This window comes from Empidonax traillii, unplaced genomic scaffold, assembly GCF_003031625.1.
Source record: "Empidonax traillii isolate 1590-97213 ecotype Southwest subspecies unplaced genomic scaffold, ASM303162v1 scaffold333:size665630, whole genome shotgun sequence".
Lineage (NCBI taxonomy): Eukaryota > Metazoa > Chordata > Aves > Passeriformes > Tyrannidae > Empidonax > Empidonax traillii.
The window spans coordinates 205,875-277,963 of record NW_020955526.1 but is presented as its reverse complement, the minus strand read 5'-3'; the positions used below and the strand labels follow the sequence as shown (position 1 = coordinate 277,963).

The 72,089-nt window shown below is 36.9% G+C and overlaps 1 protein-coding gene across 1 annotated transcript; it reads left to right on the top strand.

The window, feature by feature from the left end:
• Nucleotides 1-22,813: 22,813 nt before the first annotated feature.
• Nucleotides 22,814-59,348, top strand: APOB (apolipoprotein B). The gene is made up of 29 exons (XM_027891852.1): nt 22,814-22,965; nt 24,513-24,551; nt 27,085-27,200; nt 28,032-28,177; nt 29,200-29,353; nt 29,530-29,685; nt 30,640-30,764; nt 30,946-31,031; nt 31,293-31,512; nt 32,450-32,677; nt 33,178-33,295; nt 33,418-33,564; nt 34,985-35,196; nt 35,527-35,764; nt 36,315-36,491; nt 36,788-36,979; nt 37,696-37,863; nt 39,056-39,267; nt 39,791-39,973; nt 40,197-40,318; nt 40,885-41,095; nt 42,351-42,526; nt 42,662-42,849; nt 43,107-43,252; nt 44,712-45,088; nt 46,012-53,586; nt 54,320-54,434; nt 55,245-55,428; nt 56,455-59,348. Exons 1-29 carry the CDS (start codon nt 22,908-22,910, stop codon nt 58,066-58,068), a joined length of 13,683 nt encoding a protein of 4,560 aa, XP_027747653.1. The 5' UTR covers nt 22,814-22,907; the 3' UTR covers nt 58,069-59,348.
• Nucleotides 59,349-72,089: the final 12,741 nt, after the last annotated feature.

Below are 72,089 nucleotides of genomic sequence, written 5' to 3'. Positions count from 1 at the left end.
GCTAGAGAAAGCATTTAATATGTGCCAACTGTAATGCCAGATGCACGCTGATACACTTTTTGGAAAACTAAAAACCAGATAAGTAACTCAAATAGTATTGTATTTGTTTTCACCTAAACTTTTTTTTTCTCCCCCTGGGAAAAGAAAATAGAATATATGTGAGATTTTAATAAATTTCATCTTCACATTTTTCAGTTAGTGAAAAGACCTGTAGTTATACTGTTAAGAGTTGAAATTTTAAAGAGAACTCATCCTGGAAGAGAATTCCATAAGACATCCAGTCAGCAAAGTACAAGTGACATAAATGCTTCAAGTAGTGGCATAAATGGAAAACTTAAACTGCTGTTCCTGTTAGGTGCCCCGATGTATCAGAAGATCCTGAATGCTTTTGTAAACTGGCTGTAGCCATTTTTCTCTTTTCTTTGGGTTTAATTGTTTTAGATTAGAACAACAATGCAAGGTCTTAGCAAGTCATTATACTTTTTCCTTTAAAAAGGTAGTGCCGGTGTAAATTTAAAGACTATTTTTTAATTCCCAATGTTCAAACTTACATTGTTATTTTCAAGATACATGTTTTGCAGGGAGTGCAGAATTCTGTCCATGGAAGGGATTTGGACTAACCCAAAGCTTGAATTTTATCAATTTGCTTTCAAAGGGCAAGTTAAAAAAAAGACCATTGAGCACATGGAATTGAATGCAGTTAGGATTTTAGGCAACTGATATCATTAGAGTTGTTTATATAAATGTTATTAGGGCACCTGAGGTCTTGTGAGTGCTTATTATTATAGCAAAAACTTAATTTAGTGCCAAAACGTTTTATGTTCCCTGAAACATCACTGTCTTGGCTTCTCAGTGCTGCTCTCTCCTTCAGGGCTGTTTATGATTTACAAACAAGGCATTTCAGAGTCAGCTCCTTTGGGAAGGCAGTTCAACCAGTGATCTCTCGGCACCTCTAACACACATGGACAGCATTTATTTCAACACAAACTACAGCAGTCACAGACAGTTTCATCCAAGAGTACAGCTGGAGGAAGCATCAGGCTTGTGTAGAACAGTCTAGAGATGAAACCAACTGTCCAGGAAATGGAAGTCAAGGTTTCCAGACTCTCCTCAGTCCATATATGTTCTGAATTTGCTCAGCTTTCTGGTGGCTGCTCAGCTCCTTAGCTGATAGACAAAAATGCAACACAAACCAGGCACCACTTCTCTTACTTAATAATTTAGTAAATAAATTTTAATAACATTTTGGTTTTACTTTTACTCAGATATTAGGTCTGTGTAGCATAGCCTAGAACTGCATGCTGTGTTAAAATTCCTACCCAGATAAGGAGTCCCAAGCAGGCAAAGGCTAAGCTCTGATTCTTACAAAGGTAACACTGACAGGCTAACATCATCTTTTTAATTTCTAGGGAGATGTTAATAATAGTGATAACATACTGATTCCTTGAATAACCTCAGTTTAAAATACCACTTTCTGAGAAGTGATGCTTCATCTTACTTGTTCTTTAGTGGAAGAGACACTGTAGCTCTTTTACTTTCCAAAGTACACAAAATAAAAGTAAAGAAATTAAAAGGAAGCAATCAAAAGAAATGAGAGGAGAAAAAAAAGGAAAAAACCAGTTAAATCACTGAATGGTCAAGGAAGCTGAGAAACAGCTAAACTTCCTGGTGACAGCTGGCAGTTGCAGGGGTAAAAGGAGACAAAAGACACTCCTTTAGGCTAGTATTCTGGCTATCTCTATTATGAGGAAGAGATAGGGAAATGGAAGGGGGTTGTGATGACAGTAGGTACTCTACAAAGGAGAAAATCGCTTCAGACAACCTGAAGATGCAACTATGAAGATTCACTTCTTAATCTGGATCCAGCACATGCTCCTAAAGCAAACCTCCCACTTATTCTGGTTTGATTTGCATCACAGAGCTGTCTTGGAGTGCGCAGGCTGTATTCCTTTGAAATTAGGTTAAACCAGGAGTGCCCCTTAAGATCTCCAGTCCTAACTTGTGTTGTCTGTGGGACTGGATCAAAACTAGTCTGAAGTCTGCAAAACATGCATGCCATGGCTACTTGGTCCTCAGCCTGAGCAGTTCAGCTCCGCTTGTCCACTCCTTTGGATATGTAGTACTTGGTGGTGAATGTGTAGCATGATAAATGCTCAGGACTTTCTGCTGTCTATGGGTGAATTTGGAAAGAATTGTCAGGTGGGTGCCTAAGAACAGGAAGCTGAATAAGGTCAGTGAATCTAAGGTTTTCTTTTACTTTTGCACTAGCCACCACACAAACCTCCAGCTCCTTATTGTCAATGTGTGGCAAAGCCAAGGTTCAGTTCCAAAAAAATTACTGTAGTTGGAGTAATTTGAAGATTAATATGAAGTTCTTTCTTTCCTCAGCATTTGTTGTGCATTCACCTAATTTTTTTTCCTAGTAGGAATGTGTTGACCCTTTGTTGCTTGATGTAAAGTGCAGACAGATTGTAAGGATTGTAACCAAATTCTGGACCATTTCAGAAATCCATGACCAAAATACCATATTTATTAAAATAAAAATAAATAAAATCTAAATATTAGTGTTCAACTTTTAACTCAGATATGAGCTTAATTTATTCTGGCTTGAGAAGTTAGTTCATGTCAGCTAAGCTGATCTAGCTGTTGACATACATATGCCTAACCCTATGGAGAGGTGAACTTAACCTGACATTGAGTTGCATTTGCTGCAAGCTGGGAGTGAGCAGATGGAGAATTACTCTGGTAACTTGGCTTTTCAACTAAACCTTCGTTCTGTTCCTAGTGGATAAGCATTTAGCCATATGAAAAAAAAAAATGCAGCCATGTACCTTGAGTATTATTTCTTTTCTTTGAGGTAATAGGGATTTATATGCTTTATGATTCACTGTAGAGCACTAGGAATGGTTCATGACCTAAATTATATTGAGCTGCAAAACCTAAGATTTCATATGATGAAAACTAGTTCTGCCATTTATGTTTAACAGACAATACTTCCCTACACCCCTTTGAAGATGAATTGTGTGGCACTCACTGGCATTCAGGGAAACAAATGGTTAATGGTGAGGATAGCAAAATAAGCTTTGTAGAAACAGTGGTCACCAAATAAATGTTTAACTAAAATAAATTTACCCTGGATTTCTTTGGCAAAATAACCAGGACACTGAAAAACACACAGTTTTCCCAGCACTTTTCATTCCCCTTTCATGGAAAACAATAGTTTAAAGTTCAAGAAAAAGAGCTCCAGTCTCAAAATACTTTGCTTTCTATTAGAATTTGTTAATGAGAAATTCTTCTTGAATTTGTGGAGGGTTTTCTAGGGAAAGTTTTCTATCTTTAAAAGGCTTTTAAAAACTCACAAGATACATGATGAATCTCAGTTTAAAAGATTTGAGTTCTGTGTGTTGGTTTTTTGTTTGTTTGGTTTGGTTTTTGCTGTTGGTTTGGGGGTTTTTATGATGCATCTTTAACTATAAATATTTGTGTATTCTGCATAATTGTTTGAAGGGAGCAGAAGTGCAAATCCACCACTGGGAGCGTCCATGGCAACATGGCATATGACTGCTTTTAGCCAGAGCATTCTAGGAGAGCTGTAATCCCAAAAGACCTTGACTGTTACTTTGGGCCAAAATCTTTACATTTCAGTAGCCTTTATCTGCTGTCACCTATTCCCTGACTTGTTTGAGAGTCTCAATATGAGCGTGATCTGTGCCAACCCTCATCCAAATCAAGAGATCTAGGAGTGTGCTGATAACAGAAAAACAGAACAACCAGGATTTTTGGGCTTAACCTCTTCCCTTGGCAGATTTTTTAAATGGATAAGTAATGAAATCTTACAGGACTGAAAGATTCTTGAAGGCCCTTCCTACGGGCTTTCTAATTCTCTCTGTGAACGAAAACTCCAAGGATGAAATCCTGGCTCTCATAGTCGATGGCAAAACTCCCATTGAACTTCAATGGGGATAGGATTTCTTCCAAAGTGCACAGAGTATTCCCAAGTCAAAATGTAAGCACACTGGCTTATTAATAAATGCACAATAACACAGCAAGCCAAAGGCAGTATAAATACTTAGATGGAGTGTGATTCAGTTTAAATGCCAATAACAGACTTACTTTTGGAATCTGTGAAGCATCCAGATGCCACAGCTAAGATCTCTCACGTTAAGACATCTGGATTCGCTGATTGCTATTCAAAAGGAAATAATTAATAAGGAAAAAGTGGCAGAGTGGTGCTATATATCTAATGACACAGGACTTTATAGTGATTATGAGGTATTTGCTAATGCTTAAGTAAGTGAGAGCTGGATTTGTTTTTTACAGTCCTTATTCTACCTTTTTCCAAGAGAAAGTGATAAGTAACAACTGGAGTTAACAGAGTGCATATGAAAATGTCACGAAGTATTAAAATTACAGTTTAAAAACATGTGAGAAGATGAGGATTTAGATTAATTTGCTTTCCATAATATAGCTACATCTATAAATTAGTTGGCATTTATGTGTATGCTTGAGTTAGAGATGAGTATCCCACTACTGACTGCTTTCTACAAAAAAAGCCCAAGTCATACACGTTCTATAGATTTGATTTAGTATGGGGACACCTTTCCTGTAAGGAGTGTAACTGAGGCTAAGTGCAGTGGTCTGTTCATTTTCTTTGAGCTTCCAAGGAACTGCTAATTAACTTGATACAAATGAGAGTTTGTAATAAAATAGCTGAATTTGCACTTTTTACTGTTTCTTATCAAAGAAGAGCCTTGAAAATATTCTTCCTGCCTGTAAAGGCCACAGAAAAGATGATTCATACCTTTGAGAGAGAGGGAGAGAAGTCTTTTGTATATGCTTTTTTTCCTGTTTTTTTTTTTTTTTTAATCCTGTCTTTGGAGGATTGATGATTCTAACCAGGGGTTTTAGCAACAACCTTTTAACAGTGGTCTGAAGGTGAAGTAATCACCTTTTGTCTCATCATTTCCACTGCCATCCTACAATGAAAGCATCTGCAAGTTACGGAGGTACTTGGTAAAAAAATTTTCTTTGCACTTATTGCTTAAAGTAGTTTAAGAAAACTATTTTTCCTGGTTTGTACAATCGTAGCAAGACATAAAACTGCCACTTGAAATTCCCACATCTGCTGGTGACATGGAACTTGGAGCCATGCTCATTTCTGTACTGTAGGTATCAAACATGAGCAAAAGCTGACATCCTCTGTGTTTTAATTTATGTTGAGTGGGGAAGATCACACATGAACTGCATAGTTGTCTGCAATGAATTCACTGCCCTTGATACAAGCAGTACTTATTTTAAGTGATTAAGGTGTCTATTTTAAATGATTAAACAAAGGTACACTGGGTTAGATGCACAAAGTTAGATTAAATAATTCCTAGATATTTAAGGTGTTTATAATCTTATTCAATTTCAGCAATACTAAAAGCTCCTAAGGGAGCTTTTTTTTCAAAAAGCTCAAGAATTTTTTTCAAATTCTTGAACACCAAAATGAGAAAATAAGCACATTCTGAGATTTTATAAAATATTGTTATACTTCGGAATCTAGGAGAGTGCATCTTTTAAATATTTAATGTGGAGCATTAAAATCTGAACCAGCTGTCCAAGAGATCTTAATGTTCAGTGGAAATAACGGGCATATTTAGCACAAGTCACCTGCTCTCTTTTTGAATTAACTATAGGAGGAGATGAGTTTTTCCCATTAGCTATGGGAGGAACCTAGGTTCCAGATAAAATACATGTATTTCTATTATAAACGTTTAGTCAGATTCATTTAGGTGGCCAATATAAATTATAGATATCCCATATTAGGTGAAAATAATCTCACTTTAATTCCATACCTATCGATAGCTAAATGCCATTAAAATATTGCCTGAGGTGGCAGATGAAGAGAAAACAAAACCATAGCAAAATGGAGGTGTTTTAGTGTAAAATGTCTTTCTATAATGTGGAATCTTCTAGTGCAGGAAGTCCCTCTACAAGCCTAGGAAGTTTCAAGTAGTTGAAAATAAAATGTGCTTCAGGAAAAATACCCTCCAAAGTTAAATCTTACCAGAGGACCACAAGGACTCAAGGCACTGAGGAAACTAATGAAATATATACTTTAAAAATAATATTAAAAAAATAAAAACCCCAAAAAGAATAGAGCATTTGATATAATGTGGCTTACAAATGTTATCCTAATGGAAGAAGTGTGGAACAGAAATATTGTGTAGGCTTTACTGAATTGAACAATTAAGAAGACTTTGGTTCTGTGTCATGTTATTTTACTATGGGCTCAGTGCATGCCCCTTATTCACAAAGAACTTCTTTAATATTGTCATTTTTTTGTGTACCTAGCCTTGTATTTCAAGATGCTGAACATCATTTCCTCGAATGGCTGTTTACTTGTTCCTCAGCTCTAGAAACATTCTCTGCTGTCTTCAGCTGCACTACCAGACAAAGAATCTGGTCACATTTGTTGGCTTTGATTTGTCTCTGTCCTCGGATTGTGCTTTTGTCAAATGACACCCCATAATTCAGAAACTCAGCAGTATGCAGAGACCTTAGTAAGGCTTGCCGTGCATTTAACAAAAATTAGTAGATGAAGAACCATAATAAGGCACATAGTTATCCTTTTGGGGTTTTTTTAGGACACAGAACATCCTTGTCTGCTTTCATAGAACAGGGTGGTGGTGTTATATAAGGGTGATGGAGCCTTCCTTGATATCCGTTCAAGTGTTTTTTTCTATCAGGTTTACTTCTTATTTGACTAGTAAAACAGATTCTGTCAGTCAACCATATCATGGCAAGCTCCCTCATATCAAAATACTGTTTGTTTAGTTTCTTCTTTTTTTAATGCCTTTGTTATCTGTTAGGTTAACAAGTTTATGCTGAGTTTCTTTCCTTTGATCTTTCTTCTTTTTATCCCATGCACTTTGCTCCTTGACCCCTTCCTCAGTCAGACTGAGCTTGGCTTGGCAATTGTCTGTGCAGCAAGGACTGCAGTGCATGGAGGTGATCTTGAACTCTAATAGTGGTTCTGCTCTCAAGCAGAGTCAGAGCAGGGCAGAGCTCAGAGCACCTTTGCTGCCAAAGTGGATTTTGCTGCTTTGTTATGGTGACTGAGAAAAATCTCAAATTGCCCTTCCTTTTATTTTGCTGTTAAAAATCAAAATTGGTACTTGGATTGTAGCAAGGTGCTAGGAAATTATTATCTTAGCAGCTTTACTGATGCAGAAATAATTAATGCTGTGCATTTCTATAATGTCTATAATTGCAGAAACACATTGTGCTAAAATGAATGCAAATTCTAAGACAAAGCATTCTTGATGGCACCCTTGCTTTCTAGGAGATATTCCATGAAACCAGGTACTGCTCTGTCCAAGAAGCAATTGTTCTAAGCCTGTGCTTCTCTCCAGGGTTTCGCATGAATTCTCAGTCAACACACGGCACACACTGCACATGCAGTGAAATGGTGCATCAAGAATTAGTACTTTTGAGCAACTTCAGATATTTCAGAAATTTCACCGTTGTGGCTTAAAACTCTGAGAACTGATTTATTCCACAGTTCTCCAAATACATTAGTGAACACAAAGCAAATCACCAGTTTCTTTTAAAATGTACCCCCAAAAAAGAATGAATGGTACTATGAAAAGTCAATAAGTTATTCAACATTTGCTCTAACAACACCAAATGTTTTTTAAAGTTAGGCTCCTAAGTCTGTATAAAGTACTGAAAACTAGTAGCCTAATTTTCATTCAATTAACTTTTAAATCAACTTTTTAAAATTTAATGGGGGCTACCAGATTCTGAAAAAAAATCTTTGTGGTGCTTATTTTAATTTTTTCAGTTGGCAATCATATTTAGCAATTAGCAGCCTCATCTTAATTATTGTCCTCTTTCAACATCTTCGCTCAGCTCTTTTCCATCATTAACTTTTATGAGTGTCTATATCAAAACCAATAAATATGTAACTTAAGAATGTCCCTCTTTTAACTGTGTTCATGACATAATGGCTTTCTCACTCTTGAATTTATGCCTGTGCTAGTGAAACACAATGTACATGTTTTCCCCCCACATCACTTGGAATTTATTCCTTGGTTGATATAAATAGCTAACTGTAAGCCAGTAAAAAGAAATCTTTAAAATATTTTAAAAAATTATCATGAGTAATGACAGCATAATAGATTAATAGACATAACACACAAACATATACACAAATATGAGAATAGTCACTACTTTCTACCAGTAAAGTATCAACATTCAACATTTAATGTTTTATTTGCCTGGCCATCACATTTCACAAATTATAAGAGAAAGATAAATTAAAGTTCAAAGAGAGTTTAGTGAATTTTGCTGTCATTCAACAGTTCATTGAAATGCTTCTATTCCTTCTTTTCTTTCCACAAAATGGTACCAATTATCAAGTATATTCTAATAAGCAGTGATTTAAAAAGTTGGCTTTCTTGATGAAAAGCCCCAGTGAAGGGAAAAAATTTTATGAGCATTTTGGGATAAAAACCAGTGAAGAGTAAAATGGGACCTGGCAAGGTGTGACTGTCCAGAGAGGCGGCCAGCACTCCTGCTGAAGGGAGCTGGGATGATCCATGGATGGCTTCTTACAGTGTTGAAATTTACATCTGTGGGAATAAATCTCCTTAAATCCTATCCACACTTACTCCAGATCTTACTAAATAGTTTAGAGGATATTGTGTTAAACATCATTACTCTACATTAATTAATAAAATGAAATGTTTAATAAAAACTGGGTTTTATACAGGCAGAGTTTTTGGGAGCAGGCTGATTTGCGTTTATCAGATAGTTTAGAAGAATAACATTGTCACACTAAACTAGATACCTCATTGAAAACTGCTGTTTTCTACCATTTCCAGTCATTATGGAACAGGTCTGTTTTAATATTCATTTGCATTTATTTTTGTTGCAGGTGTGATGAGGCAAATTTCTGTAGTCAAGGCAAAATTTGAAGATTTTAAGGGAAAGAATTTCTCAGAGAGAGAAATGTATCTGATTGTAGAGCAGTTGCTCTGGCAGAAGTCCCAGATTTATTATTATGATTGCATACACTTTTTGCATATACTGGTAATCATTATATACATCCTTAATTGCAGAAATTATGTAATCTGTGATTATTATTATAATTAATGTGATTAATTAATTATGTAGTTATGTGATATCACTTAGGCACCTAATTTCCATTCATAAATAAATGGTTCTTGGTGCCTTTGAAAATCTTAGTTTTTGTTTTCCTCTATGTTTATGCATTCCCAGGCATAATCATGCATCTAATAAGAAAACATAGGAAGTGCAATACTGGACCTGAGTATTTTTATGTCAGAAGACATTAATAATATGTGGTTTTCTGCATAATTGTCAGTCATTGACACGGTTCTTATTTTAGAAGCATTTCTGAAATCTTTAGTGTAGGTTTTTAGTTGGATTTTTTGTCTTTTTATTATTTTCTTTTTTAAAACCCATTAGTGTTTGAGGAAAAATACCATCTGATGTTGCAATGAGGGGCCTTACCTTTCAGGGTAATGTTTAACCTTAGGTGTAAATGTACGCAAACAGAAAAGTTTCTGTAAGAACTCTTTAGTTTTAGTCTAAGATGTAACAACTGTGTGTTTTCGTTGTTCTCTTAATTCATTTCTGCTTAGCAAAGTTCTGCAGCATTTCTGAAGCAGAAAACTGGAAAGGACTATTGAAATCCTTAAGATCATAGTCCTGCCTCCTATCACAAGCAATTGTGGGTTTTTTATGCTGGTCATAAATGTATTAAACTAGGCTCTCAAAATGTTTAGTTTTGGTTCCTTAAATACCACCATTCTTCTGCAAAGGCTCGTAGACTTATGTATATTTTCCAGTCTTCAGCCTTGATGTACCATCGACTGCTTTATTTTGGGTCTGTAACAGCATCACCCTTAAGCTTGTGTGGGTTTTCTCTCTTCCTATGGATTTACAGGGACCTGTCATAACCCTCTCAGACTTTTCTAGGACAGAATTGTCAGGTTGCTTTGTCTCATCTTGAAAAAAGACTTTTTGTTTCCTTATTGATTTGGATAGCCCTTCCATTCCCATCTGGTTTGAGTTCATGTTTGCTGATTATAAATATCAAGAAGTGCTTAGAATGTTCTATTTGAAATTCCAGCAGTACCAGGTAAAAAAATCAGTAATTGCTGTTATATTCTAATGAGTAATACATCCCTACCACTAGTACAATACTTTCAGTCCCTCTATCTGTTCCTAAATGAATTGCCTTTCCCTTTGTACTACAGAAATTGATGCTATTCCTAAAGTTCTAATTCTTAAGATTCTTTAGTTCCTTCCTAGGTGACCTTCTGATCTCTTCTGTGTTGACTATACCCTAGATCCACAGAAAGATATGACAGGATTCACCCAAAGTTTTAGATTCATTGTATGTGCTGAGTTGCTCCCCATCTCTGATGGCAGTGTCATTGCAAAGCACCTTTCTGTATCTCTAGAAAGTGCCACAGCAATTCTGTTCCTGCATGTGCCCCAACCTTTGATAGTGAGAACTGAGTTTGTTATCAATTTAATTTTCAGACCAAGCTTAACAGTATCTCTCTATCAGCTCCTTACTTCCTGTCCTTGCTTTGCTGTACGTTTTTTCTTGCAGGATTCATACATTCCCTCTGGAGTTTTGGCAGGTCTCCCTTAACCCTTCCAAGATCTAACTCTTTTGCTGATAGGCTCATTTTTCATAGTCATTGCTAATGTTTTGTTTATTTAATTAGTATTTTTGATATAGCGATTCATTCATTTAGACTTGAAGTTTTCATTTCAAGTTTTGTCCTCATGTTTAATATGGAAATTCCAAAGTAACATTGCACTTAAGAAGTTACATTCTTCTTCCACATGCCTAAGATCATGCTCTGAATTTGATTTTTTTTCCCTGAGAACTGTTTTCTTTTCAGAAATGCTAGTTGTTGGCTGATCTCAGTTGTTGTTCTCAGTTTCCTAGGAATAATAATCATTAATCTGCCTATTTCCCTTCCCCTATCAAATGTTTGTCCTCCTCCTTTGAAGTTAAAAATCCTTGAAACTCCACTAGAAGAATCTGGAAATAACACCACTTTCTTGACTACTTTCATTGAACTGTCATAATCTAGACCTTCTTCAGTAGAAGCAGAAGGATCAGCTAGACCAGCAAGAATGATCCTGCTTAAAAATAATAAAAAGTTTTTCAGGCTTCCTCACATTCATATCTCATAATCTTACTTATAGGTAGCATTGCATACTTCTTTTCACTGCATATACTTTGATAACAAAACATAATACCTTTGAAGGTTTATTAACTAATTCTTGGGAAGGTGCTTCGCAGACTTTTAGATCTGACCTGTCCTGGAGTTGAGAGGAATCCCAGCATTTTTCCTCCCTGCTTTTCTTCGATCCTTAGGTCATGGTATTCCATTGCAGTTCTTTCAGTATTATCTTCATGTCTCCTTGGACTCTACTCTCCCAGGCTACACCTACGCTAGCAAACTAAACAGAACTATGGCAAGTGGGCCTTACTTTTTCTCACAGCTAAATAGCAGAGTCAACAGCATGGTCTTAGGCCAACCTGGCAAGCACTTTCCCAAATAATGCCCAGGCACTCCTTCAGGTTTCTCTCCAGTCAGGAACCATTCCCAGTACACATACTGAATGTGAGCATTTTGGTGACATGAGAGAATTTAACTTGACGGACATGGACTGTGCTGCGACCCTTGGACTCTGACCCAGAAAATTATCCTTGGCCCATTTGATTTTTCAAGTACAAACAAAACCGACTGTGCTCATCATCCTTTTTCCCTGGAATTCATTAAGTTTCTTTTCTTGTTTGCCGGAAATTTTCTGTTTGTGCCTTTTTTATTCTCCAGTACAGCAAATTTGTTTGTCAAATAAGACTTTCTGTCACAGGGTGTGTCTTAATTTCTTTTCGTGAAAGGTACCGTCTGCATTTCTGGACATCTTTAGGTGTGTGAATATTTAAGCATCACATTCCTAAATACTCTCTTCCATCCTTATTTAAACATCACCTTTCCACTCCTCAGATATTATTCACCTTTTAAAATATGTAGTGTCATCCAGGTCCTCATACAAAGATAATACACGTTCTAACTTTCTGGAGCTACTGTCTCCTAACCATCATAATCTTCTCTCTCTGAACTCTAAAGAAACAGGGGGAAAATCCCATCCAAAGTAGCCTGCTTGTGGTCTATTTGACTGCTGACCATTTGTTGTTTCAATCTAATCCTAATTCTGTGCTTTGGCTGAATTAGATGTCCATAACAGTGATTAAAGGCTCAAAGTTTCTGACTCAGCTAAGAGCTGGTAAGCCCATGTACAATTTCATTTCAGAATAATTTTTTACCAAAGCACAAAGTGATGGGAAAATTTCAAACATTTTCCCAACATAAATCTCAGATAACTGAAATTCAACCTTAGGCTTGATATTAATCACATAAAACTGAATAATAAAAATTTTAACCTGAATTTCGGAGCACAGTTGCCATTTCAAAGACTTGGAGTTTTACATTCTAAGCTTTACCTGTTTTAAACTTTACCATCCATCACCAAGTAACCACATTCTACACTCCACATTTTTCCTTAATCTACATTCTACACTCTTACTTGGTTGCATCAATAATTATTTTACTTAAGATACAGAAAAACAAATGTCTATCTATGTAAGCCTGTTGAGAGAAAATTCTATGTCTGAACATAATTGAATCTTTGAAACTTATTTTCTAGGCCCACTAGAATCATGCCTCATGAATTACTACTCAGACTGAAAGATAGATTTTTATAGAATATAAAGTAGACTTAGAACACTGCTACACTCTTTCCCCAGCAATGTCAGGTGATTCAGAGAGATATGCTAGAATCTATTAGAAGAAGCTATAGAATTACTTTCCTATGAAGGAAAATTCTTAGCTCACATGCTTCAGCATGAAAATTTGTATCATTTCAAAACTCTGTTGTCTGTGGTGTGGGTATCTGCAGGTCATCTAAATGTCTAAGTTTCCCTTACAGTCTGTGGAGATCCAAATGTTTAATTAGAAGAGTGCCTGATGCTGAGTTTCCCTGTGTTCCTGAAGTAACGACACTTATATTACCAAAAAGTGATTCTTAACCTTTTGATGTGGCAGCTGGAAACAGTATATGAAATTACTTAAGATGACCAAGTTTAGACAAATGTATAAATTACATCCTTTCTGTATTTTTGTATTGTATCTGCCTGTTTCAGTGTCTTTTGGTTATATTCAGATCACTAGCTCACTCAAGGAAAGAAGTCTTCTTTTATGTCTTTGTAAAAAGCAACTGTGATACTGTCACAGTCCAACCAGCATCCAGGAGATAAGCAAAAACAGAAGGTACATAAATAAGCAGACTTAGAGGTGTCCAAACCTACCTGTGAATCATGTTTATTGCTTGTTTTTATTTAGTTAGATTAGGTTTTACGCTCATATATTTTGCCAACTTTCAAGTTCATTGAAAGCAAGATTAAACAGACCTAGACACCTTGTATAATTTTTTCTGGGTGGGTTATCTTCTTTGAGCTTCAATTGCTAGCTGAAAAGGGTGCAAATCTCCTGTAAGATCCATGTATTATCTCCAGTCACCATAATAATGTCCTTGATATCCAATGATTTGAAAATACATTTGGATGGCACTGTTAGGAATGGATTTCAAACATAGGCACTGTCCAAATGTCTTCTAGTACTTCAAGAAAAGTAGACTCTCAGTGCTTTTCATCTTTCTCTCTAATTGGTTTGTGTGCCTTTATCTTCACTCTTCCTATCTCCTCTTCAAAGCACACAATTACAGTCTTCAGTCTCTCAGATGGGAGATGGCATGGCTCTGACCTGTGTTTCTCTGATCCTTCTTAGCTTCTGCTACATGTTCACTGAATGGGAACCACAGGAACTGAATAATTGCTCTGTTTGCTTCTATTATTATTGTTGTTACTGTTGAGAACACACCATTGTTTGCATTACTATAGTACTGTTGGGATATTTTGACACTGTTCTCCGTTCTCTTCCTTCATTATGTTACTTTTTGCTTTTTTGCTCATATTGACCATAATCCTGAGTTACTCACAACTACATGAACATTCCCTGCACACCAAATCTTTACCGTTATAGGGGAATACATCTTATCTGAATTTAACATCTGAGCATTGTAGGTCTGAAGTCTACACTAGACTAGGAAACAAGGCACAAATGTTGCACCATGAGCTTGGGAAACGGGCAGAGGATTATTTCAGGAAGCCCTACAGTAAAGCCCTTTGTGTGTGGTGTATGGGTGATGTGCTGAAACAGAAAACAGGAAGCAGAAATGAAAGAACAACACTAGAAAATAAAATTCTTTAAGTGCAATTGTAACAATGTAAAATAAAAGATACTGGATACAAGGGGAAAGATGGTGAAAGGTCAAGGAATAGAAAGGCAAAATGTGGAGCAGTCAGCAGTAGCCTCTGAGAGCATCAAATGACAACAAAGAAGTGGCTTTAGAATTGAGCCAAGTCCAAATATCAGATGGATTAACATAACTCCATTGTGGTCAACCAATTCATTCTTGCAGATAAAGAGACTCTTAGAGTTATATGGAAACCCTTCCTTTTTCATTAAAGTATGTCATAATTGCCATGTTGTTGTGGGGGGGGGTTATGCTAAAAAGTATAATTGAAAAATCTTCATTCTTGCTAACTAAATAAATAGTTACATGTTTTATTTATCTTGATTAGGCATGTTTGCAAAGAACTTTAAAAAAAATTAACTTCTGAAAGTTTTCTTTCTGTTACTAAATAACATCTGAACTTAGTATTATCTGAACAACAGGATGTTCTTTTTTTTTTTTTCTGAGACCCAGGTGCTGTTGAAAGATTAACCTTAACCTTTTTTCACAGTTTATACCTTATCTTAGCGTTAAAGCAGTTTGGTTTCATTTGACTGATTGGCATAATAAATCAATACATTGTTGATAGCAGAGAAAATTGGACAGTCAGGCACAAAAATAAACAAAATGCTCCATCTTCACTGAACCCTTTACATAAGGAGTCTTAGTTTAAGTGGCAGCTGTCTGCAAACCATCAGTGTCCAGAGAGGCACAATTTCAACAGATGTCATGGACTGATTTTAAAACCCTCAGACCCCAAAATCAAAGCTTTGCACAGAAGGAATTCAGTGCCCAATGTGAGACTATGGCCACATGATTTGATACTTAAAACTGGAATCATGTTATGATGTCAGTCTAGCCTCTGGGACATCATCAAATGTGTAGGCAGGGCCAAAAAAGGGGAGCATCCTTGTGTCCAACACTATTCTTTCTGACTGTGTCATAAAAAAAAAAAAACATGATTTTACTAAGAGAAATGCACTTATATTGGAAATATGTTTTAATAAAAACTTCAGATTTGGAACCCTCTTGATTTTGGCAGGAATCCATATCAATCAATGCTTGGAAGTGTATATCTATAGACAAGTGAGGAAATAATCATTCCACATGTAAGATGTTTACAGCAGGACTCCTATTTGCTTTGTGAAATAATAGGGACAAATTAGTATTCTAAATAAACAAACTTCTCTCGTGCTGATTTATATTCCATCACAGTCACATTTCTTCAAAACTAAATTTCAGTTGCAAACTCGTAACTCTTACTAATGTGAATTTTTAGAAAGCCATTTCCTTCTTCAGAAATACAATAACGACAACAACAACAACGTCTCATCCTAGTTATAAGACTGATACTTTTTTCCTTTTTTCTTCTTTAATCCAAGTTGATAATATCATAGAATCATAGAATCACAGAATCATTAGTTAGAAAAGACTTGCAATATCATTAAGCCCAACACCACCATGTCTATTTGACTGAACACCATCATCTCCATCTGAGAATAAGAGAAAATATTAAGCTGAAGCAGGGACAATTCAGATTAGATATTAGGATTTTTCACTCTTAGGTTGGTCAGGCATTAGAGTAGGTTGCCCAGGGAGGCATCTTGATCTGGCGCTGAATGATATGGTTTAATGGTTTAGGAGTTACAGTGATAGTGCGAGGTTGATGGTGGCACTTGATGATTTTAAAGGTCTCTTCCAGTCTTGGTGATTCTATAATTCTATGATTCTATGTCAACTAAACCATAGCACTAAGTGCCACATCCAGTTGTTTCTTGAACACTTCCAGGATGGTGATTCCACCACTTTCCTGGACAGGCCATTCCAATGCTTAACCATCCTTTCAGTGAAGAAATTCTTGGTGATGTCCAGCCTGAACCTCCCCTGGGGTAGCTTGAGGCCGTTTCCTCTCATCCTGTCACTAGTTATCTGAGAGAGGCGTATGTTCATGCACGGTGTTGAACTCATTCTGCTGAGAACAATGAATTGATTTTTGATTATGGCCACATGCAGGTGTGGGTTTAGGTGTACATCACTGATCCACCACAGAGAGCACAGATGACAAAAGTAGCCTTCCCCCCTCCCTCCCTCTCTCTTCCTTCCTTCCTTCATTCCTTCCTTCCTTCCTCTTTTCATCTAGTGCTCCATCCTTACCTCCTTTTTCCCCTCATTTCCTCCCTTTTGCTTATTAATACTGTATTTTTATCATCATCTATTAGTGGCTTATCAACTACAGAGGTATCTAGTATTAAAAAGCCAATGAAAGGAATGAAGAAGTACTCAGGAAAGAGTTCATTGAATGGGGATATGAAGTCCTTAAAAAGATAATAGTGTAGAACAGACAATAAGATTGACTTAAAATAAAAGATTCTGGAATAAAAACAATACATGAAAAGGATAATATTTGTTACTGCAATTTTGCTGGACAGTAAAGGAGTAACAAGTTCACAAAGAACAGGAAAGGTGACATGAATAAAATAAAAAATTCAAAAAGTACAGCAAATTTTTAAAATATATTAAAATACACTGAAAATATTTTAGATTTGGCAGCACATTTTACATGACTTGTACCTGTGAAGAGGAAGTATGTAGTATTTCTCTGCACCACAATATTGTCCCATACAAATATTTATTGTAATAATTAAAATATCTTAGTAATACATATCTTAGTAATACATATCTTAAAATATCTTTAAAATGTTAATTTATTCTCATTAGTTGTATGTTAATCTAGGTTGGTATATTGAGTTTAGAAGAGACAGAGTAAAAAGACTTTCCTTCTCAGATACCTTCTAAAATTGAAGAATTTTGGATATCATCAGAAGAATTGTGCTGTTTAATCAGCAAAATACTCAGGTAAATGCGTAAACTGAAGATATCTCAATGATACAATTCATCTTTAGAGATAAAAGGCAGGATTTTTTCTGAAATTTGTGTGACTCTTGGCCTGTCCTAGAATTTAAAATCACAGCTGCTACAATAACGTTTCTAATTTTGAAAACATTTTTAACCTGGGAAGGAAACAACCCATTGCTCATTAAGAGGATATTTACAAAGGTGACCAGAAAGTGAAAAGCCTTTGATGTCAGTACTAATAAGATGAAGGACATGTCCCCTTTCTTTCTAACTTTTCAAAGCCTCAAGCTTAACAGGTGCAGTTCATCATCCAGGAATGAGATTTATAACCTGGTCAGTATGTAGATTAAAGTTCAGTCTCCACCTGACAGCCATATCTGCTATCACTCCTGAGGCTTCGTAGGTTTTGTTTTCGTTTCTAGTAACATCACACAAAAGTACTGACTCATTTTTCTTTTCTTCCTTGTGTAGCATCAGCACTTTAGTAAAACAACAAAAAAATTATATATAGATATCTCTTTCTCCTCCTCGGATGAGACGTTGGGCAAACCTATTTCCTTAACTATCATGTGTGAGCTTAGTCAACAGAGACTTCCTTGTGGCCTTCGAGCATCTGGAATGTCTCAGGAGGCATCTTCTGCAGTATTAATTATCTAACATTAGGAAAAAGTTAGAAGTGATGGCTTCCTATGCTCTGGAAGGCAAGTTATTCTGTTTGTGGTTTTATCCCTATTGCTAATATGAAGATCGATTTTTTTTTTTTTTTTTTTTTTACCTCTCTAAGGAGAAAAGTGCCCTAAAAAGACTCAGGAATTATCTAGTAGTATTCCATATATTATTGTGTAGAAATTTGTGTTGCACAATATCAGTCAGTTAAAACTGATGGATCAAATTGATGAATCAGCTCAAAGAGTGTGAGGGGACCTGTCAGACTCTTTGACTTTGAGTGATTATTGAACAGCTCTCAAAAGCAGAAAGAAGAATGAACTGTTCAGAGTGGTGGAAAAAATGAGCTCCCAGAACAACTGGAAAATGTTTAAACATTACTCATGGGTGTATTTGTGAGCAGCAGAAGTCAGCAAAAAGAAAAACAGTAGTTCTATGAATGATAATTCCTACATTCAAAGCTTGCATTTAATTGAAGTGCAGAGGGCTAAGTATTTAACTTTAGTGTGTTTCTTTGAGGAGCACAGTATTCTGCAGAAAATTAACATGTGACAGATCAATATTTGAAAAAAAAATTAATTATTAAAAAAGAGAGAGAGAGAATAAAAGAAACAAACTGTTTGTATTTTGATGAATTCAACTTGTAAGTCTGGAAAACAAATTGAGCCTCTGAGAAGAAGCCAGATGCAGAGATGAGGAAAAGCATCATAGAAAGCACAGTGGTGGTATGAATTAATTTTGGGAAAGCAATTGGAACTTTGCAGGCAGAGATGGTATCCTGTCTATATGAAAGCCTCTAGAGACAGCATGAGCTCTAGCAGTATGAAGATGATGGAGGGTTGAGACCATGGGAGAGATGAAGCAAAAAGGTGTACAAAGTTTCAAGCTGGAGTTCTCAAAAACCATGGTTCACTGAGTCCCTTATGTCATGACGCTCGATTGGAATACAAAATTTTGGCAGGGCAGGCAACACTGAAACATTACAATATGGACAGAAAGGATGATAAAATGCCACTGGTTCAATGGAACAGCAGCATGTAATTTTGCTATAGAAATCCCCAGGTTGTCGTTGTGAAAGCAAATGGGTTATTTCTTAGTCTTACCTTTTTCACAGATGCTCTGAACATCTGTACCAGAAACCCTGTTATTAATACAGTACAAGATCAGTCTTCGAGTGGTGAGCTTAAAAGCAAGTGTTTGAACAGAAAGCATGGACAAATAAGAAAGAAATGAGAAAAAAAAAAAAAAAAAGAAGTGAAAAAATGCTGGTTTAGAAATACATCAAGCACTTCACCATGTAACCTTATTGATGGGAGAGAATAAAGTAGAGGTGTGCAACATCTTTGTAGGAATCTCACCACAAAACCCAAAACTGAATTTAGAGATCCAACCTACCACAGTTGAAAAGTACATTTCTTTGCCTACAGACAAGATAAGATGAAGGAACTGGGAAGATTTAATACTTTGAAAGAAGAATACGAATAAAAGGTTCAACAGAATCAGTAAATTTTCTTGTTAGAGTTGAAAGAAGACAGACCCTTTTCCCAGGAACATACTCAAAAGAACTAAGTAAATATGTAAAAAGGAAACATTTTCCACTACCTACAAGGAGAGAAATTCTGGAGGAGATGGCTTATGCCAAATATTTTTCTACTCTTGATGCCTCAGCAGGCTTCTGGCAGTGATTCTTAGACAAACAGAGGGTAAATTTATGCACCTCCAACACCTCCTTTGGGAGACAGTTTTCCCCAGTTGCCAATGGGTTATACTTTGCACCATAGGTGTTTCACCAGAAAATACAACCATTTTTCTCTGATGAGGGACATGTTAAGACCTAAACAGACGACACTGTGATCTGGGAAACCCAATAGAAGACTAAGACCAATGTTTCCAAGGAGCTCCCAAACAAGCAGAAGTGCTATGCCTTAACCTGAATGAGTTATTAAAAACAGATGAACATCAGGTAGTGGGTTTATTTCTCAGAGAAGAAAAGAAGAAAGAAGGAGGAGAAAGAGGAGAAAGGAAGGTGAAAGGAATGAAGGGAAGAAGAAAGAAAAAGAGAAGGGAGAGAAGGACAGAAGGAAAAACAAAAGGATTCTTTGGAATGTAAGTAACTTAGTACGAACCATAACAGGTTCCATGAACTGCCTGTTTTGTTGCCTTGTAAAAGTCTTTGAACGAAAATGAGGTGCAAAACTGAATAAAGTATCTAAATGAGTTAATTTAAGATCTTATCCTAAGACAATGCAACGACCTCTCTTAACTGTCAGAACATCTGACCAGTCTCCAGTGAGAGAAAATCAGTATCATGAAGCAAAGACTAAAAGACTAAAAGTAGTCCCTCTTTGGAAAAGACGTGTAGGAAGGAGTTGCTCTGATTTCAGATCAATGATTTGATGCTGATTTCTCTGCATAGCTGTGAAAAAAGGTATGGTGAAGTCCAAAAACAGAGTTTGATAAAATAAATTGTTCTTAGTAGAATCAAATTCAGGCTCTGAATTTCAGAACTACAACTAAGACTTTTTGAAGAATTAAGTGTTAATGAACAATATGGCTTACAAACAAATTTTAAGCACCTCCTCACTCTCATAGGAAATTAGCATAGGAAATTAAAAAGTCCTTGCTTTAGGGTAAACACTTCTTCACAACAAAACCTCAGTGTGTTGTCAACATTATTCTCTTACTAAATCCAAAACACAGCATTGTACCATCTACCAAAAAGAAAATTAACTCTATCCCAGCCCAAACCAGAGCACTAGACAATACAGCAGTATAAACCTGTCAGTGGATTGGTGCACTTATGTTACCTGTGTGCTTATGAGTTGAGTCACAATTTTTGTAATCTTTTTATAGCCTTGCAATGTGATATAAATAAAGTCAGGTTCGACTTCAGCCCAAATAACCATCTGAAGGCTGTGAGGAGACGTAGGCAAAATAGTGAAATAGCCAACTCTGAACACTGGGCATTGAAGAGCTCTGTTTATCTGCAGTGCTACAGTGAACAAGTAGATTTTAAGAAACCTTGATGTTTGAATGCAGAAAAAGATCAAATGCTATGGGCAAAATTATATCTTCGTACAGTCTCTTTAGCAGAATTGTACTACAAAGTAAAATCATTACATTGTACTACAAAGTAAAATCATTACATATCACAGTGCATATTGAGGCAGCTGTAGACACAAAAGTGAACAGAAAACAATATTGCTTTTGGGAAGTAAAAACTAATAATCTCTATTGGTTTATCCTATCTGTGATTGGCATAAACCAAGGACAGAAACTGAAATGGTAAAATCAAAGAAATACTTTGTTCCTGGTGTCTCCAACACCCATGAACCCACAAAAGAAATTTCTGCAAGAAATCTCTCTGAAATTACACACTCCTGTTAATGTCATCAGACAAAATCCTGATCACATGAAAGATGCTTCCCTTATTGGGAAGTTCATCCCATTGAACATCAATGTTTGCCATTTGAGCTGATGTCAGGAGTTACATGATCACAGTGCATCCTGGGAAACGTAATCCATCTATTAAGTTCAGAAGAGAAAGAGTATGAAGAAATTTGAGACTTAAAAGATAACTACCAATGATGTAAAATAGTAACTTTGCTAGGTTAAAGAAATTACTGCTTAGCTAAGCCAAAATTCTGATTTTTGATTCAAGGTAAGGGAAAATATTTTTATTTCTGAATGTCAAAACATTTCCATTTGATCAGATAAATGGAAATTAAATTTGGTTAACAAAATGTTCTTAACTATTTCCATAGTCAATTTTTTTACTGCATTTAGTTTTGATAGATATGAATAGAGAAAGAATTCAAACTACTAGAATTTCTCATGACATAAACCCAGTCCCCATATCCATAAAAGGTGGGGGGTTTTGTATTTTAATCAATTTTATCTTCTTCAGAGATTTATCTTCCTCATTTAAATAAAATTTAGTCTTTTTCATATTTTTGTATTAGCAAACATGAAAATGAATATCAAAATAAAGAAACAAAAGAATACAGAGCTTACTTTCAGCATGGACATGATCTGATTTACCTCAATACTGCAAGTAAAAGTAACATTTTTTTTTTAGAAAGGTATATGACTAATTTTGGTACAAAGGAAAAAGAAAAACTTTCATTCTCCTGCCTATAATTGCACAATACTCTCATTTTCTCAAGTACTCATACCCTTAAACCTCTCAACATCTATGCAACAACTTGAAAACATGATGTAGTGATAACTTCTTCCATCTCTAATTTATGCATTGTATTCATTCCTATGTAGGTGTGGTAAAATTATTTGACTACATTGTTAGAGTATGTAGCTGAGGGATTTTGCTTTTAAAAACTGTTAAAGAAAGAAAAAAAAATCAGTGAACTGGAAGAGTGACTTGTCTCCAGTACATGCTCAGTCTTCTACCCTACTTGGGGGCACCATGCCAGTGTTTGAGACAGTGTCCTACCAAGGCCCTTTGATCTGCCCTCTCAGTGGAGGTAGGGAATGGAGATCTGCTTTTGAGGCAGAGGCAGTGGGATAGCCTTGTATGTTAGGAGTGTTTTAATTCATCACAAAATCATAGAGTTCATGAAATTACAGTTTTTGATTCTCAGAGGAGTAAGGATGGGGAAGTCGCAGAAGTGAGGGACACTGGGACAATTTCAGTCATTTATGAGCCATCTTGGCTAACTGGAGAATTCCCAGTTTACTGGAGGTTAGCTTGATGATCTCAGAGGTTTTTTCCAACCTCAATGGTTCTGTGACTCCCAGTAACCAAAGCAGAGCATTGTGTGGAGCACAGTGAGGATCTGGGACTCTCACCTTTGGACCTTTGGCAATTTGCTCTGAGCTCTCTAAACTGTTTGACTCAGCTGCTTGCTACAGACTATATAAATGGAGGTCCAAGTCAGAAGGTTCATTCTCCCTCTGAGGCAGCAGGGAAGATTTGAAGAGGGAAGGACAAAGAGGAAAAGAAAGAGCAGCAAGAGATTTCAGGGCTCACCATGGGCCCTGTGCAGCTCTTGCTGCTCTCCCTGCTGCTCAGCAGTGGTGTTCTCACACGTAAGTACTGCCTCTTATGTTAATGCTTTTTCCTGCTTTATTTATGAACCGTTAAAACAGCAATGTTGCAAAAAAATCAGCCAACAGAACGTTGGCGTATAGAATTAGAAAAGTTCAGTGTGGCAAAGATATCGCCCTTTCCCTTCAAAGGAATGGGCAATTATAGGAGGATCCCAATGGAGAAAGTCACAAATGTTGCCTGCTGTCTTTTGTGCAGATTTAATGTATTTTGCAACCTATAAGGCATTTTTCTGTAATGTCCTTTTAAGTCCACTAGTGGAGCTACTGTAGCTTGGAGATACCATGCAGACTTAGCCCAGCTGTTGCTAACCTGTTTTGTGACAAATGTGAAGACAGAGAGCAGTAAAGCAGATTGTATTTGGCAGGCAGTACTGGCATTTGAAATAGAGTTTTGTGTTGAAGGGACACAGTCATCAATAAAAGTAGTAAAAGAAGTAGGTCAGTAGAGATTTTTTTTTCCTAAGATCAGAAAAGACAGCGGAGATCAGCATGGTGCTGTGGATTGTGAGCTATCCTTGCTTCCCAAGAAATGGCTTTTTAGAACAGGAAATGTTATACAATTTTATTGTTATGCAATAAACCTTGTTTTTATTGGTTATTAATAATGTTATTGATACTATTTTAATAGTAATAGTAGTATTTCTGTTGCCATTGGAACTACTGTGACTAATGTTAGAGTCTATTTCTATAGAGTGGTCTACCTTAGAATTCCCAGAATGGATATTTGGAAAGTGTGCAGAGAAAAATGCTGGCCTTCATGTGTAATATACTAAAAAAACACATAGCATCTAATGAATGCAGCAAATTTACTAGATTATGTTATATTTAGTTTTGGTTTAAATAGGGTCATGTGGAATATACCTAAGACTGATTAGAGCAAATGATTCTTCTTAACTTGAATAGGTTTTTCCTGTAAAGAATGAACTCTCGATATTCAGAAAATATTTCATAGCAGAAAACTTTAGTAGTAATCTTCAAATGTGTCCTTTTTGAAATGTACAAAAAACAAAGTATAGCCATTCATCAATTTAACAGTATTTTCATGTGCTCAAATAGACTAAAATTTAAAAGTAAACAGTGTTATGTGGTACAGTCATCTGTCTACCCCTACATTTTGTGCCCATCCTTTACAAACTGTCTATTTTACATAACATAGGGCTTTTAAAAATACTTGTCAACTTAGAAACTGATCCTTCTCAGTTTAAATCAAATTTATTTAATTCTGTGGTTAAAGATCCTACTGTGGGATTTTGGTTCACTGTATCAAGGCAACTGCTTGTAACTCCCTATAGATTTGACTCTGTACTGCAAATAGTAATAGTAGCTTTGTTATTTACATCAGTCCTTCAAACTACATCAGAAGTTGGTATGAATTAAATAGGTCTTACAATGAAAATGTAGTATTTACATTTATATATTAATAGCCCTTGTTTTATAGCTATAAACTGCTTTTCCAGCTTTTAATTCTTGGGGGTTTTGTGACCTTTTTTTTTTTTTTTTTTTTTTTTTTTTTTTTTTTTTAACAGAAGAAGAAACACCTGAAAATGGAAATCCAGGATGTTCGAGTAATTGATTTGCTTTTGTTATATCACAATTGTAACTGAATACATCTCTCAAAGCCTCACTTTCCTAATCTCTTCTTCTGAAATAACTGAAATGAAAATGATGGCAATATTCTGAAGTACTTATTGCCCTTTATTTTAGGCATTCAATTACCCATAAGGATTGGTTTGAATAATTGTTAAAGTTTCCCAAGATTGGACAAGCTGAGAATGAGTTTCTGAACTTTTTTAAAGCTCTCATTAAGAAACTACTTTCAATTGGGTTTTTGTTTTTTTCTTTTTTATTTGTTTTATTGTCAGGTGCAAATTCCTTAATCTAAAAATCCCTATTTATCGAGTGTGAAACTTTAGCTGTGAGGTTATGTACATTACACTTTGCTGTGGACTGAATCTTGCATTTTATTTCACAGTGGTAAAGCCCACAGAATTGCACTTGGATATCTAACTAAATACCTGTAGAATAAATCATCAACTATGTCAGCAAGGACAGCAATTTCTTTAAACAACTCCAGACTCAGGAAATGCTGACTTTATGCCCTATCTTTGTAATGAACTCTGGCTGGCCCTGACTGCCTGGTTAGATACATAATGTTCGACCACAGGGTCAAAGTACTGAATGAGATGTTTTGTTCTTTGTCTCCAGGGTTTTTTTTTTTCCCTTGTTGGGTGCTTTAGCACCATCTCCAGGCAATTGGGTTTACTGAACCAACTCAAAGAATGCTGAGCTTCATTGCCAATTTCTTGTCTATTTTTGATCCAATAAATTATTTGGTATTTGCATTTCTAATATTATAATTTCCTTATTTCTGTTTAAAAACAGAATATGAAGCAATAATTAGCCCTTTGCTTTAGCATGGTAGATACTGGTGTTGCAAAATTCTCTGAGAGTGTATAGTTATTTTCCAGGATAGCCAAAAGTGACACGGATAGTGTTGAATTTTTAATAGAAGTTTTAATTTTAAGGTTAAATACATAATTTAATTAAGTTTTCAAATGTTTTTAAGATGTTGATTATGGTATGACAGCTAGTAATAATTAAAATGTGTTTAGCAATTACATGAATGTGATCTCAGATAAAATACTATTAAAATACGTAAAGTTCATAAAAGTGATAGTTCAATGAGGAAATTAGAGATGCATAGTACTATTTTCTCCCCTCTAAATATGAAATTCTGTGGCATAAAGGGCAAGGTTATATTGCCATTGGCCTCTGGCATGACAAATATTTTATAAGAGGAGTAGCCTGCATTCATGCAGGTATAGGCAGGTCAAATCATACAGATTTAATGGTGGGCATTTGGGTTTACACCAGGATTACCTATCTTTGTTTTTCTATAAAATAGATCAGGATTCTATTAAATAACCCCAGAGGAGCAATTTAGGAAATTGCTTTTCACTCAGCACCACAACAGAGCCACAGACCCTGTGAGTTGCTCAGCCTTAACTGAGGGAACAGTAATTTCTGGTTCAAATTGACTTAAACTGCTTCAGCACAGACACTTAGAGTGCCTGATCATCCTGCTTAGTTTAAAACTCTGCCTGCACTTATAATGGGAGTGAATTGGGATTGAGGACACTGTTTGGCCTACGTTATGCATTCCAGATACCAATATAGTATCTTATATTCCTGTATTTGACATTGAGACTATTTTTTTTCTTAATGTCTCTGTTACCCCATTCATTCCTGCTTGTGGAGTTTAAAATTACAAATGAAGGCAACAGGGAGAGATTAAACACAGGTGAAATTAGTTCCTTTGAGGAAGCCTGTTAGGTTTTGGGGCTTCCTTTGATTGAAAGAGAAACACCTCTTGAAATACTCCCTCCTGTCTTGTTCTTAATCATAATTTAAAGCTTTTCCCTTGTTGGATGCTCTTCATATAACTAAAATTTATCTCCATTAAAAATTGTCCACTCTAGTAAAATTTTCTGATCTAGTAAGTGAATTAGAGTAGATCATATTTCAGGAGAGTCTGGAGCAGAAAAATCCTCTGTAGATTCAAGTGAAAGGGTCTTGAGGAATTCTAGTTTTAGTGTTCTGTCTCTTTCTGTGTTTCTTTGCTTTCAGTCTCAATCATGTGACTGGTAAAGCAGCTTCTTGCATTGTCATTATGATGGAAAAATCTGAGCTGAAATGAATAATTTTATTACAGATTTGAAAACTAGGCAATAGCATAATTTTTAAAACAGTTCCACACCGTAAGTTTTTTCCTGTTTTTGTCATTTGCTTTAATGGGCCATGATTTGAAGGCCAGATGAGGTTATATTGGTAGATCCCGTCAAACAGAACAGTGGACCCCAAAATTTATACTGCCCCCACAAGTTTGGTCTTATGCCTCAGAAATAATCCAACTGATATGAAGGCATCACAGTTTTGTCTCAAAGTTATTCTGTAAAAGGAAATAGTGGGAGGATGAGCCTTCATGTTTCCTTTATCTGTGGCAGTCATTTTAGTTAGACAGCACTAAGCATGTATTGTAAGGATTACATGTACATGTCCTACCCAAGTCATAAACCCACTCTGTTTTCCCAATTGCAGAAGATGCAACCAGATTTAAACCCCTCAGAAAATATGTTTACTCATATGAAGCAGAAACATCAAATGGGATCACAGGAACAGCAGATTCTCGAAGTGGTTCAAAGATCACTTGCAAGGTAGGCAAAGAGGAGTAATTGGGACTGTATACTGCACAACATGGGAGCTGGCAGCTGGGAAGCATCTTTCAATGTTTTTTCCGAACAAGACCATTCTTCTGAAAGGCACATATTGAGAGTCACAAAGACTAAGCCATCCCTATCCTAGACAGAAGGCACTGAGGATGGCAGAGGTCCTTCATGCCATTGTGCCAGTGCATTTCAAACCTGATATGGCTGTACTTTTACATGAGAGAGGCAAAACCTGGTAGTTTAGTTTTCCTTGGCTCCCAGGCCGAGTCTACCAATATCCATCAAACAACTCTAGAAGCTGAATTACAATAGTACCTTGAAGCCATGAAGACCATGGTAGCCTGTTAATGGCAACAGCCAAGACAATACCAGGACTGTAGCAATAGAAGGTCCCACAGACCATTATATTACCCAATGTCCCTTCATTTTGCCCAAAACTTTCTCATCACTGGGTTGTGGTTTTTTTTCTGTAAATTGAGTAATTTGGAAAAATATTTTTTATTTAGCACACATTTTATTTAATAACACTGATCAGTGTAATGGTTCAAGTTTTCACACAGTTCTAACATTCTAAATTCTCAGTTGCTTGCTTACCATATATGTCATATACTCCATGCCATTAGCCAAGCAAATACCTGCCCTCATATCTTCTCCCTTGAGTTACTTTAAGCTACTTAGAACACTTTGGCACTTTTTCCAACAGCTACTAGCAGGGGGATTCTGATACTTTAAAAACCCAAAGAATTTTCAAAGTGGTAACTAACTGGATGATCCTGGAAACATGATAATGAAAAAAGGTGAACATATTTGTGTTTTCAGGTTGAACTGGAGGTACCACAGCTGTGCCGCTTTGTCCTAAGGACAATGCATTGCTCCCTGAGGGAGACATTTGGTGTTGACTCCGAGGGAAGGGCTATTCTGAAAAAGTCCAAGAACTCTGAGGACTTTGCAAGTGCCATGTCCAGGTAGGTAATATCAGTTATCATCAACACTTGTGACCTTTAAATGGAACAGGTTGCAATGTTACAGTCTACCCTGACTATGTTTTTCTAGGTATAGAACACAGTTCATGATAACATGGTAGATTTGCAAGCTGGTTCCACAGCAAAATTCCCTCTGATACAACTTATGGTTAGCATGGCATAGCTCTCAATTGCTAGTAGGGAAAGCTTTTTGAGATACGGAATTTTCACATGGAATGTTTTTGTCATTTCTATCTTCTATCCAGGAAACTGTTTTGTAGTCCCCAAAAGATTATTGCAAGTGTAATGTTCCTTCTTGTAAGCACATTCTCAACTGGCTGCATGCAGCCACTTTAAGATAATTTTCCTTCACTGACATGGTGCAGACTGTGCAATAGAAAGGGATTTGAGACTGAAGTCTAGATTGTTTGAGTCTGAAGTCCAGATTTCTGATCCCAATCTTTCATGACCTATGCAGTTTATCTTTTCCTTATTTATCTGCTTTCGTAACTAATTGCTATTACTCCCTCCACCCAACTAGTATCTAGTGCTTGTCAGTGCATATTTTAGTCATGCTCCTTCCTGCGTATCCATCTTATTTCACAAGCCATAGATCTCAAAACAACTTGAGACAGTGTTAAAACATGTTTTTCAGAAAACCATGAAGGTTTTATTTAAAGACTACAACTGGTAGAGAATCCTCCCATCATTTTGTAGCCTCCTGTGGTAGTTAATAATTACCTCATTCTAAAAATTTACTTATCTCCTCTCTGAATTTATGCAATTCCAGCTTCCAGCCACTGCTCTTGGTATTTGCTTGTCCTTATATGACGTAATCTGGTGATATCAGAATGTCCTTGGTTAGAATTTTGCTGCTTTAATAGTAATACTTCTATTAGTAACAGCAGTGAATAGTAAATACTGAGAGATCAAGGTAAACATGATGCTTTATCTGTAGCCCAGCAGTTTATTGATAGCATCTTCTTTACTGTGTTTCATTCTAATGTTGTTATTTTGGGCACCAGGCATGAGCTAAAATTTAGCATTCAGGATGGAACAAAAGTCAAGCTGTATCCAGAGAAGGACGAACCTCTGAATGTACTGAATCTCAAGAGAGGGATCATCTCAGCTCTACTTGTGCCAACAGAAACAGTAGAAAATGAAAAAACAATTTCAATGGTAGGTATTTTGAAAGTATTCCCTTAGCTCCCTTGACAAATGGAAGGAAGCTCACCTAGGTAGAGTTACTCATTTTCAAAAGGCCTGGAAATTCTGATCAGAAAAGGTGCCTTTTAACTAGATCAGAAAATGTCTGAGAGCATGAGCGGAGATGGTGATTTCTTTCTTCTTTCCAGGATACTGTATATGGAAAGTGTGACAGTGAAGTTGAATTCAAGTCCAGAAAAGGAAATGTTGCAGAAGATATTTCGATTACCAGGTACCTGAAAGGCTGTGACAACTTCCGTCCCATCAGAGATCATGTCAGCCCTATTGCCATTGTAAAGGGACTGGTAAGTATTTAATTAAAAATTATATGATGTAACATTTTTCTCACTGTCATTTAAAATGATAAGCAACTACTACAATGACTAAGTTTTGTATTTATTTATATTTTCTAAAAACTTAAAGAGTTTTTCTGCACCATTCCATTATATCAGACTGTGGTTTTGTTGGCAGTCAATAGAGAAAAAAATGATGCAGAGAGCTTTTCATAGATGGAGTTAGGACTATTGATTACATGGTAACCTATCAGATCATAGCCAAATTTTTAGTTTTGTGGGTCAAAATTTTCAAAATTCCAATTTCATGTAAAACATATAGTCTACCAAAACCCTAAAGTTTGTGTGATGTGCAGGAGGAGAGGGCTCTAAATGCCCTCAACTAGTGGTTAAGCATGCTGTTTGTTCTACCTGTTAATCCACAATGATCAAATGCAGTTGCTTGCATGGATATTGTCAGATTTCTTTCTGGTATAATGGCATTTGTGCTTTAGAGTGTTTTAAGTTTAAAAAGATAGGGTTTCATATGATGCTGAAAACACATTTAATAATTTCTACCACTGCTACAGTTTTTTGTAGAAGTCTTTAAAATATGTAAAAGAGTGAAATTAAAAAGAGCATCAGTTGTTACAAGGGGGCTGAACTACTCCAAAAATTACAAATTGGTTTTATGAAGGAGTCCTTTGTTGTAGGCAGCAGGGGATCAATCATGAAGTAACTACCAACCCAAACACCTCGATAAGGCCTGAGGGAAAATTTTGGTGGGATTTTTGCCTATGAAGAGACTTATGACTAAAGATTATTACTGGCACAATTTTGTCTTTGTGTGAGAATAATTCCAGTTATTCACCTTTGCTTCCAATATGCTTTAATTTTTAATATTACAGTAAAACTGTGTCAGCCTTTAAAACTATGATTGTTTCCATGCTATTCAGTAAAATGACTGCCAAACTATTTGTTTTACAGAACACCCCATTATCTACCCTTCTAAAGAGTACTCAGTTCTGTCATTACAATATTGATGCAAAGAAAAGGCATATCAGAGATGCTGTCTGCAGTGAAAAACACCTGTTTCTGCCTTCCTCATACAAGTAGGTTGCTCACTGTTTATCCTTACCCTTTATTCATAAATATTTGTTTTAAATGATGATCTATCACAGTCTGCTCTGACATCAAATACGCATTTGATTTTTAAGAAGGCAGGAGACATATTAAGACCTCTCAAGAGTACTTAGACTCAACTAATGCAGTGAATTTTTCTTTGTTTCCTAGAAATCGCTATGGTGTGATGACAGAGGTCAACCAGACCTTGAGGCTTGAAGATACCCCAAAGATCAATAACAAATATTTTGATGGAGGTAGAGCTGCAGTTCTCTATTACACAAACACAGGAACAAAATATAAATACAGAGATGATTATTTTAAACCGTGAATTTATTAAAGATACCCCTGAGGGGACCAAATCAACCCATAATTTTTACTGAAATTTAAAAGGTTGAGTAGAAAATGGGAAAACATGAGACAGTATTTGTATTTTTACTGAATGTAAGACAGATAATAAAAATTAACATAGCTCCTTGATAACAAATGGAATTTTTTTTTTTTTTTTTAATTTCTAGCTGAACTGGAAGAGAAGGGACTTGCACTGGAAAGTACAGATGCCAAATTCCCCAAGCAGGGTGATGTTGTTCTGAAAACCCTTCAGGAACTGCAGAAACTTACAGCCTCCCAGCAGAACCAGCAGAGAGCAAGGCTCTTTTACAGATTTGTTTCTGGGCTTAGAAGTTTACATAACAGCACTCTTGGCTCTCTTGTACCAAAGATGATGGAAACCTCAAGGTATGGTACAGCTGTGCAGTGTGCAAGTACACCACATGTCAATGTCGTGGCAAAACCATTCTGTTGTTGATTTGCTGCGAGAGGTTTTAAATTAGAAGTGAATTAGATGTATAGGCTGTCTTTCAGAAAGATAAGTATCCTCAGAATTATCCAGAGAGAGAAATAAAGAATTTTACATTTTTCTGTCAGAAATGCTCAGTTGTTAATTGGAGCTTGAATATTGAATATATGAGAAAAGTATAAGAATTCAAATAGATCTGAAAATTCTAGTCTTCTATAAAGAACTAATATTGTTTATATCATTCTCCCATCAAATATTCCAAATTTACTGGAGAAGTTGAACTGGAGTATAATACAGTCCAGTACAGCCCCTCCACCATCCCAAGTGTGTGTGCCAGGAGCAATCCTGTAGATAGTTATTATAGCCAAAGATCTTTCATGCAGTTTTGGTCAAGGACAGTGACTGTAATTCCAAACTCCCAAGTGTGACTTATAGCAAAGAACAGAGTTTGGAGGGTGAGACTTTAGGAGACATGGAAGAACCCTATCCTTTGGTCTGACCTTTCCCTCTACTCCCATTACTCTTCTGTCCAAGCTGGACTTGAGTCAGTTTACACATATGTTATGACCTCAGTTTTAGAGGGATAGAGTCTCAGTCTAGTTGTATTGTATTAGTTTGTAATATTTAAATTGTGGGAGCATCTGTTGTGAAGAAAAAACAAGGTATGGCTGTGGGATGGTGATATTGTTTATATTTTCTTGATGTTCTTATTTCTACTATTTCTTTGTATTTCTACTATAACTTGTAAAAAATGATATACCATTTATATTTAAACCCCTTAATAAACTTGTCAAATGTTTGTTTCAAACAGTCAATATCCACAATAAGTGCAAAGACAGGGAATTAATTACTCAAAGTCTTCTTTTCTCCTTTCAGTTCCATCACTGTTCAGGCTCTGACCCAGTGTGGGACTCCAGAGTGCTACAGTGCAGTCCTTCAAATCCTGAGAACTGGAAATGTGAATCCAGTTGTGGCAGACCTGGTCACGTACACCCTGGGACTATTGCCTTCTCCAACTCCCCAGAGAATACGGGAAATTCTTAACATGGCCCAGTATCAGCCAAGCAGAGCTTCTTTTTATGGCTTGAGCCATTCTGTTACTAAGTAAGTAATGACAGAGCCCCTGGTGGTCTAGTGGTTAAGAACGCGGCGCTGTCACCGCAGAGACCCGGGTTCGATTCCTGGTCAGGGCCACTCCCCGGGCAGATGGAGCTCGTTAGCCCTGTAAGACAATCCATCTACGTCCTGAGGACCTCGCTGCCACCGTCCAAGCGTGCTTGGCCCCGGCAGATGAACCTCAGGATTAAAGGGTGGGCTCAGTTCCGCGCACACTGTGTCTCACCTAAAAAATCCAATGCGCAGGCTGGAAGGGGTAAAGACCTTCCCCGGATCTTCTTTCGCGAAGACTGGCCATTATATATTATAAGTAATGACAGCATGCAATTGTACAAAATAACCTCAAGGCTGCGATGCTTAGAGTAAACCCCAAGAGTGCTCAGCTTTCAGATTTTTTTGCTGTTGTCATGAATTTGCTCTTTAGGAACAAGATATAGACATTTCCCGTTTTCTCCTTTTGTTTCTAATGTGTTTCTATATTTCTTTAGGTTCTACAATGAGAAGAAGACTGTGACAGAGGAAATCGCAGACGTTGCAGACTTCATGGTGTCGCTGCTTGGCACTGATTGTTCTGGGGAAGATGAACTCACATACCTCACACTTCGGGTATTTTTATTTCCTTCTTTCCTCATACAGGACATTTTTATAAATTGTAGTGCATATAGCACTCTGCTTCTCTTGATGGAGAAAAAATGTTTGTCACCTTTCTGTGTCTTCATCACTGACAGGCTATTGGAAACATGGGTGCAGTAATGGAGAAAGCTAAACCCAGTGTGAAATCTCTTCTGAAGATGTGTATCAGAAATGAAGCTGCATCACTTTCAGTTCAGAAAGCAGCCATCCAGGCATTCAGGAAGATGACAGTTACTGAAGAGGTAAATTGGGTCACAAGAACCAGGATAAACTGTCCTCAATTCAACTTGACTGTTCACAGGAGTTACTGAATATGCAAAAAATTCCCATTATTTCATAATTCTGCTATCTCCCTTCCAATTTTTTTAGAACTTCCTTATCTAGTTTCCGTGCACATATCTGAGAAGTTCTGCAGTCTTCTGACTCAGTGGGTGTTGTTCTTTTGAGATGCAATTGCTTTGTATAGATAGTTTGGATCTGTTCCTGTTAGTGTCATAAATGGAGATCTACTTATTCAAAGGTGGTGTTAACTAATGAATTGCTCCAGATTTGAATGTCTTTAACTAGGAAAAAAATCAGGTCCGTATTTTATACTGATATTTTGTTGTCATTGTTAGTAGTACTGGTTAGATTTATGTTTACATTACCATGACATTACAGCATCCCCTACAGAATGGGTGTCATTATACAGAGCACTTCAGCTCAGTATAGTGAGACAGTTTCAACATCAAGTTTCTAGTCTAAGAGACATGCTCTTGTTTCCAGATAAGGCTTAAAAAGTTTGGGAGCCTGGAAACACCTGAAGTTCACATCCTCAGATTCAGTTTAAAACATTTTAATTTTTTAATTGTTGCTTATTTTTAATATATGTTTTTAATTTTCCCACAACAGAGGATTTTGATCACCTTGTTTTCCTAAATCAAGTGATCTTGTTTCTAAATTTTGACAGTTTAGTTGCAGAGAAGAACACTTCTGATTCCCAACAATCAAAAACTTGGTATTCTAAAGAAGAATTTACCCTGCCATGTATAGGATAAGAAAATAAAGGATAAAATAAAAAAGGATTAAAGAAAACCAAGTAACCAACCAACCAAAATGATTAAAAAATATAAGAAAATAAAGGATAAGAGAGTTTATTTACAAGAGTATGTAGTGACAGGACAGGGGATAATGGTTTCAAACTGACAGAAGGTGGGTTTAGATTGTATATTAAGAAGGTTTACTATGAGGGTGGTGAGGCACTGGCACAGGTTGTCCAGAGAAGTTGTGGGTGCCCCATCCCTGGAAGTGTTCAAGGCCAGGTTGGATGAGGCTTTAAACAACCTTGTCTAGTGGAAGATTTTGTTTCTGGTGTCCCTACCCATGGCAGACGTGTTGGAACTGGATGATCTTTAAAGTCTCTTCCAATCCAAACCATTCTATGTTTCTCTGATTCTATGAAAATCAGTTTTAATAAAGCCATAATTTCTATGATATTTTCTAGCAAAAGAAAATTTAACAAAGTAGCTTCAAAGCAACTGTTTTGATTTGTTGTAGAAATAAAGTATAGAAATAGGTATGCAGTCCTGAAAATACTGCATTCTGAAAATTGCTTCACCCAATATATTCCTAATATCATCTATGAACTAGTTCATCATTGCAAACCTTTCTCTATTTTTATAGGACCGTTCAGCACTTCTCAAAGCATTCCAAGAGTCGGATGTACCTACAGAAAAACGTCTGGCAGCCTATCTCATACTGATGAAAAATCCTTCCTCAGGTGATCTTGCAAAGATTTTGAGAATGCTCACAAAGGAGAAGAACGAGCAAGTGAAAAGCTTTGTTGCCTCACACATTGCCAACATCCTAGACTCTGAAGAACTAGGCATTGAAGAGTAAGCAAAATTTAGTTGTATATTGGTCTCTCAGGAAAAACAAAGTTCTGACTGTAACTGTAGTGGTAGCTATCTAGCCATGAAGTTTTTGCTTGGATTTTTTTATTTATTTGAACAAACATATCAGCTGAGTAAACTATGGCTTTGTCAGAGCAGTGCCCAGATTATAGTCTTTCCCTTAAGTCTTGTTTTCTGTTAATATGTGCAAAGATCTAGCCATTTGTCATCACCTCAGCTGTATGAATGTCTACAAGTGGCATAAAAAATTAGGACTAAATGAGTACTTGGAATATACACTAATCATGTTTTAATTGCTATCCTCTTCCCTAGTCTAAAAAGCCGAGTTGAAGAAGCTCTGAAAGGAAACGAGGTTCCAACGGCCAAAGATTTCAAAAAATTCTCACGAAATTATCAGATTTCCAAAAGAGTTTCTGTATCTGGAATTGACCCCATCTCTGCCAAAGTAGAGGGAAATGTGGTATTTGACCCAAACAGCTATGTTCCTAAAGAGACCATGCTAAAAACCACCCTGCGTGTGTATGGATTTGACCTAAGTGATATTTTTGAGGTACAACAACTATCAAAAACGTTTGTTAGGATTCAGCTGTTTTCTTTCTCATTTCTGTTTTCTTTTAGCAGCTTTCTTGAATAATGTATTGTTTTTACAAGCTTTGGGAGAAATCTAAGGATAGCTATGACTACAAGGGGACTTTGATTTGATCTCAATGGGCTTTAGAGCAAGCCATCCGTTACGTGATGTCACTTGCCACTGACGGGATACACGACCCTGCTGAAGTTATTAAAGGGCTCAGCAAGGGTAAAATGAACCCATCTGTAACAAATTGACTTCATGCTAATGAATCATTACTGGCACATTGAAGTTTTCATAGTAGATTTTAAGTGATATGCAGCCTATGTGGGGATTTTTCACCGGACCTCACCACAGAGATAAAATCAGTTATAAGACATAGTATTCCATATCTTCCCTTAAGTGTCATAGACTTATAGGATACACTTTAAATGCATTGTTTGTTCCCCGGAGAGTCTGTTTCGTTGTAAAGTTCCAAAGAAGTGGGGGAAGTGTCTCAGTTATGTGTTGTCCTTCCTGTTCGTTTCAGCTTGGCTTGGATGGAAAGGGGTTTGAACCAACACTGGAAGCATTGTTTGGAGAGAAGGGATTTTTCCCAGACACTGCAACCAAGGCCCTGTACTGGGTTGATGGCAAAGTGCCAGAGCAGGTTTCCAAGGCGCTTTTTGACTATTTTGGTCTCTCCCAGGATGGCAAGCAGGATCAGGTACAGCTTGAAAATATTTTCTGTGCAGCACAACATTCCTATTTTTACACAGTAATTACAGCATTTACCCTCTTTTTTCTATATTTGCCTCTCCTCTTCTGGTGAGCTAAAATACAAACCCATAATGCTATTTAACAATGTGTTTTCTTAATTGTATTTTGGAGCAGTCTTTGCCTGGAGACAAATCTGTAAGAGCACAGGCAGAGTAGCTCACATTCACTAAGTAACTGTTCTACATAAATGATTTTACAGCTTTCCTTAAAGTTTGTTTTGCTGCTTTCTGACTGAATTTTCAGGATATCACAAAAGGAATAATACTTAACCTCGAAAAACTGATAAAAGAATTGAGCAACAAAGAAGCTCCTGAAGGAAGAGCATATCTGAGAATCCTGGGAGAAGAACTTGGATACATGAAACTCAATGATTTCAAATTGCTGGGAAGCTTGATTTTAAAGAGTGCTAAAACTCTTCAGATTATTCCTGAAATGGTATGTTTCTGATACACTGATGTGCAATATAAATTTTTTTCTACCAGATTTTTTTAAGATTTGGATATTATTTAATTATATAATTATTATTATACCAGCATGAAAATAAAATTGTTTAAAATGAAATATCCACGTTTGGTCTAAAGGACTCTGAGAAATCCATGAAGACTCCTCAATAACCAAGAGGAGTCCTCCTGGAAGACTGGTGAGGGGGAAGAAAGTTCAGATCTTATTGTATTATTGAGATTTATACTGGAACAATGCCCAAAATCTTAGTATTTGCCATTAAGTTATACTATTAAATTTCTAATTATGAAAATATTTGTTAAACAATTTGTCATGTTAAATAGAAAAGAAGATGTAGTACAGTTTAAGAATATTTGGTAAAACTCTTCTTTTATTGAAGTACAAAAAATGCTTTGCCATTGACTTTGGTAAAACCATAATATTAAATGTTATCCAAACCAAATTCACCTTTGTATGTGTATGTAGGCAGGTAAAAAACTCTGGTATTTGTTTAAAGTTCAGATTTCGCTAAACGTTCTAAAGTACATTTTTGAAGCAAGGAATCTGTAGAATTTAGATTCTCAACTCCATATGAAATTAACTTTTGGATTATAGAGCTGCAATCATTCCCTGATCAATTTTTAAACTACAAAATGCTCATATTCCAAAGTGTGTATTTGTTATTGTTCATTTCCTTGTTTGATTCACAGATTGCACAAGCCATCTCAAAAGGTGTTGACAGGGATTTATTTGTCCACTACATATTCATGGACAATGAGTTTGAGCTTCCAACTGGAGCAGGTTTTCAACTGAAGTTTGCCTTGTCTGGAATAGCAACACCTGGGGCCAGAGTAGCTGTGAAACTTCAACAAAAAAGTGTAAGTCTCAATATCTGTCTGTATTTATTTCTCTTCCTAATAATCTCATTTATGGATAAAACCGTAGTGACAGAAAATTTTAAAGATTACAAAATGTTCTTGATATAAAAAAACCCACCCTCATTAGAGGTCTCTGGTTAATTTGTGGATGACATTTAGATTAATTTGAGAAGTAATGCATATAATAAATTAAGTACGAGACATAATAAAATTTATGAATTAAAAGTGTTTCGATCACTCTTTCAAAAACAATCATTTTAATCTCCATTTATTTCTCTCTTTCTGCTCTCAAATTACAATGGTAGAAAAGCTACAGTTGGTGAATTTGCTATTCAAGCCAAAAAGTTAACAAAACATTATTTGTGGCCAATTCAAAGTGAAAAATTTGATAATCAATTCAAAGAAATAATGAAAACTGAATCAAGAGAAACATTTCTTTAAGTGATAGGAAACATTTTGAAATTGTAACAATGAAAGAGCATATGACACAAAATTATTAAACAGTTAAGATTTTAAAAGGTTAAATATTTCCATTCTTTTTTACAGTTCTATTTTTCTTTTTTTTTATTTAGTCAATGTTTTATAAAAATTTGTTAGTAGTTTCAGTTTATCTAAACTTTCAATTTTCCACCATATATAAGATTTAAATAATAATAAAAAATAAATGCTGAAAATTATTACTGGTTGTCCTTTAGTTAGCTTTGGAATCTTTTCCAGAATTTTGCATTCTGTCTCTTCTTCCTGTAATGGCCAAAGCAAAAGTTTGCAAATAAGCTGGTTCATGTTTAAAGAAATTCAGATCTTGGATCCATTTCTTTTTTGTCAAATAGTTTGCTCATTGTTTTTGAAAATAGCTGATTTTTTTTTTTTTTTTTTTACAATGGAAAATTGGCTCTTGTCTTCAGATTTAAAAATACATGCAAGTAGCTCCATGTACAAAATCTTTCTGAAGCATGAGTATTTTTACAGTAGATTAGGATCCTTGGCATTTCCATCTTGCTGTATTCATTACATTACAGTTATGACTCATGTGGTCCCTCTGATTATGTGATATGGGAATCAGATTTTTTGAATAGCAAAACCAATTATAAAAACATTACCTCTAGATTATCAGGAATATTATGTTTGCTTTAGATAACCAGCAAGAATTGTATTGGGCAAATAAATACCCCATTTTGTTTTTATTAAATAGATGCAGGCAGATCTCATTGCTAAACCTTCAGTAGCAGTTGAGTTTGTAACACACCTGGGAATAAACATGCCTGAATTTGCTAGAAGTGGTGTGGAGATGAATTCTAATATATTCCATGAATCTGGAATTGAAGCACATGTTGGTGTAAAAGCTGGACAACTGAAATTCAGCATTCCTGCTCCAAAGAGTCCAGTAAAGCTCCTCAGTATCAGGTAATGAGAAATTTCAAGGCTATGCTTTTCCTTCTCTTCTTGGTTTTTATTGTGGTGAAATTGAAATGATAGGGCAAGCATGGAGAAGTTTTCAGTTCAGAAAAATCCCAGACATTGTAAAACTGAGATAACTTCTTTTATAAGATAACAAATAGCCCAGATAAGTGACGACTTGGAGTCAAGGGTTCCAGGTTATTGAATTTGTCATTATTTTTGCAAATCTATACAAGACTTACCATTTCTATTATTTGTTTTCTTTCACATAAAATTAATATAATAGCAATATTATTTTAGATTGAATCTAAATGGTCTGCTTACACTAATTTTAGTGAGGGCAATGGCTCAATACATTATTATTATAATTATCAATAATACTTAATAAACAACTTGATCATTTAACCACCAAATGTTATTTCATTTAACCCCTACATTAATAAGTGAGTTTTATTTAGAAATAACCTTGTTAAGAGGACAATGTCTAAGCACCTGTCCTGGGAATAAATGACTGACTTTTCTGTTCCAGCAATACGCTGCATTTGGTGTCTCCAGCCAAAACTGAGGAGCTTCCATCTCTGACCGAGAACCCAGAAAACTCGACTTCTTGCAAGCCTTTCATCCCCGGTCTAAATTTCTGCACCAAATTATTGTACTCTAATGCCACTGACACAGAGGTAGCTCCATATTTCCCCTTGACTGGACAATCCAGGTAAGTCATATCAACTTAAACTATGTTTATTTTGTGCTAACTACCCTTCCTTCCTGAGGCTTAGTATCTACAGTACTCTCTCGTGTAAAGCTTACCTTTTCAGATCTTTAAAAGCAGACTAGCGTCAGCAGATCAGAAATCTGTTGAGAACTATATGATTTCGTCCATTTGAAGTCATGGACAAAATAGTTATTTACAGGACATTTGTTTACTCCTTCTTTAGATTTGAAGTTGAAATAGAGTCCACAGGTGAAGTGAAGGAATACTCTGCAAGTGCAAACTATGACCTGCAGAGAGAGGGAAATGACCTGATAGACACCTTAAAGTTTGCTCTCCAGGCAGAAGGTAAGAGTCTGAAAAATTAATATGGTTAAGCTCAGTTTTGAAATGTTTCATTTACTAGGAAAGAGATTTTTATTAATAAATCATAATATAATTTTTTACAGTATAAAATAGAATATTGTTTTCACACCCAAACAGTCCAACACTTTAACTCCATTCTCTTATATGTGTGCAATCCCAGTGCAAAATTTTCATGGTGAGAGACTGATTTTGTATTTCTTGATTTAAATAGAAGTGTGAAGTTGTTGAATGGAAGCAAGGAAGTGGAGATATTACTGGGTTCTGTATAAGAAAGAGAAAAATACTGTTTCTAATAAAATATGGAAGTAAAGTATCCAAATCATCTGTGGGATCATTTAGATAATAAAAATAGTGATGGCATTGGTGGATCGTGTGTTTAAGAAATGAGAATTAAAAAGATGACCAAGTTTCTGATTCAAACTCGTCAAACATTGTGTTAGATCCTTAATAGGATATAATTTCAGGTTGATCCTTTTTTATTGTCCTTTTAAGAAAAGTCCAAACAGATTCCATGGCTGTGAATAACCAAAGTACATTATATTTTCTAGGTGTAAATCAACATGAGGCCACATTGACCGTCAGGTACAACAGAGACAAAAAGATTTTGACCAGTGATGTCCACATTCCAGATGTTGATATTGACTTTGGTACAAACCTCAGAATCACTGATGAATCCATTCCTGGGAAGAAAGCATTCGCCTTTGTCTTAGACTTTAACAACAAGAAGATTCCTGAAGTTACTCTTAGTGGCCAGATAAGGTAACTCAGAAAACCATTTAGAATTTTACAGCTACCTTTGAATAAGATAACTGAAGGGTTTATTGAATGTAGAAAATGTGGGGAAATTTTATCCTATTTTGGAGGAATTTCTTAAGTAGAGAAATATATGAGCTTGTCATTAAACCCCCCTTTAAAAAATTTTAAATTATTTTATTTGCAATACATCGAATACATATATATGATGCACCAACGGATCTTTCTTACTATATGTATATATATAATTTGTGTTACAAGTTCCTTGAGCTAGTTCTCCCATGTTTGCACACACATGACTACAAGAATGCATTGTACTAGTGTTATTGCAGGTGTTATATCCAAGGATATAAACAAGGCAAGGTTTGTTCAGAGAAGTATTATCTTTTACTGGATGTGTTTGGCTCTAAAAAAAGTTATTACATCTCCCCATGAAGAAATCTAATGGCACTCAATAAGAAACAAAACCAAAATAACTGAGAGCTTCCTGTAAAAATTCCCACGCTTCATGATGAGAATATTTCCGGGAACACCTACAGGGGAGCTAACAAAAATGTTCAGCCTGCCAGGGTTTCTAAAATTGTCTGCCTCACAAGCCCATAGTGAAATGGGCTGATCACATTCTTTAATAAACCTCAATCTTCCATGGAATTCTGTGATCTTGATGGTACCCCAGGGAGTCTTTGTCTTTGCTGTTCATGCAGAATTGCCTCTGATATCAGTGGGAGCTTTGGACAGATGTCAGGGACCTCAATTCCCTTTCATTTGCACTAACATAATATTAGAAGTTTGCTCAAGTCAACAAAGTTACCGAGGTATAAAATAAATGTGAATAAAGGAAAATGAAGCCCAGTGGCATAATATATTTTGTCAAGTGTTTTGTTTCTATCCAATTCATGGCCACGGTCTGTATCCTTAGTACAGAATTCAACTTGAGTAGAGTTTCAGAATTTGGTTCTGGTACAACATTACTAGGACAGGCACATATTTCCATCCTTTTCAGTCTTCTGAAATGAACATAGACTCATTATTGTGTGTATCTACACAGTAGTATTATAATAGTTTACCACAGGTTTTCCAAAGTAGCTGGCAGAAACTGAAAACATCCATTGAATTGGATCAGAGTTTATGAGTTTGATTCAATCTGTTATAACACCTATTATGCCTCTGCTATAGACTTAAATGCTGAAATTACTCCTGAAGCATAAGTAAAAAAGTATAGTGCAATATTTGTATTTACATTTACTTTTTTCTTTCACAGACACGCTGGAATGGAAGAGGTAATGTTAAGAGGCACCGTTTCTATTCCTCGCCTGCAAACTGAACTTAGAAGTGAAGCATTGGCTAATTATTCACCAAACAAAGCCTATCTTCAGATCAGCTCAGCTGCAACAATTCCTGGACACTCAGTTTCAAAAAGAGTTCTTCTCAGATATGGTAGGGGCAAAAACATGGTCCATGTATACAACTTATAAATTTAAACACATTTTTACATTGGTTTATAGTATATCTCTCAACAGAATAAGAATATGACTGATTTTACCTTTTCCTTTTAAATTTGTTGATTTTCAGATTCCGAGAAAGTTGAGCTAGAGTGGAATTCGGGTGTCACTGCTGCTGTGAAAAATTTGTCTTCTGGCTTCCCAGTCGACTTTTCAGACTACCCAAAAGCTTTAGAGAAGCACGCCAATGAACTGCTGGATCGGAAAGTGGCTCACACGGACATGACACTGCGACATATCGTGTCACAATTTATCGTGGTATGGTTCAACCTACACTAGATATTGCAGCTCCACCTCAACAAATTCTTGCCTCCCCCAAGGAACCAAAATAGGAGCTACTTGTAAAAGAGCTCATCAGATTGAATAAGCTGTACCTTTCCAACTTTGATTGAACTAATCACTTTATCAGATGTCTAGGGCTCAGTGTATGGATAGTTACAAGGACTTTCAGATAACTTTACTGGGAAGTCCTAAAGCTTTTTATTTACTTTGAAAAACTTTTCTCCTCATTGCAGGCAACCAACACCTGGCTGCAAAAGGCTTCAAAAGATGTCCCCTATGCCCAGACTCTGCAAGACAAACTAAGTGGACTGCAGGAACTGAACATTCAGAAATTTAACCTGCCTGTTTTCACCATTCCTGAAGAACTTTTCCTGAAAAGGTGGGGGGTGAAATTGAGACAGTGACACAGGAAACTGAAAATAGTTATTTGCTCATATTTTTGTGTTTATTTTACTTTGTGTTTTATAAGACAGCATGGAATTGCTGTAAACAATAGGATAAAATTGGAATCATAACGGAGAAGTTTAAGATCAGAGAAATGAAATTATATGGAGAAATTGATACATTTCTTTAATGCAGATCTGACTTTACAGCAGTCACTTATGCAGTACGTAAATATAACCTGAAGTATTGTATTATACTGTAAGGAGTACTAAATGAAAATGCAGCATTTGACAGATTTTAAGTCACGAAGCTACTGAAGCCATATTTCCCATAGATTTGTGTCCTGCAAGCCTACAGAGTCTTTATCTTTGGCCATGGCCCTAGTAGCTCTGCATTTTCCTGTGCAGTCCTATTGGACAGTTCTTCCCATCCCCTACACATGGTGGTTAACTTTCACCAGTAGAGTCACCCAACCTCTTTCCATGTCTGACTTGCATTTTGTCTGTCTTAGATCTGGTTTTCCATGTATTATATTATGGTAATATGAAACTGTATGTTAGTGGCACACAACTCTATTGTTTCAATTGTGTTCCCGAGCTAAGTATAAGCAAGGAATAAACTGGGTTTTTTCCTGTATTCTTATCATCTATGCTAATAATAATAATAGGGTTTTTTACTGCTCGGTTATGTTGCTTTTTATGTAAAGGAACAAATTTCAAAAGTGTTTACTGATTTTAATCCTAGGATGTAGCTTTAAGTGTAAAAAAAAGAAGATTTTGCAATATAAAAGACCAGTTAGGCAAACAAGAAAAGTATCTTTGCCAGCCTATTGTTCATTCACAAATGAAGGCTGAGTTTCCTTCTGGTTTTCCTTTTCATAATCACACTTTTTCCCCATAAACTTTCCAGTTGACAATCCATTTTTTCCAGTCCTCACTCCTAGTCAAGTGGTTAGATTTTATTGTTTTTTATTCAGAATAAAATAAATGCTGAATATTCAGATTAAACTTTTGAAACACTTATAATCAGAAAGATAAATTCTTAATAATTTAGATTGTTACAACATCTAAAGCTAATAAGACTTCATGCATTTCTATAAGAGTGCATCACTTTTTTTAGGAAGAATATAATTGCCTTTTTCTGGTACTCAGCATCCCACAAGTGTGGCAGTGTTTTTAGAGGAATTTTTTTACTTGACCTATAAGCCTCCCTCATTACAAAATGGGGGGGAAGAAACATTGACAGAATTCACTGACACCAAAAGTGCTTTCATTACATTCTGATGAACGAGTGCTTAAAAATATTGATAACAGATAATCATTACATTTCTCTCAGGACATTGGTATAAGCATGGTAAGTAAGGTCACTGTCATGGGCAGAGTAGGGAATCATGGCATTTTGTGTATATGCTTTATGAACTTACAGTTTCCAACTGAGTTATTTTTATTTTCTAGTGAAGGCCGGATCAGACACAACTTCAATAAAAACAGTTTTATAATTGATATCCCATTGCCATTTGGTGGAAGATCATCCAATGACATACGGATGCCACAGACCGTTAAAACACCTCCTCTGGTAATAGAGTCAATGGGAATAAGTGTGCCATCTCGGGAATACAGAATCCCAACATTTAGTATTCCAAAATCCTATCCCTTCCGTGTGCCTTTACTGGGCAAGTTGGAGGTCTCTGCTAATGTGTACAGCAACTATTACAACTGGACAGCAGTGTACACTTTGACCAACAGCACCACAGAGAGAGCATCTGGCGCAAAAACTACTTATAACATGAATGCTGACTCAGTTTTTGACCTACTTTCCTACAGTGTGAAAGGTAAGAATGTGTGCTAATACTGCAGTGTTGGCAAAACTATTTTAATTGCTTTCTTTTCCCTGTATCAGGTACAGCACATGAATTTGCCTACACTTATTTAAAGATAGGTGTTGCATAATCTCAAATCACCTTGTTTTTAAAAATATTATGTGTGTCTGTTTATTCAGGCAGTAGAGGTAAAGTCAATTTAATTCAAAGAGTACTTTGCTGGATATTCCTAATTGAGCAAAATGCCCTTCAAAACTGAAGGCAGGATTCTACAAACACTAGTGTAGCTGTCAAGTCAAGTGTTTTCAAAAGCAGGTGCAGACGTGCAGGTGTAGATATGCCCACAATTTATTTCTCAGTCTATATATCTATATATGCATATACAAATGTATACATATATGTGTGTATGTATGTGTATATATATATATATAATTGTCTTATAACTGATCTGTGTCCATATATTGCCACAGGATGGTATTTTTAAGTTAGTTCCCCTAAAATTGCAGTTGAGTTTTCAAATTGCAAGAGAACAAATTGACTTCATTTTTTCTCTTAAATTCCTCACCATAACTGAAGCATGATAAAGAAAACATTAAAAAAACAGGATTATTAGATATGGGCTATTCTTGAAAGTCCATCTTCTTAATTTAAGTTTCAATAATGTCATAATTTTGTGTCATTTTACAACATTATATTTAGTAGAGTAGTGTAAGGACTTTATTCATAGTTCAAGACTTTAGCTTCAAATATTAAAAAAATAGCCATTTTTACAGAAATATTAAGGATTTACCAAAACACTTGACCGTTAAAACAAAATGGCATAACAGTAATTGCAGTTCAAACAGCACCATAGAAGTTCAGTGGCATCAGACAAATTGTTAGAGACAAAGTGGTATAGATGATGCTTATCTTTCATCTCCTTTTTCCCATTTCAGGTTCTGGAGAAGCATCATATAATAGAAATGGATTCATCGGTACATATGAAAATCATCTGAAACACAGAGTCTTAATGTCAGTTCTAAAGTTGTCCAGCAGAAAGAGTTATGAGCCTGATCCAGTTGCAAACTACACCTTATCTCTTACAGCATCAAGTACTCTGGGTCCTCAGCTTTCGTTTTCCAGTGATATTATTTCTGAAAAGACAAATAACGTGAATATCAATAACGTCAAAATGGAAGGGCAGCTGGAAGTGGCCTCTCTCTTTGCAAGAAGCATTTACACTCTATCAAGCACATACAGTGAAAAGAGACGGGTTTTAGAAGGAAAATCAAATCTGAAGATGGATTCTTCTTACCTTCAGGCTACCAATCAGATGTCTGGCAGATATAGTGATGGTTCATTTTCCATTACTTCAGTTTCTGATGTACAAAATGGACTATTAAAGAACACAGCTTCACTGAAATATGAAAACAGCCTGCTGAAACTGTCATCTGAAACCAATGGGAGGTATCGACATGCTGCAGCTGACCATAAGCTTGAAGCAATTTTGTCAAAGAAGATGGCAGTACTTCGATTTGAGTACCAAGCCAACTACAAGCAGCTCCAGTATTCTGCCTTGTTTTCAGGTTCTCTCAGTTCCCAGGATCTTGTTTTCTACACGGATGTGTCCCTGACTGATCAAAAAAATCGAGCTGCACATAAATCATCACTCAATATCAATCGGTACGGTCTGGCCAGCAGTGCAACCACAAACGTGCAGTTTAGTCCACTGGCAATGCAGAGTGAAATGAATGCCAAGCTCGACAATGCTGGAGGCTCCATGTCACTGTCCTCTTCTGGGCGCTATGGTAAAAACAATGCAAAATTCAACCTAGGTGGGAGAGTGAGCCTGAGAGAAATAACTCTGGGAAGTGAATATCAGAGTACGGTTCTTGGCATGGACAACAAACATGTTTTAAACTTCAGAGTTAACAGAGAAGGACTCAAGTTTTCAAATAATTTGCAAGGATCATTCAAAGACATTAAGTTGGAGTACACAAATGACTTGAATATCCCTGGCTTATCCTTAACATTTGCTTCAAAGTTAGATAACAGCTTCAGCGCTGACAAATTCCACAGGCATATTTTTGACCTACAACTGCAGCCTAGTTCACTTACAGCTAAACTAACCAATAATCTTAAATACACTAAAACAGAAGTTTCCAACAAAGCGGAACTGCTTCTCGAGCCTCTGAAGATGAACTTGGGTGGCAATGTCAGAGGAGCCCACGGAGCAGATGAAATAAGGCACACCTACACCCTTGCATGTGCTGGTCTAACTGCAGACTTGAAAACAGACACAGTGGCAAATGTTCAAGGTGCAGCGGTGAGTCACAGAGTTAACCTGGATGTGGCGGGACTTTCTTCCTCACTTACTATGAACACAAACTGTGATTCCAAATCTCTCCGTTTCAGCAATGCTCTGCGTTCCACTATGGCCCCATTTGCTGTCACCGCTGACATACACACCAATGCTAATGGAAAGCTGATTGCTATGGGTGAACACACAGGAGACCTGTACAGCAAACTCCTGTTTAAGGCAGAGCCTCTTGCTTTCACTTTCTCCCATGATTACAGAGGATCTACCAGCCATGCCTTGAAGTCTAGTGGAAGATACACCACACTGCTTGACAACAAAGTTCACATGCTTTTTACTCCATTAGAGCAGTCAAGTGCTTGGAAATTGAAAACTCAACTAAACAATAATGTATATACACAGGATCTCAGTGCTTACAATGATGCAGAAAAGATTGGTGTGGAACTTAGTGGAAGAGCTTTAGCAGATCTCTCTGTAATGGACACATCAGTAATGCTACCATTAACATCTGAAGAAGTTAATTTAATTGATGTATTGGGCCTCAGGAGCAGCGTATCAGAGCCTCAAGAATTCAGCATCTCTGGCTTTATGAAGTATGACAAAAATAAAGATATGCATGTGATTAGCCTACCCTTCTTGGAAAGTTTGCCAGTTTACTTTGAAAAACTCAGAGGTGCCATTTTATCCACGCTGCAGGCCATACAAAGTTACCTGAAGAACATTGATGTAGAACAACATTTGAGAAAATACAAGGCAACTTTGGATAAACTCCCACAGGACATTAATGATTACATGGACAAACTGGATATGAAAAACAGAGTTACCAACATGAAAAATAATTTGGTTGCTTTCACAAAGGACTACAGAATAACATCTGATGATATCCAAATTATGCTGGAAAAAGCCATGGAAAATCTTCAAGAAATACTGTCTCAGCTGCAGATCTATCTGATAGAAATTGAGCAATACATCAAAGACTGTTATGAGCAGTATGACATTAAAGCACTTATTGTACAGCTTCTTGATCAAATAGTAGAAACTATGACAGCTCTAGATAACAAATATAAGGTAAGAACAACTGTAATCAACATCATTGAAAAATTACGGGATTTTTTCCGACGATATGATCTTAACAAAATCGGAAGCAGCACTTTGGCTTGGATTAAAAATGTAGATGATGCGTACAGGATTACAGCTAGGATACAGGAAAACCTAGAACAACTCAAGATTCAGATTCAGAATATTGATGTCAGAAGCATTGCAGAAAATTTGAGACGGCAGATTAAAACATTTGATACTAAAGAAATTTTAGAAAAATTTAAGCATTCCTTGCCAATCGAAAAAATTAATGAAATTCTTGAACAAATCAAAGACTTTATTATAAATTGGATAGAGGAGTATGAAGTATCTGAGAAGATCAGCGCTTTCCGAGGTCATATGCACAAACTGATTGTAAAATATGAAATTGATAAGCAGATATATTTTTTAATTGACAGAATGATAGAACTGCTTAACAAGTACAGAATAAAAGAAACTGTCCAGAAACTGACCATCTACCTGCAAAATATTGATGTGAAGTCATGCTTTGATAAAGTTGTTGCTTTGGTTGATGATGCTGTCAAGAAAGTGCAAACCTTTGATTATGAAAAGATGATAAAAGAAGTCAACAAGTTCATTGACACGGTTATTAAAAAGCTCCAGGCTTTCGACTATAACCAATTTATTGATGACACAAACAAAAAAATCCGGGAAGTGACCCAGAAAATAAATGAGGAACTCAGAAATCTAGAACTTCCACAGAAAGCAGAAGCACTGAAACAGTATATAAGAGATTTTAGAGCTGTGATTTCAAAATACATGGAACAACTAAGGGACACCAAGCTTGCTGCAATAATCAACTGGTTCAGGGAGCTCATAAACACAACAACGTTTGCTAATCTGAAATCCAAGGTAAATGAACATCTGGAAGACCTGAGAGAGAGGATTTCTGAAATGGATATTTCCCAGGAATTGCAGTGGTGTCTTGAGAAGATAAGCCAGTTCTACAATTCTGTTGTCATATACATATCTGACCAATGGAACATAGCTTTTAAAAAAATTTCTACCTTGGCTGAAGAGTATGATCTGAAAAATTGGGCTGAAAATTTAAACCAGTTTGTTGAAACAGGATTTATAGTCCCTAAGATCAGGACTGTTCTAGGCATTATACCTCCCTTTGAAGTTAGTCTGCGAAGTCTTCGGGAAGCAACATTTCGAACACCAGACTTCTTTGTTCCCCTGACTGATCTGTATATCTCCTCCTATGAGATCAATATTAGGAAACTAAAGGACATGAAAATCCCAATGAAATTTACTACCCCAGATTTTAAAATCCTAAATGCCTTTGAAGTGCCTTCCTTTACAATTGACTTAATAGAGATTAAGCTTCTGATTGTGAGAACAATAGACAAACTCATGTCTGGCGAATTTCAGCTACCAGCTATTGATTTCTATTTGAAAGATATGAAGATGAGAGATATGCCTTTTTCTGATATTTCTTTCCCAGAAATACAAATGCCTCAGTTTCAAATACCAGAATTGTTGATTCCAAAACTAAATCTAAATGAGCTCCAGATTCCTAACATGAAGATACCAGAGTTCCAACTTCCACGTATCCCACATACTGTGACTGTCCCTACCTTTGGCAAATTGTCTGGTGCTTTCAGAGTTACCTCTCCATTCTTTACACTGTCTACACAAGCTGAGCTTCGTAATGCTACAACATCTGCAAACAGTCCAGAATTTGTGACCTCCATTTCAGCTCAAACAACGTCCAAATTAGACTTCCTAGTTTTTAATGTTGTGGCAGATTCACGTCTTTTGGCCCCTGACATGAAGCAGCTGAACCTTAAAAATGCCATGAAAGTCAACCATAGGTTCCTTAAAGTTGATCACTCGAACGAAGTGGTGTTTCTAGGGACTTCAGTATTAGGTGAAGCTGAAACTAGAGCAAACTTACATACAAAGAAAAATTCAATAGAACTACAGAACAATTTAATGCTCAAGCTGCAGAGAAAAATTTGGATGCAGAGTGGAACGGCATATTCCCACAGACTGAATATTCCACAAGCCAGTTTCTCCAGCCAGGCTGATCTGTTCAGTAACATGACAACAGAGGTAGAAGCGGGACACATTTCATTTACCTCCACTGGTAAAGGAAACTGGAAATTGGCTTCACCTAATTTCTCTGATGAAGGCACTCATGATTCGCATGCCATTTTCAAGGTTGAGGGCCCCACTATTACATTTTCTGCCAACAACAGAATAAATGATAAGCACCTGAGAGTCAACCAAGCTATGAGATATGAATGTGGTTTCCTAAATTATGCAACACTTCAGATTCAGTCTGAAATTGAGTCACAGCGTGTGGGACATAGTGTTCTGAATGTGAAAGGCACAGGACAGCTTGGAGAAATGAAAGTAGAATTAACAGGCTCTCACAATGCTCGGCTCCATGGACGGATTACTGGAACTGTAAATAATGAGCTTTCCTTCTTGGCACAGCCTTTTGAAATTCACCTTTTATCAAACAATGATGGAAATGTGAAAATCAGCTTCCCTATGAAACTGACTGGCAAAATTGACTTCCTGAATAACTATAGGTTTGCCCTCAGTTCATCTGTTCAACAGGTCAGCTGGCAAGCTACTGGCAGATTCAATCAGTATAGATATTCCCATAATATGTCTGCTGGCAACAATGATGACAGAATTGAAGCTCATGTCGAAATGAATGGTGATGCCAACCTGGACTTCCTAAATATTCCTCTAACCATTCCTCAGATTCAGATTCCCTACACAGGACTCAAAACTCCTCAGCTAAAAGATTTTTCACTGTGGGAACAGGTAGGCCTGAAGGAATTACTGAAGACAACAAGACAATCCTTTGATTTAAATTTGAATGCTCAGTATGAGAAAAACAAAGACATGCATGTAATCACACTTCCTTTAGCAGCAGTGCATGAAGTGCTTAATAAAAACATCATTTTGTTCAACAAGCATTTTGAGAAAGGAAGAAATGCTGCTTTAGATTTTCTCACAAAGTCATATAATGAAGCCAAAACAAAATTTGACAAATACAAAATACAAACATCACTGAACAAACTACCACGGACTTTCAGAATTCCAGGATACACCATTCCAATTGTGAATATTGAAGTTTCTCCTTTCACTGCTGAGATGCCAACCTTTGGTTACACACTCCCAAAAGAAATAAGCACAAGAGGATTTACAGTCCCATTTATTGGCTTTTCAGTTCCATCTTACACACTAGTCTTACCTTCTCTGGAGCTTCCAGTCCTTCACGTCCCACAGGATCTACGCACCTTAAAGCTTCCTAGATTCAGAATCAACAGCCCAGCAATCTTCATTCCTGCCATGGGTAACATTACTTACGACTTTTCATTTAAATCCAGTGTGATCACTTTAACTGCAAATGCTGGGCTGTTCAATCAGTCAGATGTTGTTGGGCATCTCAGTGTCTCATCCTCTTCTGTCATTGATGCACTGCAATTTAAGCTGGATGGTTCAACAAGTTTGACAAGGAAAAGAGGGTTGAAGCTGGCCACAGCATTGTCCCTGAGTAATAACAAATATCTAGGGGGAGATCACGATAGCACTATTACTCTCTTGAAGAGGGTCATGGAAGCTTCAGTGGCAACAAATATAGAAATGGATACACCAGTTTTAAAAATTAATTTCAGCCAAGAACTTTCCGGAAATACAAAATCTAAGCCCACTCTTTCCTCAGGCATAAAATTAATATATGATTTCAATACTTCCAAATACGGCACCAGTGCTAAGGGAGAAATTGCTCACAAATTTGCTTTAGAGAGCCTTACACATTACATATCAGTAGAAACTTCTACAACAGGGGATATTGATGGAGTATTTTACACTGGAAATGCATTTTCTGGAAGTTTAGACTATGAGGCAAACACCTACCTGAATGCTAACGGGGCTCGGTCAGCTCTCAAGTTTGAGACCCACTCTAAAGCAGATGCACTCTGGAACAGTGAAATCAAAGAAATACTTGCAGTTGAAGCATCTACCCGTCGTGTTTATGCAGTCTGGGAGCACAATGGGAAGAACTATGCACGATACACGCCTATTTTCACAACAACAGGGGCTCAGAGATGCAAAGCAACCTTAGAGCTGGCTCCTTGGGAAGTATCAGCAGATCTTCAGATTCAAGCCACTCAGCCAAATTACTTCCTGGACACAGCATCAGTTAATCAGGTTGTTGAAGTGAAAATCAGTCCTACAAACCAGAAAGTTGGCTGGAAGGGTGAAGGCCAAATTCAGTCATTATCTCTCAGTCATAATATGCAGTTATCGAATGACAAATCAAAAGCAAAATTTGATGTTTCTGGATCTTTGGAAGCATACATGGACTTCCTCAGAAACATAAAGTGCCCCATTTCAGAGAAGAGCTTATGGGATATCTTGAAGTTGGATGTCACTACCAGGCCTGACAGGAAACAATACTTAAATGGTTCGATATCCCTTGTGTACGCAAAGAGTGAGGACGGTTACTTTTTCCCCATACCTGTGAATAAGCTGACCGATGGTTTCACTGTCACTATTCCTGAGTTACACCTAAAGGCTCCAAGCCCTGTTTTCAACACTCCAGAGTTCAGACTTCCTTTCACCACTCTCCAGGTCCCAGCATACACCATTGACCTGCGCAACATCAAAATTCCACAGACACTAAGCACAGTGCCATTTGATGTCCATTTACCCACGCTGCCAAAACTAAGATTCCCCAAAGTGGATGTAGGAGCCAATTATATTACATTAGAAGAATATAAAATGCCATTTTTTGAGGTGACAATACCTGAATACCAAATAACGGTGTCTCAATTCACTCTTCCAAAGAGTATTTCACTTGGCAGTTTCCATGTAGATCTGGATGAAGTAGCTAATAAGATTGCAGATTTTGAACTGCCTACAATTACAATTCCTGAACAGAAAATTGAGATTCCCCCTCTCAAAGTATCCTTGCCTGCTGGAATTTACATCCCATCATTTGGTGCCTTGACCGGATCTTTCCAAGTTGCTTCCCCTTTGTACAATGTCACCTGGAGAGCCGACCTGACAAAAAAGAAGGACTCTTTTGAATATTCCATTGACTCCACCTGCAGCTCAACATTGCAATTCCTGGAATATGACCTGAATGGTAAGACATTAAAATTCTATATGTCATGATTTGGGGGGAAATACTGTGCACTACACTTTTTCAGATTTACTTTTTTCCCCAGGCTTCGCATATGAAGGTGTTACTGTCTATTTAACATTGACATTAGATGATACTTCTTGCAGCAGCAGCAGCAGCAGCTTTTTTTCATAAATTATTATCAGAATCTCAGTCAGTCACCTTGAAGGTTAATGACTGTATATATAAAAAATGACATACTGTGAAAAAATGGGAAATATCTTTCTGTGTAACAGTTTCTTACTTTAAATTGTGAAACGGAATAACATTCCCCCATTACTTATGGTAATACATGTAAAGTAGGGAAGACAGGTTGACTTTTTAAGTGTTTTACTTCAAATGAAGAAATACCCATCTTTTTCCTTAGGAACTAAACTGATTTGATTTCAAAATTTTTTTCAAGCCAGAAAATTGAAGTCCCATATAGCACTGAGTTCTAGACTTTATAATAATAATGAAAATATAGATCAGAATAAAATTCTAAACTCTCAAGAAATTAGAATACCAACTTATGATCTGCACTAATGAAAAATATTGTGTCCATGTTGAGATAAAAAATATAAATTTTAAAATACCCCAGTTGAACAAATATTTTAATATCTTTTCATTTGGGGCATTGTGGTCATTTAGAAACATGTAGTTTGTATTGTTTGCTGGTATGTTCTGGTAATACCCACACTTGAAATCTTTTTCACAGTTGTTTCAAACTATAAATATGAGGAAGACATGCTTGTTATGAAGACCACTGGCAGCTTCTCGCATCGTGACATGAGTGCAAACTACCAGGAAGATTTTGCCCTTTCAGGAACTGGGTAACGATTTGCTCTAATAATATAATTTCTAATAGGCGTAATTGGCCATGATGTGTTGTTACTTTGATCCCTAATATCCCGGAGGGCTTTGCTGTAATTAATAAGAATCTGTGTAGCTACCCTGTCATTACTGGCTGTGTCTTTTCCCCTCTCAAGATAGCTTGAAAGCTGTTCCCTCTCAGTGTTTCTAGAACAGCTTTTCTCAGCAACCACATTTCAGAAAGGTGCTGAAATATAAACATGGTAGTTTATATTTAGAGCATCTGACCATCAACATAGTTTTTTATTCCACTGGATCCCTCTGTCACCACAAGACATTATAGAGTAGTATTTATTTACAAGTGTAATTCACCAGGAATTACAGAGTTGGCCACTGACTGTTTTGATCTGCAAGTATTTTATTGATACATCCAGGGGACAGAATCTGTGAAGGCAAGTACAAATGCAGATAAACAGTAGTGCCTATGCTTGTGTTGGTGGAAAAAATTGCATCATGTTGTAGAAATCTGTAGAAACCTGATGGTGGTACAGCTACAGGTTTTGCTTTTCTGCTGTAATTTAATGAAAATTCCCAACAGAGCTCAATTTAGTTTTATCTAAAACAGGAAAATTGGAGTGACATGAGCTTTTGAATGTGTGAGGCTAAATTCTCAAAAATGTGGATTGCAAAACCCTACATTTTCTTTTCGCGAAAAAGGCATTGTATGCGTACATATATATAAAATAATAGGTGATATTTTATGCAGATATACTGTGTTAGGATTGTGCTTTGTGCATTCCTTCATAACTGTGTATTTACTGTTATTGTAGAGACATGAAAAACAGTGCATCACTAGATATCATCAGCCCCACTTTCACTGATGTCCATATGCATTACGAAGAGAATGAAACGAGGTCATCCGGCTCAGTATCCTCTCCCTCAGCTGGGGCCCTGGCTTATGTCGTTGAAGTGGATGATGAAACTCTCACTGGCAGAATTTACTACCAAACTCAGGTAAGCTTGATATGAGCAATAAAAAGCAGAAAGGTTTGGTGTGGTCAGAGGAGAAGTTTCCCTTTAAATTTTGTTTGTGTTTATGTTGAGATATAAATTTACCACCCAATAAACAGTATATTATCAGTAATTAAAGTTTTTATTTCCTACACTGGCCTTTCCACTACTTCTCTGTGTGAAGAGGCTGTTTCAGCTCCTCCACGCAGTTATTTTTGCCCTCTGCTATGGTCAAGAATACATACCCACTGAAAGTCAAAAAAGTGCGAAGTCAGTTTTAGATGAGCCGCTCATCAGGTTTAATATGTAGCCATCAGGCTACTTAGAATTAAAGTAAGAAATAAGTGGCTGTTATAGGAATCAGGCCACTGGAAGTGGTCAGACCATCTGTGAAGTGCCTTTCCTAATCCATTAATATGTTACAATACATAATGAGAATTAAAAACCTTACTAGATTTACTAGCAAAACATACTTTTTATTATTGGCATACTACAAGAATTTCACAATTAAAATCTTACCTTCCAAAATGATATACTAATTTAGGGTTCAAAAGTGCCTCATAATTCACTATTTACTACTATAAAATAGTAAAATTGTATATGTAAGTAGATTCTTATTTGAGGATTTCCTAATTACTCTGAGAAGTCTCTAAATTGTCTAATTTATTTAAATAATTACAAAATTAATTTTTTAAATATTTCTATATGAAAAAAAATCTTTTTGAATTCACTTTAAATTATTTCAAGAATGAGTTGAAAGCTCATTTTCCAATGTAATTGACCTACCTTATGAGGCATGATAGGCGTTTAATATAAAGGTAGGCAAAATCTTATTCAGAGTCAAATTTTTAGAAAGACCAGACTAAGTTATGTTCTGGTCCTGCCGCATAAAGAAGCTCAAAGTAACTTGTCTTAATATATGATAAAATTAAAGATGCAACAATGAGAATATTGAAATATGCTGAGACATACCATTAGATTTGTTGCATATACAAGTTACATTTTTCTTATCCTGTTTTGTATTTTCAGTCTGCTCCTCAGAAGGACATTGACATATTAACAGGCGAGATATCCTTCAAAGAACCTAACTGGATTCACATGAAATTCAACTGGAATGAGGATGCTGCCAAAGACTTGCTGTTGGGTCTGAAAGAAAAAGTGCCTAAAATGACAAATGCTGTCTATAGGTATGTTAATCGGTATCATAAGGAGCATATGGGAATGGAAATTAGTGCTGCCACCTTAAAGATGAAGAACTTGATGCAGAATAACGCTGACAAGGCATACACGTTTGCTGTAAAACAGATAGATGAAATAGATGCTCAACTTCGCACCGCTGCCAACGAGGCCTCTGGAAAATATCAGGAGTTGAAGTTCAAAGCTAAAAGGCTGTATCGAAGAGCAGCAGATCAAGCTGAACAGTTCAACTATCAGAGAATAAAAGCAAAACTTTTGGATGTTACAATTGACATAATAGAAGATTATCACCAGAAAATAAAACACCTAATTGACTCAGCCATTGAATTCCTGAAAACCACAAAATTCCAGGTCCCTGGACTGTCTGAAAAGTACAGCGGTGAAGAAATATACATCATGACTACAGAGAAGGTAGCAAAAAATGCTGATTTATGCCTTTCAAAACTTCAGGAGTACTTTGATGCTTTGATTGCAGCTATCAATGAGCTGGAAGTCAGACTTCCTGCTTCTGAAACAATTCTTAGAGGTTGTAGTGTACTTGATCAAATTAGAGAAATGCTGAAAGATTTGCAGGACAAAATCAGGCAAACATTTGCTACTCTTCAGGAAGCAGACTTTGCAGGAAGACTGAAGCAACTGAAAGAAGTAGTGCAACAAGTTTTTCAGAAGGTAGAAGAAATGATTAGAAGCTTGCAATCCAAAAATTTTGTAGACATCAAAGTCCAAACACAACAGCTGTACAAAAGTGCAATGGCTTCAGACTACACACAGAAACTGATATCCTTGACAGAAGACTTTAAAAAATACATTTCTCAGTTCAAAGATTTTAGCCAGAAGACTTTCCAGGACCTTTCAGAAAAGCTGCACCAGCTGCTCCTCTATGTAAAGTCACTGCGGGAGGAATATTTTGATCCAACTACACTTGGACAGTCAGTGAAATACTATGAGGTGGAAGACAAGGCACTAAGATGGCTGAAGAATGTAATAGATGTTCTCGTGGATTGGCACAAGAAGAATGTTGAAGATCTCACTGACTTGGTTACACGCCTGACAGACCAAGTAAGAGAATTGGTGGAAAACTACAGCCAGGAATATTATGACCTTATAGCTGATGTTGAAGGAAAAGGAAGACAGAAGGTCATAGAACTCTCATCTACTGTTCAGGAAAAAATCCGATATTGGTCTGCAGCTGCTAAGAGGAAAATCGATGAACATAACAAGCAAGTCAAAGAAAAACTCCGGGAGATCTATGGGCAGCTTAGTCATTCCCAAGAAAAGCTAATCAGTGAGGCCAAGAGGTTAATTGATCTAACTGTAGAAAATTACTCTGCATTCCTGCAATATATCTCAGAGATCCTTCGTTGGTTTGAGCAAATAACAACTGAGAGCATAAAGCCATATATAGCTGTTCGTCAAGGAGAGCTTAGAGTAAATGTGCCCATGTGACTGGCAGTCCACTTACCAAATGCCCCAAAACAGCAGAGGAACTCAGAAACGAAGTGGAAATGATGCACACACTGATTCAGCAAGCCATTGAGAAAGGCTCCAGGGAATGGGAAGAAACGTAGCAATTCACTGATGAACAACTCGCCACTGAGCAACTGGGTCTTCAGCAGGTTACGGAAAATATGCAGCAGCACATGAGGAACTGAATGTACATGCAGAAGAGGAGAAGTAACAAGTTTGTACCACAATGTATTTAAAAAAAACAGCAGTCAGTATACTGGGGCTTCAGGTAGATACTGTTTGAATCTGAATTTGTAAATGAAAACTTAATAATCTACACTAGGTTATTTTAATAAGCTTAATAAGCCAATAAATGAGTTCTTTATTACATTTTTGTGTCATTTATTACAGCTACTTTTACTTGGACCGTAGTGCTTAATCCAACAGTTGTCAAGGTCAATGGGAAGTCTTTTCTTTGATTTCACTGTATGTTGGATCAAGCCAATAATGTGCAATACATATTGTAAATAGTCACAAAAGCTATGAAGTTCATAGAATAAACAGGTTTTAAGATAAAGGTCACATTCATAAGCCAGTTGAAGGAAGACTTGGAAACACGTCTGATTCCCAGCACAGAAACACCTTCAGAGATAAGTCTGAGAGAAAAAGAAGAGAGGAAAGAGCATGAACATGAGTTAAAACATTGATAAATTCTGGAAATAACATCAAAAGTTGAAAAATAACATAAAAATATAAACATATGCAGAAATCTGACTCCTGGAAAAACTGCAGATAATAATACCAATGTTCTGTTAAAAAAAGTTAATTTATGCCTATATCAGTTTTCAGAAAACTATGCCAAGAATTTAAGATGGGTTTTCTTTCTACTGGCTAATTTATGTTTCAGAAATACAGGGGTTTCTCACCTGTTTCCCTATGATATTTCTGTTTTCACATCAAATTGTCTATGTTTTACTTATTGTGAGTTTAGTTAATTGTCAAAGTTTCACCGACAACATGTATAATGGGAGTCAAAAAGTTTTCCCCTCCTAGGCTGAAGCCTAGACCTCATTTAAGTGAATTCTCAATTTAAAGATGAATTTAGAGAATGTTGAAGAAGTCACTCACAAAATAGGACTGTTTTTGAGTGGAAAAGGTGTGGACCTACTATGGTGTGTTTTCAGCTGTTGGAGTACTATATAGATAGTCCCTGAGAAAGGCATGCTCAGGCTGAAACAATGTTGCCTCTTTGAGAATAAAGTCTTTGACAAACACCACTAGAAATTTTGTGTACATGTCTGTTTTGATGCAATCAGTTCAATTCTGTGATATGGTTGTCACTTGTTCACTGATGGGAAAACAGAGTCTGTTTTCGTCCCATGGTATGATGAAGTACATATATGACACACTGGAGCACCACGACTTTGATATCCCAATTGATAGATAAAATTATTACCTAAGTATCTCTGCCAGTAATTATTCTTATCAGATAAGCTACATGAACCCCAAAATCAGAATCTGGCAAGCATAGTAGTGTACACACACCCATCTAGCTGTCAGCAGAGTGGGCATCTCCTAGAAAGTAAGGTAAATCCATTTCCTCTTCAGAGCTGTCAACCATAACAATTGCAGCAATATTTCTCAGAATAAGAGATGGAATAGTCCCCTGTGAACTGTAAAATAAGAAGTTTTGATTCTGAATAGAACTAATCTGCATATGTCACCCTGCCCGGGGGGGAAAGGGGGCTAAAGGTATAAAAATCCCTGTTTACATGTTCTATTGAGTATCCCAGTAAATAAAGATGTGGCCTGCAGAGCCCTTTCACCTTCATTCATAAGGAAACTGAAGCCTATGGGTCATCTGATCTTTATTTGATGTCAGATTGCACAACTCTTTTCCCTGAATTTCACAAATGTTTAAGCACAACCAGATTTCTCAGACACTGTCTGATTCTTGCTTCCCTTCGTCATAACAAACAGCTCTGTGAAACAAAGGACAATAGAATAAATTATGAAAGTTATGGGAGAAGAGAGATTTAAAGTTTTGTTTTCTTTTGTTTTTCCCCTTATGGCAGTTTATTTCTGTCCATCATCCATAGTTCTTGGAAGGATTATAAATTCTAAAAAAGGATTTACTTATAAGGAACGGGTTAACCGAATAATAAATATGCCAAATTGCATAAATACTGGCTCTTTTTGGCAAGAGTGAAACTTCCCAAGAGCAAACACAATAGTTTGCACACTAAACTGTGGTTAGAGGTTAGAGGAGATTTCCAAGTCTCATAGCAGCATTGCCGCCAATTGGATTAAAGCTCTTGGTCCGGTGATCGATGTGACAGCCATCTTCAGTCCTCCCACAGTTGGTTTGGGGAGGGCCTGGAAGCACAGCGTTGCTCTCAAAAATGAGGTCTTACTGGAACTTAGCTGCTTTGTAAATCCCCACACCAGAGGGGCTTTCTCAAGCATCTCTTTGAAAACTCAGGCAATATTTTGACGCAAGAAGTGGTTGGTTATGTTTGCGTGTGTACATCCAACAAGCACGCACAACCAGGTTTAGCTTTAATTTCCATAATTTTTCTTGTTGTTTGGTTGTTGTTGTTGTTGTTGTTTTGTTTCAGGATATAGCAGATTTTACCCTTGTTTTCCATGTGATATGTTGCAGAAATATAGACAAACCCACAGTTATTCAAATTGTGTTGCAATTAATTCCACCTATGAAATATTTGCAATACAAAAATTTGAAATACTACTAATTCCATTTTGGCCTCTTTTCAGTCTTGTTTATATAATAGGAAATACTATATTTCATTAAATTAAATTGTATGGGAGATAACAGGGAATCAGGAACTATCTGGGGCTCAGTGACACTGCTTCTTTTCTTTTTTTTTCCTATAGTCTTCATCATCTGAATTCTCATAAATGCCAGAGGGGCTTTTCTTCATAATTTACAGCAAGTATCAGACATAGAGCAGAACTGGTTGTAAAAGTTTAATTAAGTGAAACATTTTAACAAGAAATTGAGAGAACAATATGCCCTGCTCTAACTAAGTGATTGTAGAAATAACATTGACAAGAAACGTGTGTGTTCCTAAATGAAAAACTTTTGCAGACGTAGGACAGCAAAAATGTTCCAGAATTTTAGATTATGCAACCAGCTAGAGATGATCTTTTATTAAGTGATTTAAAAATACATGTATAATTTGGTGCATATACAGAGATTCTACACACACATATCCACATCCACGCACACCATCATCTGCCTCTGTCTCTAAATTATGCTATTGATACTTTTAGAGCAACTACCATTATGGTCTACTGATACCTTTCAAAATTTATATTAAAATATTCAGTTGTTCAGTAAGTGACATCAAATTCTGTACTACTCTTCTGCTGGCAGATTTATTGCTCAGGTGGGAAACTAGAATTTATTAAAGGCCATATGGACATACAGAATTGCTTGTTTTCCATTTCTGCACAGCCAAATCCTGCCCCAAATGAAATCGATAGCAAAGTGTCTATTGGCCTCAGCAGGAGCAGGTTTTGGCCAGTTAGGTGTATAACTTGAGAAGCACTCTGGGATCCAGTAGGACAAAACTATATTATTATCTATAAAACTCTACACAAAAATATCGTCGAAAAAGCATGCAGACAAGAAAATTAATCACTAACAAATTCAAGACAGATCATAATGAAGTTTGTCTGTGCAACACTACCCAGAGCCTCTTTTATAAGTTTTTACCCAGTTTTACCTAGTGTCACAGACAAAGTGTGCTGGGGCCAAGAATTCTGGGTTCTGGTCCCAGGTCTTAGACATGGAAATATACATATACCTCTCATCTCCCTTTCCCTCATTTCATTGTCCATCCGAGGCATTAAGGGAAACTGGGACCATAGAACAAAAGCCTATGCTGGAAGTTTGCAAGACCAACTGGGCAAAGCTTTGAGCAACATGATCTAAGTTAAAGCTTGCCTCAGCTTGGAGCAGTGGGTTGTACTAGAGACCTCCCCAGCAACCCAACAACCTGAGTTACTTTGTGGTTCTCTTGTGATTAAACTGATACAGCTTTAGGTTGCCATCTCTAACACTGTACGTGACACTGTAACCCTTTGGTAAATGGTTTATGGGTAATTGGCTTCATCATCGTTCTACTATATCATACAAAGGCAGACAAGTTTTATGGCATCCCTGCATGTAAACATATCTTCATTCTGATTGCAGCCATGAGGCACAGTCCCCAGTACCACACTTAGGTGCAACCAACAATCTAAATATTTTCTGTCATGAGCTTACCTTGGTTCTGGCACCACTCACTGGAGCATTTCTGCTAAAATCTTTATATCCAGCATTCAACAGCCCAGTTAGAGGACTGCCGTAAGTTTTGAATGCAAATGTACTGGTATGATGGAGGCACATTTCAAGAGCAAGAGGTCAAGGCAAACTAGGTCACATCTGTCCACTTTTTATCTCCAGATCAAGCAACCTGGGTTCGTCAGAGACGAACTAATGGGAGGTAGGTGTCAAGGGGAAGGTTTGATAGGCTTCGATTTCTGTCTTTAGATTGGCAGTAAGATATTGCAAGAGCGCTTCCACCATGTTTCTCTTCCAGCTGTCTCCTCTCCAGGAAATAGCTTCATCCTTAACCATATATAAAACACACAAACACCCTGGGAAAGTCCACTGTTCCCAAGGTGTTTTCTCTCAGCTATCTCATATTTTTTGAATAATAATGAATAATTTCCTTTGAAGTTCAATGCATGTAATATTCATTTTTTATCCACCTGGACCATCTTCTGGGGAAATCTTCCCTAATTTCTCTTTAATATTTCTGGGTTCTGGGCCCAACAGAATTTGTGAGTCCAGGGGATTTCAAACTTGCTTTAATCTTTAGTGTTGGAAATATTTTCTTTCACCTACTCTTGCACAAGAAGAAACACCTCATTGTTTCTCTTACTGATAAGAATCTCTCTACAGTGGGGGTGAGCCAAGGCCTTCCCTTGCCTTTACTTTCCTTAAAGCAATTTTTCTCTGTTATCTTGCTCAGCATTTGGATATGTAATTGTGTCCACAGCCAGCCAGTCAGTCCTACAACATTGAGTATGTACCTGCATGAGTATAAGCTTGCAAAATTAAGTGGGTAGGATAGTTAACAGTGTAGGACAAATTCTCCACAATCATATCTCATACTCTTCATGTGGTCCATACTCACTTTGCAAGCATCCTAATACACCCTGAAGCATTCCAGCAATTGAAATCTTCTCTGCTGTTTCTGCATCTTTCCTCTTCTTTGTTTTCCATATCAGTTTAGACAGAAGTGTCCCTCTGCCTTACCAAACCACAGACACTTTCCCAATATGCAGGAACTGAACACAGAAGCACGTTATGATTATTAGCATTTATATTCTGGCAGTGATCTTGGTAGCTGTTAGAAGAACAAACAGCAGCATTAGGTCTTCTCAGAATGGCTGGAGAAGAGTTCTCCACTAGTCTAGGTGCTGGCAGAGAGAGAGGATCAAGCACAGTGAACAGCACTGCCACCACCAACTTGGGGAAGTAACAGTGGTCATGCAAGACGCACCACACTTGTGTTATGAAGAGTTTGCCAGATGTTTGCTGTAAGCAGAGACCCACCACAAGTTATAACCTAATATTGATTTCCCAGCAAATGAATTCAAGGGGACATGCTAGAAACAATCTTGAATTTATGGATAAATCTATTAATCTATACCGCCTTTGGGACTCAAGGAGCAAGTTCTGGTCTCTGAATAAGTGATATGAGCTAGCTCAAATATTATATAGCCTATAGGAAATAGGACTTGGAACAGCTCTCTATTCAGTGTCCAAGTTTCCTCAAAGAGGAAGCCAAAAGCCATATGCAGCATAGGTGCCTGGGGGACCTGAGGCTTGGTCTGAAGCAAGGAGTGAACCAAATGGGCAGCAGAGGGGGCATGAAAAATGAAAATGTTTACTACATCTACCCTTCAAATGGCATGGATAGATACTTAGAGGAAGCCACTGGGTGAGTAAAGGTGATCTTAATCAAGGCAATGCATGGGGAAAAGTATCAGACTTGCAATTCTCTGAGTGCTACCAGCTACTTCTGTAATTAGGCTACTGAAAGAGGCTGGGGACTGCTGCATTTCTGGGCAACCTGTTTATTCTTACTGAGATAATATTCTGCTCTAATTTGTGTTCAGCTTTGACCAAGGATGGAAACCGAATGCTTAGCTTCTATAACATTCTTTTCTTTCCCTGCACATTTCCCCTCCTAGCACTACCTCTGCCACAGTTAAGATGTATTCCAGTGATGTTGCCAAGTAAAAGGAAAAGGTTAACATGCCTGCTATTTTGCTGTTGTATATTGCTGTAGGACTTTATTTCTAAAAAGCTTGAAAAATTTTTATTCAGAATTGTTTTCTGTAGAAGGCAGTTGTATTCAGTACTACCACTGCTGTGAAAGTTCTAGCAATTACAGTTCTGTAGATAGTGGAAGGTTTTTGTGCTGGAACACCCAGAAATCTCTTCATGTACTAATATATCATTTTGTTGCCTCAGTCCCACACAGCACCCAACAGTGACTCTGAAAGGTCAATATTTCTTTCCTTCTAATACCTGTAATATTCTGAAGTTTTAAATCAGTGGCTAGCCTGGATGGAAGCAAAGATCCAAAACCTGTTACAAGATGCTATTAGACCCCTATGCTAAGGCCACCAGAGCAAACTTCTGCATTTAGGCAGAAACTCCCCTTTTCCCAGGTATGTGCTCAGTCCCTCACACTTCACACTCCCACTGAGAATGCATTACATATTCTGCAAAAAAAAAGGAAGAAAAGGGGAGTGGTGGTATCACTGTCTCTGAAGTTCAGTTTAGGTGTTAATTTAATTTATTTCAAGATTACTACCTGCAAGTGTTCTCAAAGAGATGTTGGATTAAAAAAAGGTCTCACAAATGCCTAATACCTTTGTGTTGCACGACACTTTGGACAGATATTTCCCATTGTTAGCAGGCTGTTTGTCTCTCCATAATGCTTTTTCTCTATTGTTACTATATTTGTTTCTTTAATAAGCCTTTGTTTTTCTCTATGGTAATGACTGCCTTATAGCTATTTACAAACAATATGGACAGTTATGCAAAAGCATTTCATTTTAAAGCTGCAGAGCAGAAAACCAGCCAAATCTGAAGGAACACACATCCCTCACACATAGCCCATATTGCAGAAGTACAAACTCCACCTCGTCTCTCTCTCTCAGACACATCTGTCTATATGTGCACACATCCATGCAAACACACGCACACGTACTATGTACATTACTGTCAAGTTAAAAGCCTAAAGTTAATCTTTAATCCTTAGGTCACCCCCTTCATTTCAGCTCATGGAGCCAGCCAAGCCTTCCCAACATGCCTGTCAGCAGTTAGGTGACGTAACTCTTCCCACTCAGGTCCCATTAATTCAGCAGCTTCACCAGTGGTGTTCCACAAGGTACATCATCTAATGCTTAGACTTTTTTTAAACACAAAATCAGAAAGTTATATTTTTTAGATTCTGCAGTGAGGCAGCTTGCCTTTTTTTTTTTTCCCTCCATTTCAGCTGAAATGTGCTGATGAATTTGATGTACAATTCTGTGAAGGGATACGTTTAATCTTATTCAACATCGGCCAGTTTCTCCTCCAAAAGATCTGAGCTGAAATTTTCCAGACTGTTTAGAAAAACTTTTTTTTTTTTTTTTTTTAATGTACGTTAATATTTTGCTAGTCCAGAAAAGACCTGTTGACTTCTTTGTGGCTGTGTGTATGTGTGTGTCACCTGGACTCTATGCCTTCCCTGTAAGGTTTCCACTGAGCATCACTATCTTTTTAATTTTTATAAATCTTCTAAATATATATCCCATGTCTGATTTCCTTTAAAACATGGCACTAATTACAGAGACAGGGTCGAGTTTTAGTTGTTAATTTTCTGGATTGGGGTTCAGTTCCTAGGCCAGTTTTGGATCCACTGCATCATTCGTTCACCTCATTTTCTCATATATTAGATTCCCAGCAGAAAAATGGGAATTGTATTTCTCTGTGTTTCAATGGAGCTGTCAAAATAAAACTAACTCATGACCTGGAGATAATTTGATAAGTCTCATAGCACTGAAGACCATGAAGTAGATAGACACACTGTAATAGCAACAAGAAATCAAGATACATGTATTGACTTCTCTCTCCTATCATCCTGTTTACTGTTTTAGAAACTTGGAGTTGATTTCATGTGCTAAATCACTCAGAAACACTCTAGTCCACCCCAAACCCATCATACATACCAGGCATCAAACATATAACACTCTCATACAGATAAATGATCCGAGGAATGGACTCAACGGCTGCTAGCAGTTAATTTATATCGTGGTTTCGCCATAAACTTTTAACTTTGGAAATAATCTGCCACCCGTTTCAATTTCTGGCTGCCACATAATGCACCTTTGTGAAGTCACTTTTCTGTCTAATAGAGATGTTTCTTTTTACGGGTGAACGTTTGTTTAAAAATAACAAATAGTAATGTCATTTACTGTTCGCAGAGAGCATGCCACTTAACCGTATGTAACCAAGTCCCGTTTCATCTGGTTTAATGTTTAGCAAGACATGCAAACTAATCAATATTACAGGTACAATATGATTTATTTAATAAAATTACATTACTTCTTTTTCCATTAAAAAATCAAATAATTGTAACAAAAAAAAAAAAAGTGTTTAAAGTAGAAAATCCTAGCCTGCAAAGATTGATACCAAAAAGTCAGCACATATTGGAAAGTCTGATGCTAAGCTCAGCTGCTTCTTCACCCCGTTTCCACTTCTATTCTGGATCTGGTGTGCAGCCAGTCTCTGTTTCTGAAGTCGAGTACTCCCACAGTGATTACTGATATCCACCATAATGTAGTTAGCAGATAGCCCATTTGTTCCGCTGTGGATAAGGTTGCAACAGAACTCTTTAAGCACACTTTGTTCCCTTGGGGAGGATAAAATTTAGGATATATATAGATATAATATGCAATGTGCAATGTCTAATATATACTTTTACATGTTATATCTACCTATCTGCACTCTCTCCCTATGACAAGAAGTTGAACAGGAGTCAGCAATATGGTCTTTTGCCCAAGAAGGTTAACCACATAATGGGAAGTTGTAGCTAGAAGGTCTGTGAAGAGATCCTTCTCCTCTATTTGGCATTTGTTAGACCACATCTGGATTACTGTGTCTGGTTTGGGGATCCCCAGTGAAAGAGAGCCATGGACTCACATACCAGAGTGAGTTCAGCAGTGGCCAGCAACCTAGTCAGGGGATTGGAGCACACAGCATGCAAACAAGAGGTGGATGGATGGGTTTACTGAGACTTAAGAGAAAAAGGCTAAGGAGAGACATTATTTCTGTCTTCCATGACTTGTTGCATGATTATAGAGAAGACAGTCCATCCCTTCTCAGAGCAAAAAAAGCCGAAAAGCAATAAATAAAAGCCATATGAGGGATAAAAAAAATTACCCTCTGAATAATCAAACACCAGCGCAGATTCAGGAGAGGTTGTGGAATGTCCATCTTTGGAGGTGTTCAGATCTCAGATGGGCACAGTCAAAAGCAACTTCATCCAACTTGAAGTTCAACCTAACTTCCAGGTTAGTCCCACTTTGTGTGGGGTGTTGGATCAGATGACCTCCAGGACTACACTACATTCTGAATGACTTTATTTCATGATAAGACCTAAATGCTATAAGCACCTCAAAAAAAGTTAAAGGCTGCAAGTTCACACCTATTTAGTGGCTGGGATTTCTTAAAGGAGAGCTTAGTTATGAATGTCCCAGACACAGGAAAATCTTCCAGTGGAACTCATAATCAACCATGCAACACAAATATGTATTAAATGTGGCTTCAGCACTTCTTGTGCTCCCAAAACTATTCAGTGTAATATAAGTGAAGGAAGTTCATGTTTCCCACTCACATTGAAAGTCAAAGAAAATTGCCCTAGATGACATTTTATAGTCATAGATTCCCTGCTTTGCTGCTGTTGTTTATCTTCAACACATGTAGAGTCTGTTTTGGGGGAAATATAGCCCAATAAATGTGATCTCTTGTTTTGATGTAATGCATTCCTCTTACTCATTAGATGTCTTTTTGAGATTAATCTAAGAATGTTGCTCTTGCAGTCAACCAGATAAGGCTTCTTTTTTCTTTTGGGTAAGGGAGGGGTGGGTTGTCTACAATTTTTTGGCTAGAGCAACACTGATACTTTATGCAATTGAGCCTTTGTTCTTAAAATAAACACATAAACTCGGCTTAAAATAAGACATAGTAGAATTTGTTTGTTATTAGAATGCACTTGTGATTAGCAGAACCATTAACCAGCAGTTGTCCTTATGCACTGTGTGAGATGACCACACTTTCCCCACATATTTTGGAGGACAAGAATGGCATGTGCTATGATGCTGAGGATCTCACAAATGTTGAGGATGCCTTTTAAATTACATTTACTGCTCTGTGTTTCTCCAGCCAAAGAGGCATTGTAAGAAAGCAAGGAGATTGAGCATGAAAAAAGCTTATGTCTGACTATTTTAACCTCTGAGCTTGCCTTCTATTATCAGGTTGGGAAGTATAATTTGCTGGGGATGGTGCCCTCTCAGAAGAAAACTACACAAAAAAGACCTTTCATGCAGACATGCACATCTTCCTAAGAGTGTCTGTAGCACTTCAGTGTATACACCAGAGGTTGTGAACCTTTTCAGAGCACTGTAATTGCTTCAATCTCTTTTCTTTAGAGTTGTTTATGCCCTTTTCATGTTCCTTCAGATACTGCCCTAGAAGTGTCTGATAAAAGCCCTGGGGGATTTTTCCATATTGTACCCTTGGAGATTCCACAGCCTCCCTGGCTATTTGCCAGTGCTCAGTCATCCTTCATAATCAAAAAAAAAAAAAAAAAAAAAAAAAAAAAAAAAAAAAAAAAAAAAAAAAAAAAAAAAAAAAAAAAAAAAAAAAAAAAAAAAAAAAATTGTTTTCTAATGTTTAAAGTGAACCTCCTGTGTTTCAGTTGTGCCCATGGCCTCTGGTCCTGCCAGTTAAAGAGGGTGCAACACTTTGGGAGGTAGAATCTAATATGCATTTTGTTCCAGTGTCCAACTGAAGGGCAAAACACAAGGTAGTCTCAGGCAAAATCTCTGTTTCATGTCATGGAGAGAAAGATGTATTTTATGATTCACACTGAAACATCCTCAGTGCCAACAGTAACTTGTGGATGCAGGATTTGGATTCTTTGACTCCAAAGGTGTGAAACAAACATTTTTCTTCCAAAATTTAACCTTCAGACCCACAAATCTCAACAGCAAACAGCAGCAATAATCCTTAAAACTGGGCAGTGGATAGGATGTGCTGCTTTTAATTCTCTTTTAACCTATGCTGATCTGGTGTTTTTTAAATTGCTGCTACAGCTGCTTAATTTCCCTCCACCACATTATCAGTTGTCATTTATTATTTAATTTTTTTTCTTCTCACTTTAGTGGTAGGAGATAATATCCATGTCCCAGTGATGCACCAACCCTGGTGCTGTCATGGCAATGTCACAGCAGGCAGAACACAGGGTGGGCCATGTCACAGCGAGGGAAGTAGTGTACACGCCTAGGAAAGGTGTTTCCTGGCTATAAGGGAGACATGGGATAGACAGCCTTATCATGAGGCTGGGAGACCTCCTGAAGCAAGGAGGCAAGAGCTCTCCATGGAGTTAAAGGGTGGCTGCTGATTCTCCTGTCTTTGACAGCCACAGTCCTGGATATAGAAATGAGGAGACCACAGCTTCTGATACTCAGCCAGAGAGTGTTGCAACTTTCTGAAAGCAAAATGGCCTAGGGTATAAGGAAAGGAGTCCCAGTCACTACCACATTGTAGTCCTACACCCAGTCCAGCTGGTGGTTCCTCACAGCCATGGACAAAGGAGCACCCAGCACCTACTGCATCCATACCCCACCATAGTCCTCCTGGCAGCTGGAAACTCTATTCACAGTAAACCTACCTGGAACAACTGAACAGTCATTAAACTGTATAAAGTTAATTTGTTTCTAAAAGAAATGTGATTGCAATTGGGGAAAATATCACTGGTATGTAGTTTTGAGGGTGCAAAACTCTTGTGCAGTAACAGTCATAAAAACACAGATTCAGGAAAAATGGAGCAGCTTATGGAAGCCAAAGGGTAGCTTTAGGAAAGGGTCATTATCCAAAATATAATTCATGATTAAGAGTATCTTGTGCTGGAGAGAGAGACAGCAACAGTAAAGAGCTCTGGCCTTAGCTTGGGCCTTATAAATACATGGATGCAAAGAGAGGAGGAAGAATCTTCTTAAACTGATCTTTTCCCCATAATTAGTACACGTACAGACCTCACATCGTGGCTTGACCTTCAGTGGTCCTAAAACACTTGAAGTACATTACTTTTGGCAGCTCTACAGTGGGGTCAGCAACCTCCAGCAAGAGCCAGTAACAAAGAGCTCAGGTGCAATAACATCTTAAATCACCACAGCTGCTTGTTTGGTGTGTGTGAGTCACAGGTCCAAGTGGATGAGTACAAAAACCTAAAGGTTAAATCTATATTAGTAAACTAAATAGTGTCAGGGCCATCCAGCCATCTGGAACAAGCTGATTGCATCCATAATATTAAACTCTCTTAACCTCTAGCACAGGACAGCTGCCTGCATGTTGCCTACTGGCAATGGTCCCTGGCCTGAACTAACTCACAAGACATACCTAGGAATTGTTTGGGAGGTTGTTAGTTGATCTAGCCCAGAACCACAACAAGGACTGTTCTAAAAATTGAATAGTGTGGATATAGTAAGTTCCAATGCCTGTGCCCATGCCTTGACACTGTTTAATTTACCAGAGTACATGTACCCATAGTTTTCTGAATGTGTCACTAATCCATCTGCTGTCCCTGAGCATTTTCATCTCTGAATTTATATATTTAAAACATATGGAGCCTGACAGTACCTCTTTACTCTACACACTCATAATTGGTGTGTTGGCATGCTACACCCAAACTTTCCTCCATAAATATACATTTTTTGATGACTGCAAATGAATACATCTCTACTTGGAATAAAACCCCTCATGTTTGGTCTAGCCAAGCATACGTTCAGAACTGGAGCAGTCTGGAATGCACATCTGGAATGTGTGACAGTGTTAAGAGATCCTGGATACCAGAAGAGCAACAAGTTGGGCTTCTGAAGCACAGCACTTATATTAATTGCCCAGACTTTGATATTCTCTGGTCGTCAAGTGTCTGTGGACACCACTGCGGTGTGAAGAGTTTTAGTGCTTTTTAACTCATCATCAAGCCAGCGAGGTCTCTGATTCTGGTCCCACAAATATGTACCAAAGGTAAACTTCTTACACATCACCTCCCCTGGAATTACCCGAAGATTTTTGCATTGGTTTGAGCACTGCCTGTTTTATCCCTCACTGCTTCTACGTTTTCCAGGGACAAGAGGATGGGGAATTACAATTTAGGCTCAGCAAATGCAGAAACTTGGAAGTCTAGAAAACAAATCCAAAATATAGCTTTCCTCCTTTAAATTGTTGGCTTCTTCTTTGCTTTAACCTGCTTCCCTTCCAAATAAAACATGATTTTTGGGAACATTAACATGCAACATGCTTTCTTATCATTCAGTTAGCCCATTCTTATTACTGATCCTTAAGCAGATCTCAGTTCTTTAGATATGAAAAAAATCAACTTTTCACAGGAAAGCCATGGATCACAGACTACTCCCCACATCCCTGCAAGGAAGATTCAGCAGTGGGAATTTTCTACTATTTAATTTTTTTTTCTCCCAGTTGCTTTGACAAAGATAAGTTTTAATGTGGTATCAATAAATCCATTCAAACCTGGAGCAATGCTGGCTTGAATAAACAAGAAAAATTTCAAAAATAACCTTTCTCCTGTACATGTTCCTATAAACAGAGCCATGTTATGTTCAATAGCAATTATAAGGTGACCCTACAAATTATTGTACAGTGA

What these genes read in the sequence shown, in the direction of transcription:
- APOB (XM_027891852.1), top strand. Translation starts at nt 22,908, where the DNA reads ATGGGCCCTGTGCAGCTCTTGCTGCTCTCCCTGCTGCTCAGCAGTGGT. An exon ending in TTTGCAAGTGCCATGTCCAG is followed by an intron (nt 28,178 to 29,199) that starts GTAGGTAATATC and finishes TTTGGGCACCAG; the next exon opens with GCATGAGCTAAAATTTAGCA. An exon ending in GAAGAACTTTTCCTGAAAAG is followed by an intron (nt 43,253 to 44,711) that starts GTGGGGGGTGAA and finishes TTTATTTTCTAG; the next exon opens with TGAAGGCCGGATCAGACACA.